General features: G+C 41.6%; 1 protein-coding gene across 1 annotated transcript; it reads right to left on the reverse strand.

The window, feature by feature from the left end:
* Positions 1 to 33980: 33980 nt before the first annotated feature.
* On the reverse strand, positions 33981 to 42500 carry LOC122029799 (probable protein phosphatase 2C 66). Its single transcript, XM_042588930.1, has 7 exons — positions 42113 to 42500; positions 40792 to 41131; positions 37175 to 37215; positions 36822 to 36939; positions 36278 to 36501; positions 34636 to 35372; positions 33981 to 34384 (listed from the first exon to the last, which is right to left on the reverse strand). Exons 1-6 carry the CDS (start codon positions 42419 to 42421, stop codon positions 34827 to 34829), a joined length of 1578 nt encoding a protein of 525 aa, XP_042444864.1. The 5' UTR covers positions 42422 to 42500; the 3' UTR covers positions 33981 to 34384; positions 34636 to 34826.
* Positions 42501 to 72089: the final 29589 nt, after the last annotated feature.

The raw sequence follows: 72089 nt of genomic DNA on the forward strand, positions 1-72089 counted from the left end.
GTAAAATAAAATTTTACTAAACTATTGTAGTTGCCTCTGTTAACTCTGTGAGAGTGAGATTTCATATCCAACTACCTTCTAGATATTCATAGCTATACTGGGGAGGTGGAACTGGAGCTTTGGATCGGTCCGTCGAACGATCCACTGGCGCCCACGTGAACACTGGCTGGATCGGTCTGTCGACCGATCCAGCTGCTCACTGATCGGTCGGTGAGACCGATCAGTGGCTCACTGATCGGTCGGCCGACCGATCCGATCGGCTGACCGATCCTGGGGGATACAGTAAGCTACTGTATCCATCTGGATCGGTCGGCTGACCGATCCAGGAGAAGGAATGGAACTGGATCGGTCTGCTGACCGATCCAGGTTCTGATAATCTAAAACGAAATCAGAATTCCTGATTTCCAGCACTGATTCATGCCAAAACCTCACACTACCACTATCTAATGCATAATAAACATTCTAGCAACATGTAGTAACAATTCTAAACTTAAGCTAAAGCAAGGTTTACTGGTTCACGGCATTTTAACAACTTAAAGTGCATGAAGGTATGAATTTCTAAAAGTTCTAATTGCTTAAAACATGGAACTAAACCAAATAACTGAAAAGTGCTAAGGTAAATGCTAAATCCCCAGAGGGTCTTTATTTCTAGTTCCTTCCACACACATCCTCATCTGCATTGACCTCCAGCCTCCACTGCTAATCCATTTTCCTTTTTCCTATATCTGCAGTATAAGGAAAATAGTATCTGTAAGCTTTAAGCTTAGTAAGAAACCATCTACCTCACAAAAACATGCAACGATGCATTTCATGACTTTTAAAACATGTTATTTGAAAACTGAACTGAGCATGGCAACATGGCATGGCATACAAAAGCATAAACTGGAACTGAAACATGGCATAGCATATAGATTGAACATGCTTTAAACTGAACATGGCATACTTATAAACTAAGCATGAAACTGAACTAGTCATGCATATATCTAAATTTGTACATAAACTCAAATCATATAAACGGAACCTGAACTAAACTGAAAGCTAAATTAGTGTTCTCATCACTGGTTTCAAATTTGAAAACTATACATATAATAGATGAAAATACTAAACATGCTGTTGGGGCCCTGGCAACTATACTTACTGTGCACGCATCCCTACGAGACCCGGGATTGCAAGTTCCGAATCTAGCAGGGTTACTAGGTTATCTGAACCTATGGATGACTGTGGGAGTCCAGCCCATGGATATCTGATCCAAATACAGTGCCAACTGAATAAAAGTAAAATACTGAATACTGTTTTATTTTACTTTGTTGTTCTAGGTTATCTGAACCTAGAGCTAGGTTATCTGAACCTAGAGGCTACTGTGGGAGCCCACCCAATGGATATCTGATCCATATAGCTGTAATGACTGATAATAAACTGAGAAGAATGTTTCTAGTACGTTTTACATGCTGTTAGGACGCCTACTGGTGCATCCTTCTTAACTAGGCATTCTACCGAATGCTTGGTATGCACTGAGAGCACACCCTATAACTGAAAACTGTAAAACTACTAAACTAACGCCAAAACTAACAAGCGAGAGCAATTATACTGCAGGTGAGGGGTTTCTTACCTCAATCGCAAGGTTTTCTTACGATTCTAACCGCTAGGTTTTCCGGAAAACTGCTCCGTTCGACGAACCGCTTATGTCCTCGCGTTCCTCTCGCGGAGAAGAACCTTTTTCGTGTTGGAGTCGTCGCCGGAAGATGTTCCCTTGACCCTTGGCTTGGTGTGCCGTGCGTGAGGAAGAGGGGAAGAAGCGGCGGTGAGGTTTCGGTGGTGAGGGTTGAGAGATTGCCGAACCCAAAATAAACCAAAACCCACTTAAGTTTATATTTATATTAAGTGGGTAACTAAGCCCAAAACAAATATAAATATAAATGTTTCCCTTCTCTTTCACCACGGCCCTGCTGGGTTCAACTGGTTACTAGCATTATCCCTTAACCCATAGGTCTCGGGTTCGATTCCCACCTAAGCTATTTTGCGACTTATTTGTTTTTCCTACTTCCGGTACTCCAAAAATTATGTAAAAATATCCTAAAAATCTAGAGAAATCGTAGGATAATTCTAAAATAAATTCGGGAATTTTTTTCGGGCTTTACAATCCCCCATACCTTATAAAAAGTTCATCCCCGAACTTAAAACAATTCTGGGTACTTCTGTCTCATGCTGGCCTCTGTCTCCCAAGTCGCCTCTGCTGCTGTGTGATTTTGCCAGCTGACTTTGACTAATGGTACTTCCTTGTTCCGTAATTTCTTTACTGCTCGGTCTATTATCTGAATAGGCCGACTGTCATAGCTGAGATCATCACGGACCTGTACCAACTGGGGCTCAATCACCTGGGTGGCGTCTGGAATATGCTTCTTCAGCATGGAGACATGAAATACGTTGTGGACAGCTGACATCTCCTGAGGTAGCTCTAACTCATATGCTACCTTGCCCACTCTCTTCGTGATAAGGTATGGTCCCACATATCTGGGAGCTAGCTTGCCCTTCTTCCCAAAACGCATGACTCCCTTCATGGGAGCTACTCTGAGGAAAACTGTATCCCCAACTGAAAACTCTAGGGGTCTGCGTCGTGTATCAGCATAGCTCTTCTGACGGCTCTGTGCTGTCTCTATCCTCTGGCGAATCTGCTGTATGGCTGCTATGGTATCTGCTACTAGATCTGTCTGAAGCTCTAGTTCCTTCTGTTCACCACTCTCATACCAGCAGATTAGTGATCTGCACCTCCGCCCATAGAGTGCCTCATAAGGTGCCATGCCGATAGTGGCCTGATAACTGTTGTTGTATGCAAATTCTGCTAAACTCAGATATTTGCACCAACTTCCCTTGAAATCTAGGGCACAAGCCCGGAGCATATCTTCGAGTACCTGATTTACTCGCTCCGTCTGACCATCTGTCTGAGGGTGGAAGGCTGTGCTGAATTTTAACTGGGTGTCCATAGCTGACTGTACACACTTCCAGAAGTGTGATGTAAATCTGCTGTCTCTGTCTGATATAATGGTTCGTGGGACTCCATGTAACCTGACAATCTCCTTGAGATACAACTGAGCTAGCTGCTCCATGGAATAGGATATTCTGATAGCTAAGAAGTGGGCTGATTTAGTCAACCTGTCGACTATTACCCAGATGGCATCAAAACCATTCGTGATTCGGAGTAATCCCACTATGAAGTCCATAGAGATATCCTCCCACTTTCATTCTGGAATCTGAATCGGCTGCAGAACTCCTCCTGGTCGCTGATGTTCTGCCTTAACCCTCTGACAGGTTAGGCAGATGCTGACGTATCTGGCGATATCTCGCTTCATCCCAGGCCACCAAAATCGTTTCTTTAGATCCTGATACATTTTGGTGGAACCAGGATGCATCGCATAGGGAGTCCTGTGAGCCTCGTCTAGAATCTGTTTTCGTAGTTCCTCCTGATCTGGAACACAAAGTCTGTCACCACAGTACACTACCCCACTGGCGGACACTCTGAACTCTCCACTTTCTGATTCTGCTAACCCTTGCTTGATTTTCTGGATTTCAGGATCCTGCTCCTGAGCTGTCTGGATATCATCAAGCAAGGTAGATGCTAAGGACATAGTGGAAAGCTGCCCAACTATAAGCTCGAGTCTAAAAGCTGTAATCTCCTTCCTTAGGGGTGGTGACATAGCTGCTAAAGATAATAAGGTAGCACTGGACTTCCTGCTGAGTGCGTCTGCTACCTTATTAGCTTTCCCTGGATGGTAGAGGATATCTATGTCATAATCTTTGACCAGCTCTAACCATCTGCGCTGTCGCATATTCAGATCCTTCTGAGTAAAGAAATATTTCAGACTTTGATGATCTGTATACACTCTGCACTGAGCTCCATACAAATAATGTCTCCAAATCTTGAGAGCGAACACCACTACTGCAAGCTCAAGGTCGTGAGTAGGATAATTCCTCTCATAATCCTTGAGTTGTCTGGAGGCATAGGCGATCACCTTGCCTTGCTGCATCAGTACTGCTCCTAATCCTAATGAGGCGTCACTGTAGATGTCGAAGCTGTCTGTGTTTTCTAGTATAGCTAAAATAGAGCACCGATCAATCTCCGTTTTAGTTATTTGAAGTCGCTCTCATGATCCTCCACCGAAATTTCTTGTTCTTCCCGGTGAGAGCGTCGGTGGGGAGGCTATCCTGGAGAAGTCCTCTACAATTTCCTATAGTAGCGCTAATCCCGTAAAGCTTCGATTTCACTAGCGTTCTGGGTCTCTTCGCTACTTACCGCTTCTATCTTGGGATCTACCATAACACCATCCTTGGAGATGATGTGACCTAGAAAGGCTACGATCTAGCCAAAATTCACATTTCGTGAATTTGGCGTACAGCTGGCTGAAGGATCTGCAAAACTGTCTTCGGATGCTCTGCATGGTCCTCCTGAGTGCTTGAATAGATAAGAATGTCATCGATGAACACGATGGCAAACTTGTCTAAGTATTCTCTGAATACTCTGCTCATGAGGTCCATGAAAGTAGTGGAGCATTTGTCACACCGAAAGGCATGACTACGAACTCATAATGTCTCATATCTGGTCAAGGTTGTTTTAGGTATATCACCTTTCTTGACTCTAACCTGGTGATATCCTGATCTGAGGTCAATTTTAGAGAACACTGTGGCTCCCTTTAGCTGGTCAAACAGGTCATCTATCCTGGGGAGAGGGTACCTGTTTTTAATTGTGACCTGGTTCAAGGCATGGTAGTCTATGCATAGGCGCATGCTTCCATCCTTCTTCTTCACGAACAACACAGGTGCTCCCCATGGTGAGTGACTAGGGCGTATGAAACCCTTGTCAAGAAGCTCCTGTAATTGTTCCTGAAGTTCCTTCAGTTCTGCTGGAGCCATGCGGTACGGTGCCTTGGAAATTGGATTTGTGCCGGGAATGAGCTCTATCTCAAATTCAATCTCCCTGTCTGGTGCTAAGCCTGGTAGCTCTTCCGGGAAGACTGCGGGGTAGTCACAAACGACTCGAACCTCTGATAGCTGTTGGTTCTTGTCCTGGCTGGTGTTGACTACATTTGCTAAAAATCTCATGCATCCTGAATCCATTAGCTGCTGTGCTTTCAGAGCTGAGAGAAACTTCCTGGCTTTTCTCTTTGGTTTTCCCATGTACTCAAACTGTACTCCTGCTTCAGGTTGGAATATGACCTTCTGTTTACGGCACTCTATAGAAGCGCCATATCTGATCAGAAAATCCATTCCAAAGATGACATCATAGTCAGTCATTTCTAGCACTATCAGATCACCAAAAAGTTCTCTGTCTGCTATAATGACTGGCACTGCTCTGAGCCAGTGCGTAGATGCCATAATGTCTCCTGAGGGTAGTGTTGTCAGAAACTGGCTATTGAGTACCTCTAGAGGTGTTGCTAATTTCTCGGCAAATGCCCTGGATACATAAGAGTGGGTTGCCCTAGTATCGAATAAGACAGTTGCATTATGCTGTAAAATACTGATCTGACCTGTGACAACTGTCGAGGCATTTGCTACGTCCTCTCTGGTCAGTGAGAAAATCATGGCATTTATGTTAGCTGTGGGGGCTTCTAATCTGCCCTGACTGATCTGTGGACCATCTAAGGCAACATACATCTGATGTAGCTGCGCTGGCTGAGCTCCATACTGTATCGGCTGAGGCTGAGGAAGGCTGTTCTTGTTCGGGCACTATTTAGCCATGTGCCCTTCCTGTCCACATTCAAAACAACCTCGCGTACCCTTGCGGCAAACTCCTGGATGATGTTTCCCACAAGTAGCACACTTGGGATGTCTGGAATGTTTTCCAGCTGGTCCTCCTTTTGGGTCACTGCTTGCCTTACGTTTCCCCTTCCAGTTGGAGCTATGTCCCTGTTGTTTCTGCTGAGTACCTGAGCCAGCTTGTCCCTTGGGCTCTGTGAAAACCTGCTTCTGCTGGGTGATGCTGTGCTAATAGTGCTCGGTAATCAGAGCACTACTCACTAGCTCCTCTGTGGTTTGTGGCCTATGAACGCCACCAGCCACATTCATTGCGATCTCTGATCTGAGCATCTTCAGCATCAACCGTACTCGCTCCTTCTCTGAGCTGACTAGTTCTGGACACAGATGGGCCAACCTGTTGAATTTCTTCACGGCCTCCTGAACTGATAGGTTGCCCTGACGAAACTCGTCATAGTGTCGGTTCGTGACTTGCATGTGAAAGAATTCCTCGAAGAATTCTTTCTCGAAGTTGGCCCATGTCATCTGATTTACTGGCCACTTCGATTTAATCCGCTCCCACCACATGCGTGCGTCTCCTGTTAAACAGAAGGAGGCACACTTCACCTTTTCGTGCTCTGGCCAGTCTAGAAGCTCCATCGTGCTTTCCAGTGTTTTAAACCATGCCTGAGCATTCCATGGTTCGCTGGTGCCTGAGAAGTTCTCGGGCTTAATTCTCTGCCACTGGATAAGGTAAGCTTCTCTCTTAGCCCCTGCTACTGGGGCTACTGGGACTGGTACTGCAGGCTGAGCTGGTACAACCTCTGTGATTACTGGAGTCGTGAGGTTCGGTACTGGAGTGACTGGGGGAGTAGTCTGCTGGTTAGCCTTTAAGGAGGCTATCTCCTGCTGCTGTAGCTGAGCCACTAGTGCTGTAAGGTCTGGGGAGGCACTGAACTGCCTGCCTCGGGGCTCACCACGATGCTTTCTTAGTGGACGTCCTCGTACCATTTTCTAAATAGCAGAGAACACATATATATAACTAGGCTATCATGTTATAGTTAGCTATGGTAACATGTTAAATGCTATTACTGTAAACATGAATTAATTAACTACCAACATGAGAGCAAACATGAAGCACATATAACTGATATGAAAGTGAAAACAAAACCGAGTGAGAGATGTTCTTACTTGGAAGCTGTAGGCACAATGCTGATGTGTGTGTATGCTCGATACCACTCTGTAACGACCCACCTCCTAGGTACTAAGCAGTGAGCCGGATCGCTACCTTAACTATGAAACTACTGTGCGTATGTGCGGAAGCTGGGTAAAATAAAATTTTACTAAACTATTGTAGTTGCCTCTGTTAACTCTGTGAGAGTGAGATTTCATATCCAACTACCTTCTAGATATTCATAGCTATCTTTGGGAGGTGGGCGGAGCTTTGGATCGGTCCGTCGAGGCGATCCCTTGGCGCGTGAACCTTTGGTGGATCGATCGGCCGATCCGGTTGCTCATCGATCGGTCGGTGAGACCGATCCAGGTCACCGATCGGTCGGCCGACCGATCGCTGATCGCTTCGTCCCGAACTCTACATTCGCGGAGGGATCGATCGGTGGCCGATCACGGGGATCTGATAGCTCTATCCATACGGATCGATCGGTGACCGATCGAGGAGAAGAATAACCGGATCGGTCTGGCCGACCGATCCAGTCTCTGCTGAATCGGTCCCAGCACTGATTCGTGCCAAAACCTCACACTACCACTATCTAATGCATAATAAACATTCTAGCAACATGTAGTAACAATTCTAAACTTAAGCTAAAGCAAGGTTTACTGGTTCACGGCATTTTAACAACTTAAAGTGCATGAAGGTATGAATTTCTAAAAGTTCTAATTGCTTAAAACATGGAACTAAACCAAATAACTGAAAAGTGCTAAGGTAAATGCTAAATCCCCAGAGGGTCTTTATTTCCAGTTCCTTCCACACACATCCTCATCTGCATTGACCTCCAGCCTCCACTGCTAATCCATTTTCCTTTTTCCTATATCTGCAGTATAAGGAAAATAGTATCTGTAAGCTTTAAGCTTAGTAAGAAACCATCTACCTCACAAAAACATGCAATGATGCATTTCATGACTTTTAAAACATGTTATTTGAAAACTGAACTGAGCATGGCAACATGGCATGGCATACAAAAGCATAAACTGGAACTGAAACATGGCATAGCATATAGATTGAACATGCTTTAAACTGAACATGGCATACTTATAAACTAAGCATGAAACTGAACTAGTCATGCATATATCTAAATTTGTACATAAACTCAAATCATATAAACTGAACCTGAACTGAACTGAAAGCTAAATTAGTGTTCTCATCACTGGTTTCAAATTTGAAAACTATACATATAATAGATGAAAATACTAAACATGCTGCTGGGGCCCTGGCAACTGTACTTACTGTGCGCGCATCCCTACGAGACCCGGGGTTGCAAGTTCCGAATCTAGCAGAGTTACTAGGTTATCTGAACCTAGGGACGACTGTGGGAGTCCAGCCCATGGATATCTGATCCAAATACAGTGCCAACTGAATAAAAGTAAAATACTGAATATTGTTTTATTTTACTTTGCTATTCTAGGTTATCTGAACCTAGAGCTAGGTTATCTGAACCTAGAGGCTACTGTGGGAGCCCACCCAATGGATATCTGATCCATATAGCTGTAATGACTGATAATAAACTGAGAAGAATGTTTCTAGTACGTTTTACATGCTGTTAGGACGCCTACTGGTGCATCCTTCTTAACTAGGCATTCTACCGAATGCTTGGTGTGCACTGAGAGCACACGCTATTACTGAAAACTGTAAAACTACTAAACTAACGCCAAAACTAACAAGCGAGCGCAATTATACTGCAGGTGAGGGGTTTCTTACCTCAATCGCAAGGTTTTCTTACGATTCTAACTGCTAGGTTTTCCGAAAAACTGCTCCGTTTGACGAACCGCTTATGTCCTCGCGTTCCTCTCGCGGAGAAGAACCTTTTTCGTGTTGGAGTCGTCGCCGGAAGATGTTCCCTTGACCCTTGGCTTGGTGTGCCGTGCGTGAGGAAGAGGGGAAGAAGCGGCGGTGAGGTTTCGGTAGTGAGGGTTGAGAGATTGCCGAACCCAAAATAAACCAAAACCCACTTAAGTTTATATTTATATTAAGTGGGTAACTAAGCCCAAAATAAATATAAATATAAATGTTTCCCTTCTCTTTCAGCACGGCCCTGCTGGGTTCAACTGGTTACTAGCATTATCCCTTAACCCATAGGTCTCGGGTTCGATTCCCACCTAAGCTATTTTGCGACTTATTTATTTTTCCTACTTCCGGTACTCCAAAAATTATGTAAAAATATCCTAAAAATCTAGAGAAATCGTAGGATATTTCTAAAATAAATTCGTGAATTTTTTTCGGGCTTTACACATTGTGTGTGTTGTTTCTTGTATATTTCCGCTGCACATCATTGAAGAAACAAGCAACACCGACCACGAGCACGCGATGAGCTATTCCCCTCCCCTCTAGTTACATTTCGGTCCCAACAAGTGGTATCAGAGCGAGGTCGCTCTTCACCGGAATCATCACCGGAAGGGGCAAACAAAACAAGCTAAGCTAGAGGGTGAAGAAGTTGGAGAAAATTCATCAAAGTCAAAGAATTCAAGAAGCTCAAGTTCAAGATGCAATTCCAAGATGGACTTGGATTTGACACAAGGATGGCTCCACCATACGCTTCAACAAGCTTCGATCTTTGGAAATCAAGGATCGAGAATTTCTTAATGGTGGAGATAGAGCAATGGTTTGCTCTCATGGAAGGTTTCGAAGCTCCAAAGAACTCCAAGGGAAAAGTCCTCAAGAAAAGCAAATGGAGCAAAGAGTAGATTCAAAGGAGTGAGGCAAATGATAAAGTAACCAAGCTTTTGGTCAACTTATTGCCTAGCCACATTTTGGCTCAAATTGGAGAATTCAAGGATGCCAAGGAGCTTTGGAGCAAGTTGGCAACTATTCATGAGATCCCCTCCACTGTACCAATCCAAGAAAAATCCAAAGAGGGTGACTCATTGGAGCAAGACTAAGAGGAGGAGAATTCCGAAGTTGAGAGATGCTCAACTTCCGTAGAAGAGGTCCAAGAATCCTCATCCTCAAAGGAGTGCAATCAAAAGAGCAAGGAAGGAGCATATTCCTTGTTTCATGCACAAGAGGATGAAGAAGAAGGTGAATCCTCCACTTCTAGGATTGAGGGGGAGCGACCTTCGGTGGCACCGGATCAAGAAGAAGGAGAAGCTTCTACATCCGGGTCAAATGGAGAAGAAGCTTCCACCTCCACAAGTCAAGCAAAATCAAATGGAGGAGTATCATCTTCGGATCAAGAGGAAGCCTCTACTCCCGAGTCAAATGGAGGAGCAAGTGTCACCCCTACACAAGAAGGTATAAGTAGTTCACTTAAAAATAAAAATCATATTATATGTTTTGAGTGTAGGGAGAATGGGCACTACAAGAGCAAGTGTCCCATATTGGCCAAGAAGAAGGGCCAAGTGGCATAAAAGGGCAAGGAGAAGCCCAAGGAGACCATTCCTAATACAAAGAAGAGCAAGGAGCACATTGTGTGCTTCTCTTGCAATCAAAAGGGGCATTACCAAAGTCAATGCCCTAAAGTGAAGAAGGTGGTCAAGGCTCAAGGAGGAAGCTCAATTCAAGGGGGAGCCTCCAAGATAAAAAGAAAGGTAACTTTTATTGAGCCTACCCCTTTAAATTATGGTAAAAAGCATGCTAGTTCTAACTTATATCATTTTAATGCTATTTACCATAAGAATAGGAAGCATGGAGACATTAATGAAAATCATATGGCTCTACATGCTAAAACCACTACACCTAGGGCTAGGAATGTAGATAAAAATCTAGGCAAGAACGCTAAGGTCAATAACTATAAGCCTAGAAATAAAAACGCTCAAGGATTAAATAGAAAACCTAAATCTAGGGATTTATGGGAAAAAAATCAAGTCTTGAGGTCAAGACTTGATAAAATGAAAAAGACCCTAAAAAGGATGAAAAATATCCTAATAGGGTAAAATGAGCAAAATCTAGGGTTAAGACAACAAAGGTCATCCAAGGGCCATAGAGATTTGGGATACAAACCTAAGGCTAAGAAAGATGAAATCTCTTACCATAGGGTTCCATATAGCTATGGAACCAACCCTAAGTCTAGAGGTCAAGTCAAGGATACAAGGGAAGTTATCCCTAGAAGTATCTTTGCAACAACAAATGTGACTAAGACTTTTAAGAAGTCTAACAAAGTCACTAGGAAGGTCACAAGGGAAGCAATCCCTAGAATTGACCTAGAAAATGTGACAAAGGCTTCTAAGAAGCCAAATAAAGTCACTAGGAAGGTATCAAGGGAAGTTATTGTTAGGACCTTCGGATGGCTAGAGAGGGGGGGTGTGAATAGCCTCCTTTAAAAATCCAATCAATTTCCTCACAAGAGTTTGTTAGCACAGCGGAAATAAGTAAAATGAAAACTGATGCAAGGAAAAGAACAAACCACCACTAACAAAACGATGTACGAGGTTCGGGGATAACTTGCCCCTACTCTTCGGCGTGTCCGTAAGGTGGACGATCCCTTGATCTTTCGATAGATCACACCCCGGACAAAATCCGGCTAAGTGTTTCTCCTTCTCGGTGGAGTAACCTCTCCACAAAAGTCACAGAATAGATTTGAAAACCAAGCACAATGACTTACAGAGTTTTGTGGCTAACGGAATAAACAAATGAAACTTACAGCCACGAAGCAAAACGCATGCAAAGACAGAAGGAAGTCTTCAGTCAAGAGCTCAACAACACAGCCTCTTGATCGACAGAGAGTTTTTCCAGAACCTTAGCAAACCTCTCTTCTTCCTTCTTCTTATTCTACTTTCTCACTGTCCCGAATCACTGTCACTTGTGTCGAATCGCTGCAACCAACTCAGGCATCGCCAATCACTCTTCCTTCTCATCTGGTTCTCTGAACTCACACCAATATCATCCATGGTCTTCACTGGTGTCTCTGAGCTCGAACCAATGAGCAAGAGTCCAACTGATCGCGGCCAGTGAACGTTGAAGCCCGAATTGCATCACTTGCAGTGAAATACAGCATAAAGGGCACTTGTTCTTATTCTTCTGATGGAGCTTCATTTGAAATTAACCAATGGCACGATACTTGCAACCTGTAACTTAAAAATCTCACAGCAGATGATTTGATCAGGTGAATCAAGTGAATCGAAATATCGAGAAGCGGCAGAAACAACGACAAGTTATGGATCGGTCAAGCATCGATCCATAGCTCTGGACCGATCGGACTCATCCTAATCGATGCGGGAAGAGTCGATCGATTGCGTGGATCGATCGCCTATGGGTGGATCGGTCCGCAGACCGATCCCCTATCGCTTTGAGTCTCGGCGTCTTTCCGATCGGCCCAGGACCGATCAGATAACCCATGTACGTAGTTCTTGTCGGTCCCCGATCGGATAACCGAGACTTTACGTGGGTCACTGATCGGTCACGAGACCGATCAGGTGACTAATGTATCACTGGATCGGTCTGCCGACCGATCCAGACAACCAGAGTATCACTGGATCGGTCAACAGACCGATCCAATGTCCTTGTGTTAGTTTTAGAGCCTCCCAGCCCTAAACCCTAACGTCTTCCTGGTCCAGAGAACGAGCTACCAAGCCCTCTCTGACCTAGTCCGGAGAACGAGCTGCCGAGCCCTCTCCGACTTTGTTCTACCGAGCCCTCTCTGACCTAGTCCGGAGAACGAGCCGCCGCGCCCCCTCCGACTTCGTCCGGTCCAGAGAACGAGCTACCGAGCCCTCTCTGACCTAGTCCGGAGAACGAGCTGCCGAGCCCTCTCCGACTTCGTCCGGTCCAGAGAACGAGCTACCGAGCCCTCTCTGACCTAGTCCGGAGAACGAGCTGCCGAGCCCTCTCCGACTTCGTCCGGTCCAGAGAACGAGCTACCGAGCCCTCTCTGACTTTGCGTGCCAAGTATCCGTACTTGAACTTTTCCTCTCCTCATGATCATCCTTGATCATCAATCAGTCTGAGTTTAATTAATATCTAATACAAACTTAAATCAGTGTCAACATCAAAACAACAGCCAGGTTAGACTGTATCAACAGTTATCCCTAGTGAATACCTAGAGCATCCAAGGAGCACCAATAGGTTTTGGGTTCCTAGGAGCATTTTCTCTACCCCATTGATGGGTTAGAGAGTGTCAACTCTAAGAAGAAGGGTAGTTAACCCAACTTTGAATAAATTGACACTCAAGGAGCATTTTCAAGGTTATTATTAACCTTTGAAAATGAAATAGATTTATGATTTACTCTTTGAAAGAGTAAAATGTGCCAAATTTGAGAAGTATTGATTTTATTTTAAAATGGCACATATTGGGAAAACATAAGGAAATACCAAGTTGGGATTTTGGTATTTTCTTAGTGTTACTCTTGTGAAATAATGAAATATGCCAACATTTGAGGAATAAGCTTAATTTAAATTGGCATAAGTTAATCAAGAGAACTAGAAATGCCAATTTAGGTTTTGGCATTTTCTTGGAGCATTTAGAGGGCAATGTAGGTTTAATTTTTAACTTAGCTAAGGGTTAAGGATACTTAGATAGGTAATCTAGGTATTTTATTCATGCTAATTTACCATGCTTTGTTTGGCCATTATATGTCATGGCATCATGATTATTTTTACATTCATACCTTATGATGAAAAACACAAAAATACCATGTTATGACATACATACATCATGTAGTTATAGGAAATTTTCTTTTGAAAATTATTTTTTTTTTATGTATGTCATAACATTATCATGCATTATGTTTATTTCCTTAAAATTAAAGATAAATGACATTTATCAACAAGAGACATCCTAGGTGGATGTTCAATATCCACAAGATGTTTAAATAGATATGCATGATCCCTAGACTAGGGAAAAACTAAATTTTACATCTTACAAAGACCTATAAGATGACTTGTATGTGTTTTGTGCACAGTAGATACAAGTGAGATGTTAGGATGATGAAAAAAACTCAACATGCTGATTTAGTGCATTTCCTTGAGTTTTAAGTTCATCAAAACACATAGTTATGTGTTTTCCAATCATTGGGAAAGCTAATGTACAAGTTATGTACATTGATCCCAAGGAATATGGTTGGATATTAGTTTTGAAAATGTTTTGAAAATGATTTTGGAAAACCTTGGTGAAGGCTATCTTTTGATAGTAATCATCATTGAATAGTTAGACACAAACTTGAAGAAAACACTAAAGCTTTTGCAAGTTTTCAAGTTTGTGTCAATCTTTGAAAATATGATGTATTTTCATAGAAAACTATTTTTCTATGATAAAGTATACCCTAAATAATGTCTACACAAATTTTCATGATTTTTAGAATTTTGTAGATTTTTCTAGGGGTTTCTGAAATTCACTAAAAGTGAATTTCAGAACTATCAGGCCTTCGATCGATCACCCGATCGATTGAAGGGTCTCAATCGATTGGGCGATCGATTGAGGGCAGGCTTCTCGCAAATAGAAGTCGTCTGGATCGATCCACCGATCGATCCAGCCCTTCTGAATCGATCAGTGGATTGATTCAAGCTGGTTCAATCGATTGGAACCCAACTCCAATCGATCGAAGATGCTGATTTTGGCTGGGAAAGCTTATTTTCAGTATTTTGAACCTATTTTAGTTTAGGTAACCACTCTAAACCCTTAAAAATACATTTGTATACATAAAAAGGGTGTTTTCATGTTGAAAACAAGGATGGATTGGTTAAAGGAGACTAAGTAGAAGTTTGCGTTGAGGTTGATTCAAATTTTGAACTTTTGAACCTCAAAACTTCTAAATTTAGGTTTCCTAAAGGTTTAGGAATTCCAAGTCATTGTTGGTGCAATGACAGAAGGTACGACCATGTCTTTAGGAGGAGATTCTCTTTAAAGACATGAAAACTTTTTTCATGAACCTTGGAAGGTGGTTAACCTTTCTTTTAAGAACATGCTCAAGGTTGAGCGTTTGAACTTTAATGGGGAGTGGATATCCTCATTGTTCAAGTGGTTCAAGTTGGTATATGCTCATGGATGAGCATTCGATACAAATGAAGGGTATGAGACCTTCATTTGGGTTAATTGGACCTTGTTAATGCTCAAGGGCGAGCATTGATGATAATGAAGGGTATGAGACCTTCATTATCGTGTTGATCACAACGAGTGAAGTTGTGAACAACGAAGAGCAACTCTTCAAGGGGAGAGTCTCAAAGGGGAGAGTTTTCAACAAGTGAATTTGTTGATGTGTGTCAATGGGGGGAGAATGTAGGGTTTAAGTTAGGCCTTCATTATCTAAGAGGGAGTTTGCCTTCTTAGTGGGAGAATGTAGGGTTTAACTTACGCCTTCATTACATAGTGGCATGAAGGAGGTTGAGGCTATGGGAATTAGCCTAACTTAAATGAGGTATTATCAAACATCAAAAAGGGAGAGATTGTTGGTGCAATATCCTTCAGGTTAAGGTTGACCTGGTTGACCAAGCTTGAGTCTTGGTTTGGGTTTCGATGTTTGAAAATACAAGACTTCGATGATATGGACAAGTGCAGGTGCAGTTGTTCATTTGGGGAGATTGTTTGGTGCAATTCCCCTCTGATCAAGGTCTGATCAGGTTAGTTGAAGAAAAGTTAAGTAGGTCAAAGTTGACCAGATACTTGACTGGGAAGTCCTATCTGGGATGTTAAGCAGAAGAAAAATCCTCGTGAGTGAAGTCAGGTGAAAGACCTATTGAGTAAAGCTAGGCAGATGGAAAGTCCTAGTGAGTGAAGCTAGGCAGTATGAAAGTCCTAGTGAGTGAAGTTAGGCAGTATGAAAATCTTGGTGAGCGAAGCCAAGTGAAAGTCCTGGTGAGTGAAGCCAGGCAGATGGAAAGTCCTAGTGAGTGAAGCTAAGCAGTGAGAAAATCCTGGTGAGTGAAGCCAGGTGAAAGTCCTAGTGAGTGAAGCTAGGAAGTTGGAAGTCCTGGTGAGTGAAGCCAGGCAGATGAGAAGTCCTGGTGAGTGAAGCCAGGCATAGGGGAAAATCTAGATGGGTAAAGGTTGACCAGACATCTGGTGAAAGTCCAAGTAGGTCAAGGGATTGACTGGATACTTGGCACGAGGAGAAAAGTCCAAGTGGGTCAAAGGGATTGGCCAGACACTTGGTGAGGGAGTCCTAGCAGGTCAAGGGTGACCAGATGCTAGGCATGATGTACCAACAGGTCAAGGTTGACCGAATGTTGGTTTGAGGGGCTTGAGACTTGGTTTTGGGCAAAAGCCAGCAGCTGGATCGATAAGCCGATCGATTGGCTGGAGCCAAATCGATCGGCTGATCAATTGGGGAGTCCCCGTGAGAAACCTTCGTCGATCCAAAGCCTCCTCGATCAATTGGGAGCAATCCAATCGATCGAGATCTGACCGTTGGCGTCGTATTTAGCTGCAGGTGTTGATTCCTTCAGTAGCGCTTCACCTATTCGTCTCAGATCCTCGACAGCAACTCCACAACTCTCTCTAAGCTCCAGATCGCCAGTTCTTGAAGGTTCTTGGAGGTTCTTCCAAGTCAAGAGGCGGATCAAAAGCAAGAAGAAGAAAGCTAGGGTTAGGGTTTCTTGTATTCATTGTAATCTTTGCTTATACTTTTGTTCCCTTTCCTTTCTTTCTGTATTGAGAGTCTTGTAGGGCTTCTCCTTCTTCGGTAGTGACCGAAAAGGAGTGTTTATTAGTGGAGGTGTGTGTGAGTGTGTGGATCCTTGGACTAGTCACCTCCTTTGGAGGTGGATACCAAGTAAATCTACTTGTTAGCGTTGTGTGTGTTGTTTCTTGTATATTTTCGCTGCACATCTTTGAAGAAACAAGCAACGCCGACCACGAGCACGCAACGAGCTATCCCCCCCCCCCCCCTATAGCTACATTTCGGTCCCAACAGGAAGGGTTTCTCAGCGACGACCCTCCGACGCTCAAGTCAGGCAGTGAAGAAGAAGAGGAGCAAAGTAACGCTACTGTGGCTACAGTGATCAGAATCGCATACCTCCGTCGAAGTCGTGGGGTCCTTATATAGGACCCCGGGGAGGCGCGGGCATGCTTCTCAATGCGTGCACGCTTCCCCAAACATACCTTAGTAGGGTTATGTCAGAAAAGCATGCCTGACGCCATTCCGTAATCGTCCGAGCATATCCCTGATGTGACAGTGGAAACTTCCACCGTACGATACTCTATCCGCTCTGGCCGCTGACCATGCTGTTTGTCGGCGGCAGGTGTCTCGAGGATGATGTTACCAGTTGTCTCTTTTGTCCCTTTGTGCTCTTGCCTGTTCCCAGGCCGAGCGGACCCATCGCTCGACGCTCATGGCCTCCGAGAATGTGCATACCTTGGCCCGGGCGAGGAAGCCCTGCTCATGTGCTCGGCTGGAATGGCGCCTTATTGTCCTGTGGCTATGCCGAGCGGCCTGTTCGCCTCCTGTCCGCTCAGCCCATAGACTCTTTTACCTTGAGCATCGGAAACCCGACCCCTGGTCAGGCTGTCTTTAGTCCGGCCTGGGAGACCCCTGGCCGGATGTTCGGTTGGCCGAATGCTTGGTCGGCCCGCCAGTCCGCTCGGCACGACCTCTATCCGCTCGGCACGACCCTGGGGTTGACCCTCTTAACCATTGACCTCCATGTGTCGTTGACCTCCCGCCACCGAGGGTCCCCCATCCTTACCACCGGATCACATGCCTGCCCCTCAAGTCTAGTCGAAGGAGGCGCTAAGTCTGATTGACTGGACTATCGGTCTGGCGACATGATGGTCGTTCTGTATCTGATGAGAATGCCGCTCGGCATAGAACCCACTGACACTTGAAGAGTTCGACATGCCGGTGGATGTCTTGCCGACCTAACGTCGGTCAACACCGATGTCCTCCGAATTTCCTTGGAACTCGTGCAAATCCCCGCCATTAAGGCCAAGCACACGCCCTCACCTGCGTAATGGCGGTCATTAAATGCACCCAATAGGGTGATGCCACGTGGCCAGGCGGCCGTCATCGCCTGCTCGAGCTGTCAGACTCGATGTGACCCCTGGCGCTTTAAATTCAACGGGCCGATGCGCTCCTCGGATCCCGTGCCCTGGATCGGGCGGTCCCTGCAGCTTGAGTCCAACCTTTATAAGGCTGCTTCCTCTTCTTCCGATGCTTCCGCTCTATCGCGCCCGTGCTTTTGAAGGTTCCCGCTTCGTTCTCTGGCAAACCCATCCTCGACATTCCGTCCATTCGCTCTCTTCTCCAGTCGTTCTCTTTTCTGTAAGAACTCTTTGCTCACTCCCTTTTTGTTTTCTTCGCGCTTTTTCTTTGCATTCCGGTGCTCCGTTGCCTTCTGTTTTCCCTTTGTCTTGCATCCCGATGGCAATGGTTAGTTCTTCTGCCCCTTCTCCCGGTCTTTGATATCAAACCATGGAGAGTAGGTTTGATTTGGGAGACGCCTTCAAATTACTTAATACCTATAAAATCCCTGATGACCATAAACTGATTTTGGCCGAGTCGTCCGACCGGCCCCATGACCCGCCGACCGGCACTGTTACCTTCTTCCGCGACCAATTCGTTGGCGGCCTTATGTTTCTGATCCACCCATTTATCTTAGAAGTTTGCAACTATTTTCGTATTCCGCTCGGCCAGCTGGTTCCAAATTCTTTTAGGCTGCTGTACGACGTAGTTGTGCTCTTCCGAGTACACAATATTCCCCTTAAGCCCCAAATCTTCCATTATTTTTACTACCCTAAGCAGTCCGAGCTGGGCACCTTCTTGTTTCAAGCTCGGATCGGTCTAGTTTTCTTTGATAAAATGCCCACCTCCAATAAGCATTGGAAAGAGCATTTTTCTTCCTGTGTTTTCCCGAGCCACCATCCTTCCGGACGAAATGGCAAACTTTGTTGTCGACTCCTCCCGAACTGAAAAGGTACCGGACTGAACCCGCTTTTCTGCATGCGGCGAACTTGCTGGTCGGGCTGAAGCTAGACATACACAAGCTACTGCCCGAAGGGATGATGTACATATTCGGATTAAGCCCGATCCGAACGCGACTTCCGAACGGCCCGGGTAAGGAATAACCTTCTCTCCTTTTCTTGGCGTCTAACTGATTTCTTTTCTTTTTCTTACAACCGAGACTATGATGAAATCAGTGGTGTTTGGCATGTTGAAGCGCAAGGCCGATGAAATAGAGGCGGCCGCCGTGCAAGAGGCGGAGAAGCTGGGTCTCACCCCGATCGGCTCTCACGAGGGTGAGAGTGAAGAGGTACGTACGGGGGGCGAGGCGTCGGCCGCGCGGACGGTTGCCACCGATGCGGCTGGGGAGAACGCTCCACTGGGTGCGCCACCGGCCACTCGTCCCGAGGAAGCCGGCTCTGATGATGATGAAGTTCCGTTGGTTGGGCGTAAACGCCGCCGAACGGGCACCCCCACCCGCTCAGCAACCTCTACCATCCATGTTTCCGAGCAGGCGGACGATCCCCCAGCTCCTGCATCTGTTGAAGCGCTATCGTTCGACCGGACTCAATCTCAAGGAGACTAGCCTGCCGACCCTGTCGCCGCTCAGCCTCTCACCTCGCTCCCTCCAGCTCGCCAGATAATCAAGCGCTCTCTCATACGCTCTGAGTCGGTCGGACAAACTTCTGCTCCTTCCGCGTCCGCCCAGTCCACTCTGGGTCGATAAGACTATCAAGGCTCTGCTCCACCTGCCGACAGAGAAATATTTGCTCAAGGTTGACCAGCCGTCGAGCCCCGAACACTTGATAACCATTCGGGGGCCCCTCGCCAAAGTCTGGGAGGACGCCCGAGCACGCGTGGGTGTGATGCCACCTGGGCTGCTCGGCAATAGCCATCTGCAACAAGCTACTGGGGTAACTTTTACAAGCTTTTTCTTCTTATCCTCCGTTCGGTATTTTACATTTTTAACTGAATCGCAGCACTGGGTCGAGAGTATAGCGGTGTGCCACCGCTTAGCTTTCCTCGAGGAGGAATTCAAAAAGCTCAAGGTCTCTGGGGGGACCCCTCTTCAAGGCCCTTCCTACGCCGAGTTGAAGGCCGATCTGGAGAAGGCCAACAAACTGTTAGAGGCCGAACGGCATAAATCTTCGGGCTTGCAAACCATTGTAGACCGGCTCGAGACCCAGGTCAAGACCTACGATAAGAAGATTACTCTGGCCACTAACAAGAAGAATCAGGCCGTCACTGACCTAGAGGCGAAGAATGTTGAAGCCCGGGCCATTGAGGTCAAAGTCAAAGAGCTGACCGACTTGCTGGCTGCCGGGACGAATGGTCGTTCAGCGGAGGTGACCGCCCTTCAGACTGACCTGAAGACACTCCAAGAAGTGCTGGATGCCTCTCGCGCTGCCTTCAAAGAATATCAAGAAGCCGAGCCGAGTCGAATCATTGTCATGCAACAAAATTACATCCGCTCGGAGAAGTTTGTAGAGAAGGCTTGCGCTCGGCTCGTCCATGCTTTCGAGCTAACTATCACCACCACGGCCGACTATCTGAAGAAAAAGGGCCAGTTGCCTGAAGACTTTACTGTCCCCGTTCACGATCATGCCGACCTCCTGACCACAATTCCAGACGAAATTTTTAACTATTTAGAGTGAAGTCCTAAATGTATGTTGGTCGTCTGGCCTATAACACCCTTTTGCAATCGCCGTTTGGTTAATTTTGTTGAATGAATCTATGCCCGTCTTTTTGTCTAATCATGCTCCTCTCGACTTTCACGTTACCGTTAAGCAGTCTAATGCCATATCACCTTTGTAAGTTTCATTGGACTTTTGCGATTCCCAGGCTGGACCCTCTAATCATCATTCGTCAATCTATAAGTTATGTTCTCAATCGCCGCTCTACGAATTCTAGACCGAGGGGCTTTATAGTCGCCGGTCCGACTCTAGGATTTAACGTTGCCGTTCGACGGTATTCCGAGCGGGATATTTACGGTCGCCGCTTCGACCCTAGAGTTTAACGTCACCGCTCGACGGTCTTCCGAGCGGGATGTTTATGGTCGCCGCTTCGACCCTAGAGTTTAACGTCGCAGCTCGACGGTCTTCAGGCCGTGGGGTTTATAGTCGCCGGTCCGACTCTAGAGTTTAATGTCGCCGCTCGACGGTCTTCAGGTCGGGGGGTTTATAGTCGCCGGTCCGACTCTAGAGTTTAACGTTGTCGCTCGACGGTCTTCCTAGCGGGATATTTATGGTCGCCGCTTCGACCCTAGAGTTTAACGTCGCCGCTCGACGTCAGGTCGGGGGTTTATAGTCCCCGGTCCGACTCTAGAGTTTAACGTCGCCGCTAGACGGTCTTCCTAGCGGGATATTTATAGTCGCCGCTTCGATCCTAGAGTTTAACGTCGCCGCTCAACGGTCTTCAGGCCGGGGGTTTGTAGTCACCGGTCCGACTCTAGAGTTTAACGTCGCCGCTCAACGGTCTTCAGGCCGGGGGGTTTATAGTCGTCGGTCCGACTCTAGAGTTTAACGTCATCGCTCGACGGTCTTCTGAGCGGGATATTTATGGTCGCCGCTTCAACCCTAGAGTTTAACGTCGCCGCTCGACGGTCTTCATGAAGTTTTGTCGTTCGGCAACAAATGCTCATATCCTTTGTCTTTTTCAATTTTTACTCCTGCAGCCAATGGATACAGACGAACAAGGCACACATGAGATAAATTACACGAGCGCACCTTTTACCCCGCTCGGTACGGCTAGAGATGGTTTGCGCTCCATGGTCGTTCTAGCCGCCATCCGTCCTCATCTTCCAGATAATATGCACCCGATCGGAGCTTCTCGACGACTTTGAAGGGCCCTGCCCAGGGAGCTGCCATCTTACTTACATCGCCGACCGGCTTCACCTTCTTCCATACTAGGTCGCCGACCTGGAATGCTCTGGGAATTACATGCCTATTGTAATTCTGCTTCATCCTTTGCCGGTATGCCATCAGCCAGACGACTGCTTTAGCTCGTGCTTCGTCAACTAGGTCCAACTCTAGCTGTCTCCGCTCGGCGTTGTCCCCATCGTAGTTCTGGATCTGATCGGACTCGACTCCGATCTCGACTGGGACGACCGCCTCGCCCCCATATACCAAGTGGAACGGTGTTACCCCCGTTCCCTCCTTTGGGGTTGTGCGAATGACCCATAGCACGTCGGGCAGCTCATCCACCCAGCTTCCTCCCATATGATCGAGCCGAACCCGAAGTATTCGTAGGATCTCCCGATTGGCTAATTCGGCTTGACCATTGCTTTGAGGATACGCCACGGAAGTGAAGTATTGTTCGATGTCGTATTCTTTGCACCATTGTCCGAGCTCCTGACCAACGAATTGCCGCCCGTTATCCGAAATGAGCCGACGAGGAATGCTGAACCGACAAATTATATGCTGCCAGATGAACTTTTTGACCATCTACTCGGTTATTTTGGCCAGTGGTTCGACCTCGACCCACTTGGAGAAATAGTCGACCGCCACTAGTAAAAACTTCCGTTGTCCGGTCGCCATAGGGAAAGGTCCCACTAAATCCATACTCCACTGGTCGAACGAGCAGGACATAGTAGACGCCTTCATCTTCTCCGTTAGCCTATGGGAGAAGCTGTGGAACTTCTGATAGGAAAGACAGGTAGCGACGGTCCGAGCGGCGTCTTCTTGTAGAGTTGGCCAGAAGTATCTGGCCAGCAGGATCTTCCTAGCCAACGATCGCCCACCCGGATGGCCTCCGCAGGATCCTTGATGTACTTCTTGGAGAATATATTCTGCGTCTTCCGAGCTGACACACTTCAGCAGCGGGCGGAAGAACGTCTTTTTGTAAAGTTGGTCCCCAATGAGTGTGAACCAGCCGACTCTCCTCCTCAGTAGCTGGGCTTCCTCCCGATCGGACGACGTGGCCTCCGAACGCAAAAATTCTATTATAGCTATTCTCCAATCGCTCGGAATGTGAGGCCTTCCATCCGGTCGATGTGCGCCACCAAGGACACCTGCTCAATTGGCTGTTGGATGACGATCGACGATTTTGAGCTAGCGAGTTTGGCTAATTCATCTGCTAACTGGTTCTCGGTTTGGGAGATCTTCTGTATGACAACCTCGGTGAAGTTAGTTCTGAGCTTTTCAAAGGCCTCTACGTAGAGCCAGAGCCTTGCGCTGTTTATCTCGAAGGACCCCGAGAGTTGTTGAGCGGCCAACTGGGAGTCAGAATACAGTATCACCCGGTGGGCTCCCACATGCCGCGCGTCCTGAAGGCCGGCTATGAGGGTCTCATATTCTGCCTCGTTATTTGTTGCCTGATAATCCAGACGGACGGATAGGTGCATCCGCTCTTCTTGAGGGGAAAGTAGTAAAATACCTATTCCGTTCCCAAGCCGAGTGGACGATCCATCCACAAATACTTTCCACAAAGCTTCGGGCTCAGGATTCTGTATCTCAGTTACAAAGTCTGCCAAGGACTGCGCCTTGATCGCCGAGCGGGGTTGATACTGGATGTCAAATTCGCTGAGCTCTGTCGTCCACCTAATGAGCCACCCGGACGCTTCCAGATTTAGGAGCACCCTCCCTAACGGGTTGTTCATCATAACGATGATTGTGTGAGCCAAGAAATAAGGGCGGAGCCTCCGTGCGGCCAGGACTAGCGCGAAAGCAAGCTTCTCGAGACCGGTATAGCGGGACTCAGCATCTTTTAAAATGTGGCTCAGGAAATACACTGGTTGCTCCTCTCTGCCTCCCTTTACCAGAGCCGAGCCGACAGCATGCTTGGTTGATGACAGGTATATACAAAGCGGCTCACCCACGTTTGGTTTAGCCAGCACAGGTAGTGAGTTGAGATAGGCTTTTAGTTCTTTGAACGCCCAGTCGCACTCCTGATCCCATTGGAACTTGGTTGCTCGGCGCAAGATCTTGAAAAATGGCAAGCTCCGGTCGGCTGTCTTAGAGATGAATCTCGACAATGCTGTTATCCTGCCGGTGAGGCGTTGCACTTCCCTCAGATTCCTGGGAGGAGGCATGTCTTGCAGTGCTTTCACCTTACTAGGGTTCGCCTCTATGCCCGCTCGGTCACGAAATATCCCAAGAAGCGCCCACCTTTTGCTCCGAACAGACATTTTTGGGGATTCAGCTTGACTCTATACTTCCTCAGTGTTCGGAAGGTTTCCTCTATGTCTGTGCAAAGATCGGCTGCTCGGAGTGACTTGATTAGTATATCATCCACGTAGACTTCTAGGTTGCGCCCGATCTGCTCCCGGAATACTTTGTTCATCAGTCGTTGGTAGGTAGCCCCAGCGTTCTTAAGTCCGAATGGCATCACGTTGTAGCAGTAGGTGCCGTCCGCAGTAACGAAGTTCACTTTGTCCTGATCCTCCCAAGTGAGCGGCACTTGGTGGTAGCCCTGGTATGCATCCAGCATGCATATCAGCTCGCACCCCGAGGTAGAGTCACCCAGCTGATCGATCCGAGGTAAAGGGTAAAAATCCTTTGGGCATGCCTTGTTTAGATCTCAGAAGTCGATGCAGACTCTCCATTTATTGCCTGGCTTGGAGACCAGCACCACATTGGCGAGTCAGCTCGGGAATTGCACCTCCCGTATGTGGCCGGCCTCCAGTAGTTTCTCAACTTCAGCTCGGATGATGACATTCTGCTCAGCGTTGAAGTCCCTCTTCCTCTGCTTCACCGGCCGAGCGTCCGGTCGGACGTGAAGTTCATGTTGTGCTATGCTCGGCGAGACCCCCGGCAGTTCATAAGTTGACCAAGCGAAGACGTCGCAGTTTCGCTGGAGACATCCGATCAGCTCCTCCTTCTGGCCTGCCTCTTGGTCGGATGCTATGAAAGTCGTGGCCTCCAGTTGGGTAGGGTGGATCTGTACCTCCTCCTTTTCTTCATAAACTAGAGAAGGTGGCTTTTCGGTTATAGCGTTTACCTCGACTCGTGGCAATTTTCGAGCGGATTTAGCCTCGGCTTGGACCATCTCTACGTAGCATCGCCGGGCTGCCGGTTGATCCCCTCGGACTTCTCCAACTTGGTCTTCTACTGGGAATTTGATTTTTTGGCAGAAGGTGGAGACGACCTCTCGGAACTCGTTGAGAGCCGGTCGCCCCAAGATCACATTGTACGCAGAGGGAGTGTTGACTACGATGAAGTTAGCAGTCCGCGTTCTTCTGAGCGGCTCGTCTCCCAGCGAAATAGCCAGCCAGACCTGTCCGACCGGCACAACTTCATTACCGGTGAACCTGTAGAGGGGGGTTGTCATCGGCAGCAACTCGGCTCTGTCGATTTGCAATTGGTCGAAGGCCTTCTGGAAAATTATGTTGACCGAGCTGCTTGTATCAATAAAGATGCGGTGAATAGTGTAGTTAGCTATTACCGCTCGGATGATAAGGGCATCATCATGCGGGACTTCGACTCCCTCGAGGTCCCTAGACCCAAAGCTGATTTCGGGCCCGTTCGCCCGCTCCTGACTGCATCCAACTGCATGGATCGTGAGTTGCCTTGCATGCGCCTTCCGTGCCCTATTAGAGTCGCCTCCGGTCGGCCCTCCGGCTATGATGTTGATTTCTCCTCGGGACACATTTCTTTTATTCTCTTCCTCCCGAGCGGATGGCCTGGGACGCTCGCGCGATGCCCGAGGTTGAGTCCTGGGCTGCTGCTGATGTTGCCGCTCGGGTGATTTTCTTTCTACACGCCGACCAGGGCTCTGGTGTTGATGTCGCCGGTCCGGCGAAGGCGATCGGCGACGATAGTTCCTTGGCGTAGGATGAACGATTGGGGGGAGGCTCCGACAATCGTGCGTGTTGTGGGTTGCTGACTGATGGAGTGAACAAAACATGAGAATCCATACCTTCCCCCTGGGCTTAGGCCGATCGGCCGCTACTTGTTGAACGGCATGCGACCTTGCTTGCTGATGAGGATGGGCTACCTCGGCGCAGGGTCCTCTTGGTGGTTGATAATTGGAAGGCAGCTTCCGCTCGGCATGAGCTGGTGGCTCGGATGGTGCTTCCTTTTTCCTCGCCATCTGAGCTTCCTCCACGTTGATGTACTCGTTGGCCTTGTTCAACATGTGGTTGTAGCTGCGAGACGGCTTTCTGATGAGTGAACGGAAGAAATCACCGTCCATGAGCCCCTGCGTGAATGCGTTCATCATAGTTTCTGAAGTGACCGTCGGGATATCCATGGCCACCTGGTTAAAACGCTGGATGTAGCTCGGAGTGACTCCTTCGAGCCTTGTTTGATGGCGAACAGACTGACGTTGGTCTTCTGGTAGCGTCTGCTGCTCGTGAAGTGATGGAGGAAGGTCATGCGAAATTGGGAGTCAGAGTACAGTATCACCATGAGAGTGTCACCTGAGTTAGCGTCCAGCTTCTTCCATCGTCTTTGCTCGGATTCAGGTGCGTTCCCACAGACGGCGCCATGAACCATTGATTGCATTGCAATATCATTAGTTGATGATTCCCCAACATCCTAAAAATTAGAGAATCTACTTCAATGCGAAGGGGGACACAACCAATACACAAAGATATAACATCCTACAACTCAATACGTGAAATAAAGAGAAGAGAAATACTTATCCATGAAGTTTGGCGTTGTTGGAGGTGCTCCCTTGCTCTGGGGAAGGACGGATGGTGCAGATCGGTGAGGATGGAGGCTTTAGGATTTCTCCTAGAAGGGAAAACCCTCCCAAAGGAAGGGGGCAGAACCCCCAAACTAAGGGTTTTCTTCTAAGGAGAGAAAACCCCCTTTATATAGGGGTGGGTCGTGTCATGGTCGTGCCGCCTTAGCTTGGCACACGGCTGCCTTTGTGGAGAGACATGGCTAGGTCAGGGGCACGACCCTGTCTTGCTTCTTCGATGCAAGGGAGGCACAACAGTGTGGATTCACACGGCCATCCCCTGTTGGCTTATCTTGGTCTCCAGTGAGAGGCATGGTCATACTTATGGGGCACGACTTGCCCTTGGGTTAGCACATGACCGTACCTCTGGGGCACAACCAAATTGCTGATTTTCTCTATGTTGACTCCAATGTGTGTTTTTGCTCCATTTTCACTCCAATTTGTGTCCTATCAATCAAAACAAGAAAAGAACATATTTCCGAACAAATAGAATGGAAGTATGATATAGTAATGAAATAGGGTGCAATAAATATAGATTATATGCATGAAATATAAATGTGAGCTTTGAGGCAACGGTAAAATTATTGCTTTGTGACTTAAAGATCACGAGCTCGAATTTGGAAACAGTCTCTTGTAAAAAGTAGAGTAAGGCTGACCTTTCCGACAAAATTGAGATTCCGTCGAAGGTTACTAATGGAATCTCAATTTTGTTGGTCATATGCCAACGGAATACCAATTCCATTGGAATAAAATTCCATTGATATTTTTGTCGGTATTCTCAGATATTCTTGTAGTGTATTTTTCTTTATATTCTCATCTCCTTTCTAAAAGAAAATTATTCCTCTTGGAAAGAGAACTTTTTACATATAGAGGTTTCGAGAAATAACTCGCCTTACAAGTCATAGGCCACGGAGGCCATAGAGTAGGTTTCGAACTATGTTAAATATTTTATTAGCAGTGCATTTTATTTTTCATTATTTCTGTTGCTTTATATCTTTGATCAAGTGATTAACCTTCCATTTGCAAGAGGAAAAAACAAGAAGTTAATTTTTAAGTTGCATTTATTCGCTTCTCTAGCACATAGGCCTAACAGATTGTTGTAAATTAATTTAGCAAATAAAATCTAAGTTGATATCTATTAAAAACTACTTGAGCAATGAAGAAAATCATGAGTAATCTCGTTTGGTATGAATCTATTTACAATTGGATGAGGATACTTGTCTGTAAACATTGACATAAATATGTGAATACTAACTCAAATAACATAAATAATAATTCATGTAGGTCTAACTGAAGGGAAGAATTATGCATTGTGCAAATGAAATTGGGTTGCAAGAACACCCAATTAGAGAGTGCCAATCTAATTTATTTGGGTAGTAGCACAATTCATCTAGCAACTCAACCTAATTACCATTTATTCTAGGCAATGACACATGAAATTAGAATTTCAATTTATGATTTAATGAAATATTCTCTTGGGCCACAGTTTTAATCCAACAAAACTTGTGGTGATTAAGTTTGATAATTGTGTATTGAAAACTAATATGAAAGGGTGACTTGATTATCTAAAGTGGTTTAGTAATTAGTGAGTCATCAACCACCTGAAGGGGTGCAGCTACTTGAAGGGGTGCCTTTACTCAAAGAGATGTTTAAGCTACTCAAAAGGATGGGTTTACCTAAAAGTGTGCATAGACTACCTTTCAAAGGAGTGCCAAGGCTACTCAAAGGATTATCCAAAGGCTTATGTTATTTGAAGAAGTGCTTAGACTACTCAAAGTAGTGCATCTACCCAAAGGGATGTCTAAACTACCTGAAGACAGTGACGGATCTAGGGGGGAGCGGGGGTGTGCTTGAGCACCCCTTGCTCTCGGAAAATTTCACCAGTATGCTACAGTCCGAGAGACAGCGAGAAAGAAGACAAGTTTCAGCTTCCTTCTTTGAGCACCCTCTTTCTTTTTTGTCTGGATCCATCATTGCCTGAAGAGGTGTCTCAACTACCTAAAGGGGTATATCAATTTGAAAGGGTGCCTTGACTACCTGAAAAGGTGCATCTACAAATTAAAGAAATGTCACCAACCTGCCAACTTATCAAACTATCAACCTATCATTTTGTACCGCCAATGAGATCAACGACTTCAACTTGAATGAGAAAAGTATACACAATGACAATATTTGTAAGACAATATCATGGTCATGGTGATCGTGGATCCCTCTCATGTTGGTTGGGGAGAAGATGAAGATTATCTTGGGGATGAATTTCAAGAAGTGTCAACAAAAATGTTGCATGACCTAATCACTTTAAACTTTATAGGGTTCTTCTTATAGGATGCACTTAACATACTCAAGATCAGTCAAAGGCGACATCAATGATGTGGAAGGAAAAGGACTTCTTATGTAAAAAGTGAATCCTCAATACACTAGACGACAAACTATATAATATGTATAGTTCAACGAAGCCAACCAAGGTTTGTTTTTAAATGATTTGTTAAAATTTTAATCTAATCTGTTTAAATTATTTGATAGAATAGATCAATTTGATAGATCAAACTTAAATTGGCGGCTTATGTCTAACCCTACCTTATGTTCTCCATGATGGTATTTGAAATTAAATTGGTGAATACTCCAGGAGAGTGATGGGTTGACGTGGGAGCCACTCGACCTCTAGACATGAACTCTTCATTGTTCGCTCATCAGTGTTTAAAGTCATAGGTCTAGATAGAGTTGTGTTAACGATAACCTTGGGAAAAGAGCTAATGCTCGTTGACTCTTCCACGTTCCTAATATTAGGAAGAACTTAATTATTGGGTTTCTACTAGTTAAGACTTGAGTTACATTGGTATTTGTGGTTGACAAGGTTGTACTCACAAAAAATTTAAATTTCATAAGTAAAGCGTACCTAGAGAGGATTATTCAAATTGAATGTAACCCTATTAAAGTGAAAACTACCTTGATCGATAAGGTTCCCACACTTACCTATTCTACTATCATTTAAATTTTGACATGACAAACTAGGACATGAACTTTAATACTCTGCAAATCAGTAAAATTGGGATTATTGCTTAGTTTTGAGGTTGGCTCAAAATATAAGTGTGAGACTTCTACCTCTGAAGAAGATGATGGATCGAAATGAAGTGATTGTGCTCGTTGAAAAATTTTTCTTTTCGTATTGATTCATAAAACAAATATCAAAGTAAGGCAGCAGAAAATAAGATAGCGAAAGAAAGACAGGTGATTCAGATGATTACTTAGTTCGGAGCCTATGTCGACTTCTACTCTAGGACCCACGATCCTTGATCGCATCATTGAACAATTCACTATAATTAATCTTTTGAAAATCTTCAGAAAGAAGCAATTCGTACAATGCAACTAGAAAATAGTGCAAGCTAATAAAATATTATACCGGCAAAGAGTAAGAAATGAAACTCATCGGCAATCCTCAATGTAGCAATTTGCTCGTGAAGATGATGCGTAGGATGTCAGGAGCACGAACAAAGAACTGATTCAGAACAGATTGAAAAGTTGCCTTGGCTTGGACATCGAGCACCCCTTATATAAAGTCTCGTTCAGTCGATCGAAAAGTCTTTCAGTCGACTGATCCTCCTATTAGTTGACTGAACCCTTGCTTTCCTTCTTTGTTGAGATTCGATCTTTGCATATTTATGAGCATTAATTGATTGGTTGGCTGATCACTTTATTTGAATGACCGAATAGTGCAGTTTTCCGATTCGCCGAGATTTGCAATTAATTCTTCATTAATGCATTAATTGTTTGGTCGATTGATCCCCGAGTTCAATCGACTGATCGGCCTGACTTCCATGTTTGCTTTGGCACAATCTGATCTCTATTCCGTATCAACCTGGTTCGGTCGACTGATTTATGGGGTCGGTCGATCGATCAAACCCGTTCTTGCAAAATAGAGTTAAACAAATATTCCTATAAAACAAAGTTAAGATAATAATATATGATGCAGACTAGTAATTGATAGTGAAATTGTCTTGATCTCAATTTGAAAACCTTCTCAGTTTCTTCGGTTGGACTAGTGACCTAAGGTTGCTTCTTTCCAGAACATGACATTACCATTCTTCTCTCAAGTTGTTTACCTCAACCTACCTGTCAAACATTGGTCCTCCAAATTTGTTTGAACTTTGCCTCTTAGCATCGGATCGGCTCACCAGGGCTTCCTCTCGATACGAGATTCTCCAAACCTATTGAACTTCCCTGCCAAATGTCAGGTCCTCTCGACCCACTTGGACTTGCTGCCTGACTTTCACGATCTGCTAAGACTTTTTCGGTTGAGTAAACATCTTGTATACTTAGTTAACTTGTTAGATCACAATAAAACTTAACTTGAACCTTTGACAATATCAAAATTCAAATTCGATTCTGGTGCTCCCTATACCAACAGAAGAAACATCCGATCTCCATTGCATTTATTCTGAATGTGTTGTAAATTTTTCAATTTATAGTACTGATTCTCTATTTTTTAGTTGATTAGTAGACATTAACTTGTACCTCAAGCAAACCCAATATTAAGAGGTGGGCTTTGAATGGACAAATATCTCTTTATGCCTCCTGAACACAGCCAAAATACCTGAAATGCCCAGCTTGGTGCTATTTGCTAATTGCTTTTGGAATTTTATAGCTAATAACATGGAAAGTTCACCATAAACCAGAGAAGACAGACTTGCATAGTTAAACAATCTGAAAGACCTTGGTTTATGATTTATGATAATAATGCTTCTATTTATTATATATATATATTTTTCCAATTTTTGCCTTTGCTATATTGATCAACTATGATTTTACATAAAATATAATCTACCCCTCCGAGAGATGCAATCTCCACATTTCCCTATGAGAGACTTTTGCACTTTGCCCACATGAGTTTGATTGCCCATGACAGTTTATCTCTTTGTTAGCCACCTAAGATAATTTGCATTGCATTTTTATTAAATTATCTAAATACCCTTAACCCTTGTCTAGTTAGCAGTACAAGGTTAGGAATACATTCTGTTGGATTTTGTTTCTTCATTAGGAAGGATTACATGCTAAGGTCGTAACACAGATGGATTTGCCATAAGAATTTAGCCCAATAAAGTAATCTAGTGAGTATGGGCTAATATTGGATGCGGATATTATATATGTAAAAACCGGTAAACTACTTTATTATTATTATTATTATTATCATCGATGAGTTGATAACATATTCAAGTTCTATAGTTACATAAATGATTATGGTCTGCGTAGAGTTATGATGATCTCAGCTCTCCTTTCCATTCCATCCTGAAAGGAGATACGAAAACCCTCGCTATGGAAGATCAAACCTGCATTTGTTTTGCTTCTTGATCATTAGGTTGATTCAGCAACTTCAATATCATGGTTTTGATCCTTGATTCAGGTTCAAATTTATAGTTTTATTTCGCTTCTGCAATTTATCTATTTTTGTAACTTATATATATATATATATATATATATATATATATAGTGATCGTGCACATGCATTGCGTGTAAACATCTCTAACGACTAAAAAAAAATAATCCAATGTTCATTCTATATCTAATGTACTAAAGGAAACCACATTGACCCTTTATAATGAAATTATATTAATTAAAGTATTTTAGCATTAAAATACTAAAGTAGAGGCATTAGGGTAAAGTACCTGCCTTTTTAAAATCTAAATTATTTGGGTCTTTGAAAATCCGAATTGTTTGTATTTTCGAGTATCACATCCTAGCAACAAACTACTATAACGGGCTTCCCTATGTAAAATATTGATTTAATTTAATAGTATACTTATCTTAATAAAAAAATTAAGAAAAGTATATTTTTTAATATCGTTGGCCTAAAATATTTATAGAAGCTTCTTTGATCATAGTGTTGTCAATTCTAAGATGTGGGACTAAAGATGACTATATTTTTTTATATAAAACAATCAGAGAAAATTAATGATAAGAAAAATTCATAATAATACGCCGCAGCTGAGTCTCAAACTCTAGATCACTGATTATTTCGCTTGTGGAATTACTAATAAACCTTAGTATGAATAGAAAAAAGGATAATAACGTAAATGCATTTTAGACTTCACAAAGTTAGTTAGTAAAGGGGGGGGGGGGGGGGGGGGGTTTTTAATAAAATAGTAAGATAGTAAGATATATATATATACTTGTGTTAGAACTGTTTGATTTTTTATGATGTTAGTTTTTGTAAAAATCTAAGCCGCATGAATTCTAAAATATAAATAATTCATATATAAGAAATATAAGAACAACGAGATTTAGTTTCATTAATCAAATATGACATAACATAGTAATACATAAACTAAAACATAAGGGAATTTGATTGAAGAGTCATTATCTTTGTCCTTTAGTATCATCTGGAAGATCTTAAGGAAGAAGAAGAAACGGAAGCAAACAGGGAATTTTTTTCTTGGGTGCTAAGGTTGACGGCGCCAAAATGTTTCTTGTCTATAGGGAACAAGAAACTAGGTCAAGATTACCCTAAACCCTTGGGGACCTCCCCTTTATAGAATCTAATCAGTTATCAACGCATAGATGATAATGGATTGGACTAAAAAGTTTTACACATTGAATCCGCATCTAATAATCTAAAACTCAATAAATATAAGTTAGATTACTTTAAAGGAGATATGACAACCCTCGCCTTAACCCCTACGGAAGATCAAGCCTGCATTTGTTTTGATTCTTGATCATTAGGTTGATTCAGCGAGTTTAAGATCATGCTTTCAATCCTTGATTCAGATTCAGATTTATAATTTTATTTTGCTTCCGCAATTTATCTATTTTCACCACTTTGCTATACATATATATCGATGATAAGATTTTATGTTAGAATTGTTTGATTCGTTATGATTCATACGAGTTAGTGCAATTCATGCTTTAGAAAATTTCTACACGGTATATATTAAGATGCGAAATTTTCGACAATTTCTGACAGATTGCATATGTTTCCCAATTTCATCATAAATGGCTTTTATTTATTTATTTATTTATTTTTATAACTTTTCCTTGTTTCTTGTTCGATTGCTCATTAGAAACATTGGGTTGGCATTATTTACAGTGAGTTCACTGAAGCTATTGCAGAGTTTTCCTAATTCCTAGCTTTTGATGGTCTCATGTTCTGCCTCTTCCACCTCCTTGTTATTGATTTTCTCCATCAACTCAGCCAAACTCATCCCACCGTTGACATCCTCCTCTCTGCTCCGTACAAAAGGTCATTATGTTGGACGAAACCATCTGATTTATCCCTCTTTCAGATTATATGGAAAAGTCCCAAAGAGACCCATCTTAATAAAACATTCTCGAGCAACAATGGCAGCGCGATCACGAGGGCCACAAACTAAGACCATAGATGCAGTTTAGGTTGCCTGCCACATGCTCAAGAAGCCCATTCACTTGCGGCAGGGGTTTCACTGCCATATCTTAGTATGAGACTCAAATTGGCACACCAAGATAGGTTCCCCTTGAGCTTCTTGTGACAATTGGATTTGTATTCTTATCTCTTATCATTGCTTGGCGGTTTCAATTTTCTCTTTCCAATTTAGCTGTGCAAATTTTCACAATTGATGCCAAACTTTTGTTTGCAAGAGTTGCATGGATTAAAAGCTTATGAAAGAGAAAGAGGTTGAGGAAATAGGAAATTGAGAAGTCTCATTTTGTCCTTGTGCCCTTCCCATTTGACCTGATCATGAACTTGTTTAACTCATCTATGGAACTCCGTAGGTTGCCCTGTGAACTTTGAGTTCATGAATACACAAGTATTACTAGCCGGTGCAAGGGCCCGAGGTACCCGGTTGACCAATGTTGTGGAGCTTTCAAGGACTTTGCTTGTACATACGCTACCGAGATAAACAACGCGACGAATGATTGTGCTTCAATCATGTTCAGTTACATCTATCTCCACAGTAAGTACCCACCGGGATTGTTTACCAATGAATGCCGAGATGGAAAGGAGGGGCTTTCATGCACTGCCAGTGCCCTGCAGTCGCAAAATGATTCAAGTTAATGTCTTGGCCAAATGATCCAGAGCCCTGTTTCTGTTGTCTTCATCACGTGTGCAAGTGTTCTAGGGTTCCTATTTTCTTAATCAAAGGGGCATCTGTAAACTTCTTTCCCTAATGAGTTCTGGATAGTTTGTTTGAAGCTCAGGATCAAACAATAAAGGGAAAAAATAGCAAATAATTCACAAGCTTATTTCTAAAAACAGAAAGAAAAACAAAAGAAACTTACATGAGAAAAGACATGGTGCTTCCACAAGCAATGCAGCCAATCGAAATTGAAAGACTACTTTTACTAGAACAAAATCTTCAAATCCATGCGATGAACTTGTTTTTGCTTCACCTTCATCCCCTTGTTGTGTCGCATTAGGTATTTAAGGAAACAGGGATTTCGACAACAAAGGTGCTTGTGTTTTTGGCTTCTTACAACCAATTTTTCCAACTCATGGAGCTCCTTTCACCAGCTGAAAATCTTGGGAGATTGACTAAGGAATTCACCCTGGAAACACCTTCCAGGGCAGACCACTCCTCCTCTCTTGTGGATATGCAATCGGCGAGGCTTCTGATAGATTGAGACCTTTCTGGCATACTCTCCACTTGTTCAGTAACTCGAACTGTCTCATCTACTTCAATAACATGATAAGATGGTCCCAACACAGTTGGAGCATCTGGGGAGGTGAAATCTTGCATTTCTTGCTTCCCCTCCATTTGCTTTTCGTTAATGCTCCCCATTGCTGTAGCTGGTGGCTCAGTGTACACCTTCTCAGGGTTAAGTATCTGGGCTGGATCAGATGACGATATGCTTTCCAGGAATAGACAAACCACTGCACAGTCATCAACCTTAGATGTTGGATACTTAAGTCGCCAGGCACGTACCGCGCAATCAACAATAGCCCTAGAAGCAGTGCTGTGAGAGGGTGCAGATGCAACAATGTCTACAACTTCCTTGTTCGAAAGAACATCCCATACCTGCACCACGTAGTCAATTCTTATATTAGAAAAACAAAAAAAAAAACGAAATGGAAATCTGTTACGGAAGCCATGCAGATAAATATCAGGTACCGAAATTACTCGATTGAAGTAAGCAAATGAGAAATGACTCAAAAAAATTTCCGCATCATAGTTGGGTATGTGAAAACGTCATCAATGAAAAAGGGATTGCCATATAAGCAAATCAGTTACTGGGGATAAGTTTTTTACCGAATATGATAAGACAATTGCAAACATTTCAAATATACATCTAAAGAACAAATGATAGGAAAGAAACTCAATTTGCCCACATGCACACAAACCCCGAAACCAATCTACTAGAATACATTGAATCATGCTTCGGTGAAGATCTACTCTCTAGCAGGTGTACCTAACTAAAGTTGAACCTAATAGCAACTGATCAATGCAATAGCAACTGAAGAAGCGTAACCTTCATTCATTCCTAATAAGGTGCTGTCATCTCACATGAAAGGAATTGGTTTCAGGACAGATGAATAAAAAGGATTTCTCAGAAGAATCTATCTAAGAATTTGAAGCAATATATGGAGCCACTTTTTCGTACTGATTCAAAAAGATAGATTTCACAGAAATGATGATGTCAATAAACACAGTTTTACTCAAAATGATAATAACTAAAAAGATTGTTTAAAACAGGTTAAACAGGCACAATAAGAGCACAAATAGATTAACGCTTTCATGATCTAAATGACTAATAAATTGAGCATATTTGATAGTTTGAATCTTAAAAAGAACCAAGCAATAATGGACCCATGGGAAACAACGCAATTTGGCCAAATCTCATTTTTCATGATTTATATATCGAAGGTTCACCACTAGAGACAAATCAAATTCTTGTCACACCAATGTAGGCAATGGAAAAATACCCCATCAGTGGCAAGAACAATAAACTCATCTTTCTCGGTCAGACGGTGATATGAAATTTCTGGAACTGATATTAGACCATAATCTTTGAGACAAAAATCTCCAAAGGCCCTGGCCATAGCCAAACCAGGAGAATCATTGTTTGGCAGCCATACTCGTGCAACTTCTGGTTCATCCTGCAGTGCGAAAACTCTCCCTTTACATTGCTGGATTCTAGCAGCTTCCCCTGGTGACACCATATCTGAGTTTAGTACTACAGGAAAACCTAATATGCAAGGAAGAGTAACAGAATCCAGCTTGAGAAGTGAGATTATTTATCAATGTAGAGAAGTAGATATGAAACGGTATCATACTGGGCATCAAATAAGGTACAACTAATTTCACTTCTTAAAATGGATTACTAAAAATAAAGAAAAGGTTGATGATAAGTACCCTACTTAATTCCAAAGGCACCTAGCAGAAACTAAAGGATATTTCATTAATAATTTTCTATGACAAAATTGATTTAGATGTTAATGCGTAAAAGATATTATAAAAAAACAGTACTTGGAAGATTGGGCTTCAGATCAACAGTCAACTGCATGGCTACCAAGTTATTGTCCTTATCTCGTGTTCCCATTATTGCTCTTGAATCACCAATGTTTCCAATAACAAGATCCTGCCCCTGGTGTGTGGAACAGAGTGTTATAAATTTAGCAGCCAACAATCTCTAAAGGCAAAACAAAACCTCAAATCTTTTAGCATTATCTTAATACAACTACATCAACTTGAAATGAAGTAGATGAATCTTGCATGTTGAAGCTAGATGAAGCAATAATATTTTCTAAATTATGAGAAACATCTAAGAGACTGTAGGACAATAACTTTGAACATAGAGAAATTTAATTTTGATTTATTACCTGCTTTACTATAGTGACAGCTGTAGTTCCACTGCAGAAGCTGTTAGAAACCACGTGTCCCAGAAACCCAACTGAGGATAGCCAGAATGCACACTTGCTGAACTTCGCGTACAGCTGATGTCGTCGAAGAATCTCCAAGACTGTGCGAAGATGCTGTGCATGCTCCTCCTCGGAACGAGAGTAGACCAATATGTCATCAATGAAAACGATAACAAACTGATCCAGATACTCCAGAAAGATGCGGTTCATCAAATCCATAAACACCGCTGAAGCATTTGTAAGCCCAAATGGCATTACCAAAAACTCATAATGACCGTATCTGGTACGGAAAGCTGTCTTCTGAATATCTGAGTCTCTGACTCTCAGCTGATGATATCCGGATCGCAGATCAATCTTAGAATACACTGATGTACCTCTGAGCTGATCAAACAAATCCTCGATCCGTGGTAATGGATATTTATTTCTGATGGTAACTGCATTCAGCTGCCTGTAGTCAATACACAACCTCATAGTACCATCCTTTTTCTTGACAAACAGAACTGGAGAACCCCATGGTGAAACACTAGGGCGAATAAATCCCCTGTCTAAAAGCTCCTGGAGTTGAACCTTCAGCTCGTTCAACTCTTTTGGTGCCATACGATACGGAGCTTTCGATGTCAGCTCAATAGCGAACTCCACGGCCTTCGGGAGGCAAACCAGTAGCTCCTCCGGAAATACATCCGGGTACTCCGGACTACGAGGAGCGTCGGAGGCTGCGAACTACTCATCCTCGATCTTGATCAACGATAACGAAAACCATGACGGTAGTGTGGCCTGCGAATCAAATAATCGAGATACTGTCGTCTCGATGCCGGTGAAACTCCACGAGGGTTGGTTCGGAGGTGGAAGGTGACCACCCTCGTCTGGCAATCAACGGTAGCATGATAAACTGACAGCCAATCCATGCCAAGTATGACATCAAACTCGATCATCTCCAATACTAGAAGATCTACCGTAAGTATCATGTTGCCAAAGTCTAACGGGCAACCTCCGATCTCCTGGGTGACGCTCAAAGTATCACCGGACGGTAGAGAGACGATCAATCGCCGCAACCTAAAAGTGGGTAATCTACCAATCTCCCGCATAAAGGTACGGGATATAAAAGAATGCGAACTACCAGTATCAATCAAAATATCGCAGTAAATGCATAAATGAAAATCGTCGCGGAAAAGCGGATCCGTCGGCGAGCATCCTCTCGGTAATAGCATGAACTCGTCCGGTCTACGGCGGAGGAGGAGGAAATATTGCCGGTAATTCTTTGCGTAAGCGCCACCGAGGTGTCTTTGGATAAGGTGCCGATGAGGCGAGGATGGTGATCTTGCGGTGGTGGGGAATCAATGCGCCGAGTCGGATAATAAGATCACGGAACAAAACTGGGTGCTTCTGGAAGCCCGAGTACTCTGTCGGCATGCCAAATCTTTGCAGAGGGCTGCTCCCTGCAGACTGTGAGGGTGTGAATCTCCGCCCTCCTCGTCGAGACCACGGTGACTAGATTGGCCCCTCTGCTCGACCCTCCGGGCCGTGTCGAGCCTTGGTGACAATCTCGGCTCGGTGCCTTGCAATAAAAGCAAGCCGATCTTGGTGAAGTGATGTGGTCTGGAACCACATCGGAAACTCGAGCATCACGGAAGGTGGTTGCGGTTACGCTAAGAATCTGGAAGCGTCAAGAAGACCGCCACGATTTACGAGGCTACGAGGCGCCCGAAAAACTCGACCTAATCGTGCGACTACTACGATCTTGTCACATGCTTGAGTCTGCTGGACTGCCTACGATGTCGAACCGTATGCTTTCTTTTCTGTCCGGATATCTCTGCCGAGCTAACTCTATCATCAAAGCTCGATTGATGCATCGAGTAAGATGTAACCCTAATGTCCGTGGTATGCGAGATAACCATCGATCCTGTATAAAAAGCTGCGCATGCGATTACATCCTCATGACTAACTCTGGACAAAAGCGAGCCAACCGGAGGAATTCAGATATATACTCGGTCATCGGCGATTATTACGCCTCGACTCATAAAATCTGTGAGCCATCCGATAGGACGATGGAAAAGCGGCTCTCAAAAGTCTCTCACCTGGTCCACGTGACATTGCGCTCACCAATAATAGAACGCTGAGTAACCCACCGGGCATTAGCTTCATAAATGATAGCCAGCTTTGCTTTCTCCCACTCGAAGCAAGCCATAGAAAGTTCGCTCCATAGTCTCTATCCATGACAGAGCCGTACTCGGATCGAGATCTCCGCGGAAAAGAGTGAAACGAGTCTTCATCGACTCAGCCAATGCTGGAAATCAGTGAGGTGTGTCGAAACGGCTGTCGGGACTGGCGGAAACACTGGAGCCGATACTACTGGTGGTACCGCGGAATAAACGGAGGAGGAACTCCGTCTTGTATATCTGGGAGCATAAGCGTCGGTGGTGGGGGAACAAAAGTGGTGGCGGTGGAGTCGGTGAGGTAATGGTACGGATATGGTGCGGCTGCCTTTGAGGGGCACAGGTGCCTGGTATAGGATACACCGTAGATCCAAGTGGTGGTGGCACTGAATACGTCGTAGGCTGCGCGGGAGCAAATGTCGGGTACACCAATGGTACCCCTGATGGTACTGTAAATAAGGTAGGAGTGGATACCGTCGGTGTGTCCAAAGTAGGTATCTCTACAGGAGCTATCGGGATTTGAGAGCCCGATGCTCCCGCTGCATCCTGAGTCTGTCCCTGACTGACAGGCTCACTAACAGTGGGCATCTCTGGCATATCCAGAGATCCCGTGGTCCTCGCACGTGGTCGACCAGCACCACGTCTCGCAGCAATACGAGTAGATCGTCTCATATCTGTTAAATTAAATTACAGATATCAATACCAATATAACCAACATAAAATAACAACATACCTATTTCTTTATGCGGAGATGTTCCGTTGTCCGGTCCCGATTTGACCTCAAAATTCCGAGCGTACGATATCGTGAAATCAAATAAATCGAAGCAATCCGAAACATAACCATATCGAAAATCCGATAATGCCGGTTTGACTCATGAACACAGCTAACCCAAATATCCGAATACCAACAATCGGTGTCAAATCGTCTCGAACACAGCGGTGTCATAACCGCTCGATACCAAATAAGTTGGTATCGGATAAATTCAAAATCCAAAATACGAAACAAAAGATCGTAAAACTGGCTCCGATACCACTAAATTGTCACGCCGGAGGAGTCCTGTCGAAGAAATTTGTGAGATCTCCCTGTAGACAATCAAAATTTTCTACAACACTAAATACTCGACCCGGGTGGAATAATAACAGTAATAAAAATCAATCACCACGCAGTTTATATATATATATTCAGCCTCTGGCTGACACAACCACGCAGTAATAATACTCTGACTCGAAATCAACCCTACTCAACTACACTCGTAAAGCCCAAATCCGATTTTTCTTACCTCTTCTGCCGTTCAGGCAGGCATGTAGTAGAGTAAATCCAAATCATACGAAAAGTTCATCCAACGGAAAGATTCCATACAATATCCAAAAATTCCGGAAAATTTCCTTATTAATATTTCCTATTTTCCGGTATTTTACAGAAGCAATCAATTGTCGGATGAAACTTCAACTCTTTGTCCATCAACTTGAAAGATTTGAGAAAAGACTGTTTCAATGGAAGATATATCTCTGGTAATTTTTCATTTTCATCATCTACAGCATCACGCCCGTCATCATCAATAATTGATACTGTTTCCTCAGAGTTCATACTGCCAGAAATGCTACCATTTAGATCAGGGCTGTCATGATTGGTGAGACTAGCTCTCCAACTGGTGCAGAACTTAAGAGGAAGAGAATCTCTGACTTTCTTTGAAACCATATGACCATAAGGACCATGGCCATCAAACACCCCACAGAAGACAGTGTCTTTCAATAAAGCAAAATTCTACAGTTGCACATTTATAGCACAAAAATTAGCTGAAGGCTCAATATATCTGCTCAACATTGCATTTCCAGTTGTTTTTCCAATAATATGTGAACATAATAAAAGCAAGATTTGGATAATATAAGCTTGCTTCAATCTCAGCCTCTCTCCAGGTTCATATCGAGAAGAATAATATTATACACAGTGCCTCAAACATTCTGGTATTCTAGGCATTGGCAAAGCAGAACATCAGAACAAAAATGACTACAAGTGCCAATTCAAATAGCAAACAGAAATTTGGCGGTTTTGGAAGCCATTACTCGTCAAAACTTAGCATAAGCAGTGCTGATGGCGGTTAAAGATGATGAATAAGTGTACACTCTTTGAGTGCTCCCAGCTACTTTTTCATGCAGAAATCAAGTTGTTGCGTTGTCTTTTCTTTCTTTTGCATAGCAATAACTCATTAGAAAGAAAGGAAGAGACTCAACTTTCACTTAGAAAGGCAAAAAGGACTAGGGTTTCTACTTTCATAGGTAAAATGGGAAAACTGCAATAAATTACTAACAGAAACAAGGTACAAAGAAGAAACATGAAGAGGAATCACAGAAAAGTAAAGGAAAACCATGCTCCAAATACATCACCATGAAAGATTTTTATCGGCCAATTGAATAAGCATCAGCTAAGGAATATCAACCCAACGTAATTAAAGAATGCTCAGTAGAATGAAAGGTCAAAAGAGCATCAGAGGAATCAGCCACAAAGGGACTGAATCCGGCAAGTTAAAGGAAAAGGACACAAACGCATACAGCTAAAGTTTAATTCACAATGAAAACAAAAAATTCATAATTAGGTGGAAAGGTCGGGATTCATCGGGGTAGTAACTAGAACAAACTCATCAAAAAGTTAGTTTTGTTTAAAGAAAACAAGAAGAAGAAAACTCAGAAGGAAATGTCTTCCAAATCGAACAAAAGAAGAATCTCGAGAGCTCCAGAACAGGTATACCTCCCACACGATCATAGCATCCTGATTGGTGCCCTTCCTTCCCTGCTGCGTGTAAAGGCAAGCCGCCTCGCTGGCGCCATTCGAGGACATCCGACCGGGCGCGCCTTGGAGCTCGTCTTCGTCAGTGCGGCCGGCACCATCGGCTACCCCGCCGCGGCGGGCGCCACCAGCCCACTTATGCTTCTCTCTCCCCGCCATCCTCCTCCCTCCCCAGCTCCTTGAGCCGAAGCGGTCTTTCCCATCGTAGCTACCTGTTAGGGTTCCGTCAGACACCGGCGACGGCCGGGTCGACGAGAGACAGGAGCCCATCGAGCAGCCGAGAGAGAGAGAGAGGGAGAGAGAGACTGAGGTTGGAAAATGTTGAGGAAGGTGTGTGTGTAGACGTGGGGCTGCCGCCGTGGTTGGACATTAATTACATTCAAACGGCAGTCCTTTTTCTTGCATTATTCTCTCCATTTAATTATTATTCAACTTTCAATATATTTTTTTAATAGAAAATATCTAATTAATCGATTAATCTAAAAATAATAAAAATTGTCCGACCGACCCGAAATCTGAAAAAACACACACACATGAATTACGATGGACTGCTCGTTATCACGAATAATTTAAATATCACAGATATATGAGATATCCGACGTAAATTTCAAATTTTCATTGCAGGAATGAATAAGAGAAATACAATTTGAATAAATGAATGTTTTAAAAGTCCATTTTAAATGTGTATAAATTATATTTTAAATTTATTTTATAATTTCAGAATTAATGGATACATCTGAATTATTAAAAAAATAAAATTGTCTTACTTCTCTACATAATATTAAATAGTAATTAAATCATAAATCCAAAATAATAATATATATCCAATAATAAAAATAATAAATTGTTTATACACTTATAGAACTCAACTAACAATATTATTATCCTTATAAATTAAATTATATTTAATTAAATCATAAAATTATATTCTTTTTGTTATAAGAATTTATACGGTATGCATTTGAATAAAAATTAATAAATAATTTATTATATGCGAATAGTGGAATTTTATAAGTTTAAACGAGTTAGTTATTATTAACTTACACTTAAACTTAGCGGTTGAGCTTGTTAAATAGAAGTGATTTTACTTTCTAAATTTTACTTAAACATGTAAAGCCATTTTGCTTTTGAAATTGAAGTGATTGAATTAGGGTAATTAATTATGAAGATTATAATGTTAAGAATTTGCATGAGATTAGCTCTAGTGTCATGCTTGAAGTCATATATATCTTGTGCTATTTTTTTTAGTTTCTATTAGTTTGGTAATTTTGCAATAAAGTCGCCAACAATTATTTGTTAAAACGTATAAAAACATAGGTTTAGCTCATTACTCATTTGCTTGGGTTCACAAAATGAGTGCCCTATGTAGTCAAAACAAGAAGAAAAAGACGCCGATCGTCTATGTCATGGGGATTAATTGAGCTTCATTTTTCTGAATTAATCAGGTGAAATCTGAACATCTGAATTATTGAAAAAAAACATCATTAAATGTGAACACTATGAATCCACTAAATATTTAATGCAAAGGGAATTTAAGGGTTCTTGCAAGAGCTGGAGGCGCATTAAGGGCTTGTTTGCCAGAGGAAAAGAAAATTTGTGAAAACAAACGGTAAGAAAATAAAGTTTTGGAAGTTGTGGAAAGTGGGTAAAATTTATTTCGGATATATATATATATATATATATATATATATATATATATATATATATATATATATATATAGAGAGAGAGAGAGAGAGAGGGGGGGGAGGGGGGATTTCATGGTTAAACCCTCTTATAATAAATCAGGGTTATAAAGTTTAAGATTTAGATAGGACATATTATTAAGGATTTTTTCCTTAATAGATAGTAGATTTGAGAATACTAGCTGTCAGAATGGTTCTTCATATATATTTCTCTAATTTATTTAGGTGGTCGATGAAAATTTTCATTGAGATCAAATCGAAGCACTCATGATGAGTATCCTAGAAATTAAGCATCCCGCGATTGGAAAAAATCTTTATAAATTTATGATAACTAAGAATCAAATTATAATATTTAGATGACAACTTAAGGTCCTTTCATTGCATTATAACCAAGCAAGTCAACTCCAAACTTAAATGTTATAGCTAGATGAGGTTTTCTTTAATAATTAAGTATATTATAAGAATTCTTATTTGAAGATGCAACACTAGTATTCTTTTATTTTTAGCTTTATATGCTCTTTAACACATTGCAAAATATGATTCATTCGCCCCTAGCATCCTCATCAATCTATCCTTAATCAACACAGAAAAAATAAATCATAGATGGCTACTAATTATTAATATAGTGGTCAAGAAATAGAGAAAAGTACGATGATACACTAAATTTCGAATACAAAATGTTATATGATAATACTCTGTATCCTAATCACAGCACCGTCCAACAGACTTCGCTCTTTAACATGTCTCTTAAGGAAGTAAAAGGTAATTTCAATCATCGTTCGTCCTACAATAATATAGAAGCAGGTAAATTAAATAAACAGCTAGCAAACTCTCGGGAGGAAGGTTAATTTTGTCCAAAAAAATAAATAACTAACTATTGAAATCAAGTGCGCTGCAGCCTTGGGTAACAACTTGTTTTCTTCGACATGATGGTAAAAAGATGAATACGTTCGCCCTCAGTATCCGTACTAATCCATCCCAGGGCTAACACGGAGGAGGTAAATCATGGACGGCTACTAGCCTTTGGAATAATGACTAGCATATAAGGAAGACATTTACTCAACTTTGTCGAGATTCGAATCTCAGACCTCATGGTGATAATACTCATGCCGCTCGTCAGGGAGGTCTAATGACTAATATACAAGATACTATCAATTTAAGGTTTGAGGTTTAAATTTTAATATAATTAAGATAAATATTTTTTTTCATATGTTAGTCAATATTCTAAAAGATAATAGTCATTCATTCGTGTTGATCCTGAAATAAATTGATAGAGATCCTTGGGACGAATATAATCATTTTTTTCTCAGCTTATTTTCTTTAACATGCCGCTTAAGATAGGATAAACCCAGCTAGATTTGGAGATGACCGGTTTGGTCTCACAGAATTTTTCCACCAAACACTAAGATAAATTGAGAAGTTCTCACGGCGGACGGTCAAGAAGTCCAATATCCTTTAATTATATATCCTATTTAAATAAAAAATTTCTATAAAATTATCATAGTTAAAAATCAAATTATAAATATTTAAATATTAATCTAAATTTTCTTCCCTGCACCACAGTAGAGATAATTTAACATGCCCCTTAAAGCTTGAAAGTGATGGTGATCAAATAAGTAGAATCCAATTTGTTTCTTTAATTATTTTACAAATTCAACCAAGTTAACTAATTTAATTACAAAAGTCAAAGAATAGGAAAAAACTGATGGCACTTTAGTCAACATCAATCGATGTTCAAACCATGCACGCCACTTGGTATGGCGAGCGTAACACCTCGAAAATGAGATTCGAGAGTGATGGTGGCCAAATAGTTTGCATGAATGTAGAAATATATAGATGAAACGTCACTTTCATTTATCAATTTGTTTCTATCCAAATTGAATGGAATTAAATGTTTTATTTGTGACTATTTATTGTAGCAAAAAACAGGAAATCATATCAGAGATTTAGTGGTTAACGGGATAAATATCTTCTTTATATGTTAATTATTATTTTAAAAATTAATAGTTATCATAATTTATTTTTTCCGTATTGATCTTAGGATAAATTAACGGGAACATTGAAGATGAACATATTTATTTTTTACTATCAAAAAATAAAAAATCATCACTTTAATATCTTGCAAAAAATATAACTCATTTATCTAGAATTCTAACCAATCCATCTGAACAAGTAAGATAGGTGGTGGTGCGATAGATAGGTATAAGCAACTTATATCAGAGTAGTAAATATGTCCAAATACGATGAAGTGTTAGATGACAATAGATCGGATTTGAATAAGATTTTTTATTCTCATTCTTTATTTTTATTTATTATATTTATCTTTATTTCCATTAGGGAATTCAACTTTTATCTTCATTAATATTCATATCCACCTAAATATCCTATTATCACATACAATTGTATTTATTTTTTTTTCAAATTTGAATTATTTCCATGAAGCTATAAATATTTACCAAATTCTTAAGAAAATAATAAGAAAAAAAATATAAAAATTAACAAATTAAACATCATAGAAGAAAAGAATAAAGAGGTAGATCATCCGTGAAATAAAAGAAGAACAATTATAAAATTCAAAAGATGTTAGTGGATTTTAAATTTTGTTTGGGATTTAGAAAAAGAAAATTTTCTTTTATATATACATAGACGCACACACAAAGCTGTTATGCTTCTCGACTTTTGTTGCGCGTCTATGTGTCACTGTAACTGTAATAGTGCTTCACCAGTTTTTTTTTAATTTTTTTTTATTGTAACAGTATCCATTAGAATTTTTTAAAAAATTATATATCTTCTTTCCCCTTTCCCTCTCGTAATTTTTTGAAATTCCCTTTCCCCTCTCAACAAAGCTCCGAAGTTAGGTTTTGTCCACACAGTGACGTTCTCTTCATGACGCCCAACTTACCGCAACACCATCCCTCTCCGAGTTCCTATTCCCCTCTTGACAAAGCTTCAAAGTTAGGTTTTCTCCTCGCTGCGACGTCGTCCCTCTTCGCGAGACCCCCCCCCCCCTCCCTCGCGGCCGCATGTGCGTACCACCATTGAATGTCGTCCCTCACCATAACGCCATCCTTTGTCAGGGTGTAACAACCCACCTCCTACTAACTAGGCTGTGCGGCCAATCGTTACATTATGCTGTGCTAAACTATTTCCTGACCATCACTAAAACTAGATGCGGAAGCTGTGCTAATTAAAATTTTACTCAACTACTAACATTTCTTGGTTCTATACATACCAAGGTAGGTAAACTAACTATTCATGACATGTTTACCTTCCCCATGGTCAAGGAACTGAACTTAGACATTTTCCCGCTGATATCAGACCTCCCAATCGATCCATGGATCGATTGGAACGTTGGATCGATCCAGTGATCGATCCAGCACGCTACTGTGCTCGGGCCAATATTCTGGATCGATCGGCTGATCGATCCAGACTGACCAATCGATCCAGTGATCGATCCCAGAGCCTACTGTTCGCGACAGAATTTGCTGGATCGATCGGCTGATCGATCCAGAAGCCTACTGTTCGCGGTACGAACTCCCCAATCGATCGGCTGATCGATTGAGAAGCCTCCAATCGATCGACCGATCGATTGGGGTTTCTGATTTCATACTAGAACTCTGATTTCAGCACTGTTTCGTGCCAAATTCATACATGTGAGTTCTAACATGGCTATAAACATACTAGCAACATTTAACTGACATTCTATGCATGATTACTAACAATCTAAACAGGTCTTTCATGATTCATGCATCAAAATAACTAAAAATACGGAAATAACGTTATATAAAACTAAAGTTTTAGTTTGCTAATTTCTCCAAGATCTCTACTCCAGGTTCCTTCCACACACATCTTCATCATTGCATTGACCTCCAGCCTCCGCTAGTCCATCTTTCATTTACCTTTATCTGCAGTATAAGGAAAAGAAAGTATATATAAGCTTTCGCTTAGTAAGAAACCATCTACCTCACTAAAACATGCATTCGATGCAATATGCTTTTAAAACATGCTGTTTGAAAGTGCACTGATTAGATTGGAATATGTCATGTTATCATACATAGAAATCAAAGCTAGTCATGGCATACTATCATCTAAACATGTGTAACAAAAGCTGAACATGAACACCAAAGCATGGCATACAAAACTAACCATAACTATCATGTGTAACAACAAGGAAAACTGAGCTGAACATGAATTAAACTAGTCTGGAACTGAATTCAAACTCAACTAACATAACTGATCTTTGTGAGTTTTGAAAAACTATAATATAATAGATTAAAATACATAATCATACTGCTAATGGGCCCGACAACTGTACATGCTACGCACGCATCCTCAACTAAACCTGGGATTGCAAATCCCGAATTTAGCAAGGTTTACTAGGTTATCTAAACCTAGGGACCGACTATGGGAGCCCAGCCCAATGGATATCTAATCCTGTACAGTGCCACTACTGAAAATAAAATACTGAATCATAGCTAATTAATTTACCTTGCTTCTACTAGGTTATCTGAACCTAGAGGCGACTGTGGGTGCCCACCCATTGGACCGTAGTCCCATATATGCTGTGGCAAGGCTAACTAAACTATTTAAATGCTTCTATTGCATTTACTGAGCTATTAAAATGCCTAAGTTGCATTTTTTTTCTGTGCTAAATAATTTAATCGAACACTTAGTATGCACTAATTCGCATCTTTGTGCCGAAAGTCTACATATTACCAAAATAAAACATGAAATTCACACGGAAGCTACTTATACTGCAGGTGAGGGGTTTCTTACCTCCTGTTCGTAATTTCTTACGATTCTAATCGCTAGGTTTCACGGAGGAGAGACCTCTTCGACGATCTTCTCGCGTCTATGCGTTCCTCTCGCGGAGGGGAGCGTCCTCGTGCCCTTGGTGTTGCCGGGAGGTGCTCCTAGGGCCCTAGGCTTGGTGCGCCGAGAGAGAAAGAGGAGGGAGAAGGGGAGTCGGCTGTGAGGGTTGGAGTGGAGGAGAAGTTGCCGAACCAAACAAAATAAGTCAAACCCCACTTAAATTTTCTATTTATATTAAGTGGGTAATTTCACCCAACTCTAATATAAATTTCATTGCCTCCCTTTTCTTTCAGCACGGCCCTGCTGGGTTCACTTGGTTTACTAAAGCTATCTATAAGTCATAGGGTTCGCTAGGTCTCGGGTTCAATTCCCGCGTAGGCTATTTTCGTTTTCTATTTATTTTTGCTACTTCCGCTATCCTAAAAAATTCCGGAAAAATATCTAAAAATTCCAGAATAATTTTAGAATATTTCTAATATAGTTTTGAGAATTTTCGGGCATTACAATCCCCCATACCTTATAAAAAGTTCGTCCTCGAACTTAGAATAACTCTGGGTACTTCTGTCTCATGCTGGCCTCTGTCTCCCAAGTTGCCTCTTCTGCTGTGTGACTGTGTCAAATAACTTTGACTAATGGTACTTGTTCTGCAATTTCTTAACTGCTCGGTCTATTATCTGAATAGGCCGACTGTCATAGCTGAGGTCTTCGCGGATCTGTACCGACTGGGGCTCAATCACCTGGGTGGCATCTGGGGTATGCTTCTTCAGCATAGAGACATGAAATACATTGTGGACAGCTGACATTTCCTGGGGTAGCTCTAACTCATATGCTACCTTGCCCACTCTTCTGCTGATGAGGTATGGTCCCACATATCTAGGACTTAGCTTGCCCTTCTTCCCAAAATGCATTACTCCCTTCATGGGGGCTACTCTGAGGAATACTGAATTCCCAACTGAAAACTCTAAAGGTCTGCGCCGTGTATCAGCATAGCTTTTCTGGCGGGTCTGAGCTGTCTCTATCCTCTGGCGGATCTGCTGTATAGCTGCTGTGGTATCTGCCACTAGATATGTCTGAAGTTCTAGTTCTTTCTGTTCACCACTCTCATACCAACAGATTGGAGATCTACACCTCCGCCCATAGAGAGCCTCATAAGGTGTCATACCGATAGTGGCCTGATAGCTGTTGTTGTATGCAAATTCTGCTAAACTCAGATATTTGCACCAACTTCCCTTGAAATCTAGGGCACATGCTCGGAGCATATCTTCGAGTACCTGATTTACTCGCTCCGTCTGTCCATCTGTCTGAGGATGGAAAGCTGTGCTGAACTTTAACTTCGTGCCCAAAGCTGTCTGTACACACTCCCAGAAGTGTGACGTGAACCTACTGTCTCTGTCTGAAATAATGGTTCGTGGGACTCCATGTAATCTAATGATCTCCTTGAGATACAACTGTGCTAGCTGTTCCATAAAGTAGGATATTCTGATAGCTAAGAAGTGGGCTGATTTGGTCAATCTGTCGACTATTACCCAGATGGTATCAAAACCATTCGTGGTTCTGGGTAATCCCACTATGAAATCCATGGAAATATCCTCCCACTTCCATTTTGGTATCTGTATGGGCTGCAAAACTCCCCCTGGTCTATGATGTTCTGCCTTAACCCTCTGACAGGTTAGGCAGGTGCTGACGTATCGAGCGATGTCTCTCTTCATCCCAGGCCACCAAAAACATTTCTTCAAGTCCTGATACATTTTGGTGGAGCCAGGATGCATCGCATAGGGAGTCTTGTGAGCCTCATCTAAAATCTATCTTCATAGTTCCTCCTGATCTGGAACGCATAATCTGTCACCAAAATATAATACCCCACTATCTGATATTCTGAACTCTCCACCTTCTGATTCTGCTAAACCTTGCTTGATTCTCTGAATTTCAGGATCCTGCTCCTGAGCTGTCTGGATGTCACCGAGCAAGGTAGACTCTAATGTCATAGTAGAGAGTTGTCCGACTATGAGCTCGAGACCGAAATCTGAGATCTCCTTCTGTAGGGGCGGTGACATGGCTGCTAGAGATAATAGGGTAGCGCTGGACTTTCTGCTGAGGGCGTCTGCTACCCTATTCGCTTTTCCTGGGTGGTAGAGGATATATATGTCATAGTCTTTGACCAGTTCTAGCCATCTACGCTGTCGCATATTCAGATCATTCTGAGTGAAGAAGTACTTCAGACTCTGATGATCTGTATACACTCTGCACTGAGCTCCATACAAGTAATGTCTCCAAATCTTGAGAGCGAACACCACTGCTGCAAGCTCAAGGTCATGAATAGGATAGTTCTTCTCATAATCCTTAAGTTGTCTGGAGGCATAAGCGATCACCTTGCCATCTTGCATCAGCACTGCTCCTAGTCCCAACTTCGAGGCATCACTATATATGTCAAAGCTATCTGCGTTCTCTGGTAGAGTCAGAATAGGTGCACTGGTCAATCTCCTTTTCAGCTCGCTGAAACTGTTCCCACTGAAATTTTCTGTTCTTTCTGGTAAGAGCTGTCAGTGGGGAGGCTATCCTGGAGAAGTCCTCTACGAATTTCCTGTAGTAACCTGCTAATCCCAGAAAGCTTCTGATCTCACTGGCGTTCTTGGGTCTTTTCCAGTTGCTCACAGCTTCTATCTTACTGGGGTCTACCATGATACCATCCTTTGAGATGATGTGACCCAGGAAGGACACCTGATCTAGCCAAAATTCACATTTGATGAACTTGGCGTACAACTGATTCTGCTGAAGGGTCTGCAATACTGTTTTCAGGTGCTCTGCGTGTTCTTCCTGAGTTCTGGAATAGATAAGGATGTCATCGATGAACACGATAACAAACCTATCTAAATATTCTCTGAATACCTTGTTCATAAGGTCCCTGAAAGTAGCTGGAGCATTTGTCACGCCAAAGGGCATAACTACGAACTCGTAATGTCCGTATCTAGTCCTGAATGTTGTCTTGGGTATGTCCCCTTCTTTAACCTTCACCTGATGATAACCTGATCTGAGGTCTATTTTAGAGAACACTGCTGCTCCCTTTAGCTGATCAAACAGGTCCTCTATTCTGGGAAGAGGATACCTGTTCTTGATTGTGACTTGGTTCAGTGCCCGGTAGTCTATACACAGGCGCATGCTCCCGTCTTTCTTCTTCACGAACAATACAGGTGCTCCCCATGGTGAGTGACTAGGACGGATGAAGCCCTTGTCAAGCAGCTCCTGTAATTGCTCATGAAGTTCTTTTAGTTCTGCTGGGGCCATGCGATAAGGCGCTTTGGAAATAGGATTTGTACCGGGAATGAGCTCTATCTCAAATTCTATCTCCCTGTCTGGTGCTAAGTCTGGTAACTCTTCAGGGAAGACTACTGGGTAGTCACATACGACTCGGACCTCTGCTAGCTGTCGGTCTTTGTCCTGACTGGTACTGACTACGTGTGCTAAAAATCCCGTACATCATGAATCCATTAACTTCTGTACCTTCATAGCTGAGAGAAATTTCTTGGATTTTCTCTTGGGTTCTCCGATAAACTCAAACTGTGTTTCTGCTTCAGGTTGGAATACGACTTTCTGCTTACGGCACTCGATAGAGGCACCGTATTTGATCAAGAAGTCCATCCCGAAGATGACGTCGTAGTCGGTCATATTAATCACTATCAGATCGCAAAAGAGCTCTCTGTCTGCTATAGTGACCGGCACTGCTCTGAGCCAGTGCGTAGATGTCATAACTTCTCCTGAAGGTAAGGTCGTCAGAAATTGACTACTGAGTACCTCTGGGGGTATTGCTAATTTCTTTGCAAATGCCCTGGATATATATGAATGGGTTGCCCTAGTATCGAATAAGACAGTTGTACTTTGCTGTAAAATACTAATCTGACCTGTAACAACTGTCGAGACATTTGCTGCGTCCTCTCTGGTGAGTGAGTAGATCCTCGCATTGGTCGTAGCTGGAGGGGCTTCTAATCTACCCTGGCTGATATGTGGACCTTCTAAAGCGGCCTGCATCTGATGTAACTGAGCTGGCTGGCCTCCATACTGAATTGGCTGTGGCTGAGGAAGACTGGTCTTGTTTGGACACTGCTTGGCCATATGCCCTTCCTGTCCGCATTCAAAGCATCCTCGTGTGCCCTTACGACAAACTCCAGGATGGAATTTCCCACAAGTAGCACACTTTGGATAACTGGGCTGCTTGCTGGCTGGCCCTCCTTTTGGGTAACTCCCTGGCTTGCGCTTGTTGCTGGAGTTCCCTTTCCAGTTAGAGCCATGGGAGCTGTGGCCCTGCTGTTTCTGAGTGCCTGAGCCTCCTTGACCTTTAGCTTCTGAGAGGACTTGCTTTTGCTGCTTGATGCTATTCTGATAATGCTCAGTGATTAGAGCACTGCTCACTAATTCTTCTGTGGTTTATGGCCTATGAACGCCACCAGCCACATTCATTGCTATTTCCGGCATCAGCATCTTGAGCATCAACCGGATTCGTTCCCTTTCTGTGCTGACTAGTTCAGGGCATAGATGAGCCAACCTGTTGAATTTCTTCACGGCTTCCTCAACTGATAGGTTGCCCTGACGAAACTCAGTGAACTCATCGTAGTGGCGGTTGGTGACCCGCATGTGAAAGAACTCCTCAAAGAATTCCTTCTCGAAGTCAGCCCATGTCATCTGGTTCACTAGGCGCTTCGCTCTGATTCTCTCCCACCACATGCGTGCATCTCCTGTCAGACAGAAGAAGGCGCACTTCACCTTCTCATGTTCTGGCCAGTCCAGAAGCTCCATCGTACTTTCCAGTGTTTTGAACCATGCCTGAGCATCCCATGGTTCACTGCTGCCTGAGAAATTCTCTGGCTTGACTCTCTGCCACTGGATCAGATAGGCTTGTCTCTGCGCTCCTGCTGCTGGGGCTACTGGTGCCGTAGGCTGGACTGGTGGAACCTCTAATACTATTGGTGTCGCTAAGTTAGGCTCCGCGGTGATAGTGGGAGTGTTCTGCTGACTAGCTTTTAAGGTGACTATTTCATGTTGTTGTTCAGCTAGCTGCTGCTGTAACTGAGCCACTAGTGCTGTAAGATCTGGGGGAGGCACTGAACTGCCTGCCTCATGCTGGGGCTCCGTGGCTGCTGCCCTTCTAACTGGGCGTCCTCGTGCCATTTCTAAAGACATGAAGGACATACATGACTAACACAAGCATAATAGAGTAACTATTGTTATCATGTTAACTACTATCATAAACAAGCATGCTTCAGTTATATCTAAACATGAAAACAAGAAACATAAAGAAAGTGAGAGATGTTCTTACTTGGAAGCTGTAGGTACAATGCTGATGTGTGTGTAGGAAGTATGGAAACTGCTCTGATACCACTCTGTAACGACCCACCTCCTACTAACTAGGCTGTGCGGCCAATCGTTACATTATGCTGTGCTAAACTATTCCCTGACCATCACTAAAACTAGATGCGGAAGCTGTGCTAATTAAAATTTTACTCAACTACTAACATTTCTTGGTTCTATACATACCAAGGTAGGTAAACTAACTATTCATGACATGTTTACCTTCCCCATGGTCAAGGAACTGAACTTAGACATTTTCCCGCTGATATCAGACCTCCCAATCGATCCATGGATCGATTGGAACGTCGGATCGATCCAGTGATCGATCCAGCACGCTACTGTGCTCGGGCCAATATTCTGGATCGATCGGCTGATCGATCCAGACTGACCAATCGATCCAGTGATCGATCCCAGAGCCTACTGTTCGCGACAGAATTTGCTGGATCTATCGGCTGATCGATCCAGAAGCCTACTGTTCGCGGTACGAACTCCCCAATCGATCGGCTGATCGATTGAGAAGCCTCTAATCGATCGACCGATCGATTGGGGTTTCTGATTTCATACTAGAACTCTGATTTCAGCACTGTTTCGTGCCAAATTCATACATGTGAGTTCTAACATGGCTATAAACATACTAGCAACATTTAACTGACATTCTATGCATGATTACTAACAATCTAAACAGGTCTTTCATGATTCATGCATCAAAATAACTAAAAATGCGGAAATAACGTTATATAAAACTAAAGTTTTAGTTTGCTAATTTCTCCAAGATCTCTACTCCAGGTTCCTTCCACACACATCTTCATCATTGCATTGACCTCCAGCCTCCGCTAGTCCATCTTTCCTTTACCTTTATCTGCAGTATAAGGAAAAGAAAGTATATATAAGCTTTCGCTTAGTAAGAAACCATCTACCTCACTAAAACATGCATTCGATGCAATATGCTTTTAAAACATACTGTTTGAAAGTGCACTGATTAGACTGGAATATGGCATGTTATCATACATAGAAATCAAAGCTAGTCATGGCATACTATCATCTAAACATGTGTAACAAAAGCTGAACATGAACACCAAAGCATGGCATACAAAACTAACCATAACTATCATGTGTAACAACAAGGAAAACTGAGCTGAACATGAATTAAACTAGTCTGGAACTGAATTCAAACTCAACTAACATAACTGATCTTTGTGAGTTTTGAAAAACTATAATATAATAGATTAAAATACATAATCATACTGCTAATGGGCCCGGCAACTGTACATGCTACGCGCGCATCCTCAACTAAACCCGGAGTTGCAAATCCCGAATTTAGCAAGGTTTACTAGGTTATCTAAACCTAGGGACCGACTATGGGAGCCCAACCCAATGGATATCTAATCATGTACAGTGCCACTACTGAAAAATAAAATACTGAATCATAGCTAATTAATTTACCTTGCTTCTACTAGGTTATCTGAACCTAGAGGCGACTGTGGGTGCCCACCCATTGGACCGTAGTCCTATATATGCTGTGGCAAGGCTAACTAAACTATTTAAATGCTTCTATTGCATTTACTGAGCTATTAAAATGCCTAAGTTGCATTTTTTTCTGTGCTAAATAATTTAATCGAACACTTAGTATGCACTAATTCGCATCTTTGTGCCGAAAGTCTACATATTACCAAACTAAAACATGAAATTCACACGGAAGCTACTTATACTGCAGGTGAGGGGTTTCTTACCTCCTGTTCGTAATTTCTTACGATTCTAATCGCTAGGTTTCACGGAGGAGAGACCTCTTCGACGATCTTCTCGCGTCTATGCGTTCCTCTCGCGGAGGGGAGCGTCCTCGTGCCCTTGGTGTTGCCGGGAGGTGCTCCTAGGGCCCTAGGCTTGGTGCGCCGAGAGAGAAAGAGGAGGGAGAAGGGGCGTCGGCGGTGAGGGTTGGAGTGGAGGAGAAGTTGCCGAACCAAACAAAATAAACCAAACCCCACTTAAATTTTCTATTTATATTAAGTGGATAATTTCACCCAACTCTAATATAAATTTAATTGCCTCCCTTTTCTTTCAGCACGGCCCTGCTGGGTTCACTTGGTTTACTAAAGCTATCTATAAGTCATAGGGTTCACTAGGTCTCGGGTTCAATTCCCGCGTAGGCTATTTTCGTTTTCTATTTATTTTTGCTACTTCCGCTATCCTAAAAAATTCCGGAAAAATATCTAAAAATTCCAGAATAATTATAGAATATTTCTAATATAGTTTTGTGAATTTTCGGGTGTTACACAGGGGCAGCCATCCCTCTCTATGAGACACTTGCAACCACCTGTGTGTGTCTTCTTCTTTATATTTTCTTAATCTTTTCTTATAATTCCAAGAACTAAATGATTAGGGATTTGCCCGGTTGTTAACAATAGTATGTGATTAGGTTTTAGATGCTATTTGTGATGGCCTTAGGAATTTACAACCAGTTTTATCCTTAAGTCATAGGAGTATAAATGATTAGGACAGTCAAGATACAAACAATCCAATACTACATTTTAAAAATTTGTTTAGTTGTCCATTTGTAATGCTGCCAGAAAGAATTAGTTTGGGAAGAATTATTGGATTAGATTTAAAATTCTTTAAATTTCAATACTTAAGCAATATATCTAATTTCTAACAACTTGCACATTTCCATGATTATTGTGACTTTAGTTATACAATATATAAGATATGTTATTGTTTGAGTTACTTATTGTCATGTAATGCTTAAAGCATATTAGTAATCTAGAACAAAACCTCTACTCTTCTTAACAAGCTTGAATCTCTATGCTATAACAATACCTAATGAGAACTTCAAATATATAATTGAAGAATTTGACATTCCCTAACAATGGAAGAAAATGACAGTAAGGGGCAGATATATATTTTCCAAGTTGCAGATGATCGAAACCCAAAAATTGTGATGAAATTCTCATCACTAGAGGATACATTTTCATTGTATAACCAATAGGAATGAGAAGCTGGATTTAGTGCAAGGATAAACAATAGCAAGAAAAATAAGATGATAAATGTGTTGGTGTAATCAACCTCTAGGATTTTGATATTTGTTTGATAATATGTTTAATGGAGCTTGGTCAAGGTCAAATGATTACAAGGATGAGTAGTTTACTGAGTGACTAGCAAAACCAAGAAGGTCAAGGTGACCTGATGTTTGGCAAGAGAAAAACCTTAGGGCTAGGTAACCCTAGGTAATGAGAAGTCTTAGAGGAGTGACCTCTAAACAAAGTGAAAATCCTAGTGAGTGAAGCTAGACCCTAGTTAGTGAAGCTAGGTGGTAAAAGTTCTGGTGAGTGAAACTAGGTAGTGAAAAATCCTAGTTATAGGATCGGTGTAGTCGAGAGAGGGAGGTGAGTTACGATTCATTGCATTCTTTTCGTTTTGTCATGTGTTTGTTTTATCAAACACTACAAGAAAATTGAGATTTTACCACACTTAAAAGACAACGCTTTTTTTAAAAAGCGTTGTCTTTATTTTTTTAACAACGCTTTTAGTGAAAAGCGTTGTCTATCTCTTTATTTTCTAACTAATAGACAACATTTTTTTAAAAATCATTGTCTATTAGTGATTTTTGTGGGTCAAAGACAACACTTTTTGAAAAGCGTTGTTTATTATCAATTTTTTAGTGTCTACAATAATGATTTTTAAAAAGCGTTGTCCATTGTCAAGTTATCATCGCAATCTGGGATGTTATGAACCGTTGGATCAAGTAAAGAGTAACAAAACCCTTGGTTTCACTCGGCACCTACCTATCTCTCAAACCCCTTGGTTTCACTTGATTTAATCTCAGCCGCTCCATCATATTTGGATTGATCACGGTCGTCGGATCAGATTTGGGGAAATAAACTCTTCTCTTCCTCTCTCGTTCGTTCTTCTCCCTTCACTCGGAGAGAAGCCACACGCCGTCTTTGTTGGTTGGTCCTAGGAGGATCGTACCGGTTCTACTGTACAAAAATTTTGTACAAGTGTCGAACCTTTTCCTAAACAACCTATTGTGTTCTTTAGAAGTTAAATTAGGAATCGCAAATGGAACTTAACATTATTGATTCCAAATTTAACTTATCTATTCTTAATGGTTTAGACTTGGATCGCAAGCGGAACTTAACACTATTGATCCAAATCAACCTATGTTATAAATTCAATTAAATATTAATTTCCAAAATTGGCTTCCAGGACTGCATGGTGAGACACATGACCTTCTTGGGTATGGAAGCATCCACCACCGCCTAGACAAAGCCTTTTAAGGAAAGCTAATATTTAATTTCCTTATATAACTCTAGGTTTAACCAAAAAGAACAATCAAATCACAAATTCGAAAAATAAAAGAAAAGAAACACAACTTCAAATATCTAATATGAAAATCTAGAATCTAATGGCTCTTGTGTTTGGTATTTCCAAAAATAACTATACAAAGAAAACTAGTATGATGTGGAAAATAATTACTAGTTATACCTTTCTTTGTAAGCAAATAACCTCTTGATCTTCTACTGTATTCCTCTTCTAATCTCAGACATTGTGTGGGCAACGATCTTCCGAGACGAGAACCACCAAGCTCCTTCTTCTCTAAGCTAGATTCGACCACCATCAATTCTCCAAGAGAAGTAGAGGTTCGGCCACCACCACTAAGCTCCAAGGGATGCTAGAAACAAAGCCTCCTTTCTCTCCTTCTTCTCCTAGCTAGAACCGGCCACCATCACCAACTCCAAAAGAAGGTGAAACCGACCACTAAAGAAGAAGAGAAGAGGAGAGGGAGAACCTCTAGGACCGGCCACACCAAGGAGGAAAAGAGAGGAAGAAAAAGAATAGAGTTGTTCTCATGAAGGCACCTCTACCCCCCTTTTATAATCCTTGGTCTTGGAAAATAAGAGAATTTAAATAAAAACTTCCTTAATTCTTTTGCCATAAAAAGGAAAATTTTAATTAATTAAAATTAAAATCATTTTCTTAATTATAATGGCCGGCCACCTTCTAATCCCAATTAAGGAGAGTTTTAATCAACACAAGAATTAAAACTTCCTAATTTGTTTCCAGAAATTTATAAAAAATTTCTCCAATAATTTTTCCCTTCATGGTGGTTTGTAAAAAGGAAATTTTATAAATTAAAATCTTTCTTTTAAACATGTGGATAATTTCCAAAAAGGAAAGTTATCTCTAAAAATTAAAATCTCCTTTCAATCTACAAATAAGGAAAGATATTAAATCTTTTATTAATCTTTTGTAGAAACTTATAAAAGAAATATTTAATTTTTAAACTCTCTTTTAAATCATGAACATGGTTAAAAAAGAAAAGTTTTTTCAAAATTAAAATCTACCTTTCAATCTATAAATAAGGAAAGATTTCAATCTTTTTTTAATCTTTTGTAGAAAGCTATAAAAAGAAATATTTAAATTTTAAATTCTCTTTTTAAAACCATGGAATCCACATAAGAAAAATTTATAAATAAAATCCCTTTTAATGTGATGTGGCCGGCCACATCATGCTTGGATTCCAAGCATTGGCCGGCCACCAACTTGGCTCAACCACTTGGTCTTGGCCGACCCTAGCTTGGGTTCCAAGCTAGCTTGGTCGACCCCCTTGGGTTGGGTAAGAAGTGGATATGTGATAGGTATAAATCTCTATATACAAGAGGCTATGATAGGGACCGAGAGGAGGAATTGGTTTTGGTCTCCCAATGAAATTAAGCTTCTCGTGTTCGCCCCGAACACACAACTTAACTTCATCAATAATAATTCATACCACTAAAGAATTATTATTGAACTACCGTACCAATCTCAAATTATATTTTGGGCTCCTTCTTATTATGAGTGTGTTAGTCTCCCTATGTTTAAGATGTCAGGTGTCCACTAATTAATTGAGTTACTGACAACTCATTTTAATTAATATCTCAGTCCAAGAGTAGTACCACTCAACCTTATCGTCATGTCAGACTAAGTCCACCTGCAGGGTTTAACATGACAATTCTTATGAGCTCCTCTTGGGGACATTATCAACCTAGATTACTAGGACACAGTTTCCTTCTATAATCAACAACACATACTATAAGTAATATCATTTCCCAACTTATCGAGCTTATTGATTTATCAAGCTAAATCTCACCCTTTGATAAGTTAAAGAAATAAATATTAAATATATGTGCTTGTTATTATATTAGGATTAAGAGCACACACTTCCATAATAACTAAGGACTTGTTCTTTTATTAAGTCAGTATAAAAAGAACTTTCCTTAAATGGTCCTTCTCAATACACTTAGAGTGTACTAGTGTAATTTATTAGTCAAGATAAACTAATACCTAATTACACTATGACTATTCCAATTATTTGTTTCTTTCCATCTTAGTCGTGATCTACTGTTTATAATTTATAAAGAACCGATAACACGATCTCCTGTGTGCGACACCACACACCGTGTTATCTACAATATAAATTAATTGAACGACTACATTCAGTATATATAAATGTAGATACTTGACCAATGTGATTCTTACTTCTAAATAAATATTTATTCAAAAGCTAGCCTTTTAGTATATACTCTAACAACCTTCTCCTCTACTTCCTCTCCTTCACCAACGGCTGTCGGCCACCTCTACTCATCAATCGCCGCCGGCTAAAACTCCCCCTCACATCCTCATCCTCTCCATCTCACTATATTCTTCATCCACTCTGCCCTTCAAGATTTTCTGTCCCAACGCCACCACAAGTATCGTTGCCCACTTCATCGCAATCTGACAGCCCCTTCCTCTTTGGGTTAGAGGAGGAAGCTAGGGCACACAACTTCAATTCCAACGCACTTCAACCCCGATGCCATCCTGCTCGCCACGACCGAAGCTGCTGCCACTTCCTTCATCCTGATCAGATCTGAGCAGAACAAGTTCCGATTTCACTTCAGATCTGGCCACCATCTACCATCTTCGAGCATCCTTCATCCAGATTAGATCTGGATAGAACAAGCTCCAACTTCTGATCAGATCCGATCTTCTTCAAGCATCCAATAGCAACTTCTTTGTCACCAAGATTGATCTATTTCTTTGATTGTTGATTGCTTCTTTGGTTATTATGTCTTGAATGATTGTTGATTGTAATTGAATTCAAGTTCCCATGTTCTAGATTCTCTAGATTAGGCTTAAGTTGAATGTTGCTCACAAGTTGTTCGATGTAATGCCCCAAACACCTTTTATAGCTTTATTAATGCATTTTAGTTTCTTAATTTCTTTCAATGCTTTGTTTGGTTAAATGTTAGTGATAGTTGTCCTTAGATTGAATGCAATTAGGATAAATTAAATTTCTTTAATGCTCTAGATTTCATTCAATGCTTACTTGATGTTACTTTAATTTCCTTGCAATCATAGTTTAAGTTAGACTAGATTTTTTTACTTGCATTGTCTTTCATTTACTAGATTAGGTTTCATTTAATGTTTTGCTATTTCATTCCTTAGTTTAATTCCATCTATAACAACTATCATCTACAAGATCCGTCCAAAGCTTGGGTTCATCCATAAACACTTGTGGTTTCTTATGTGTTTGATTTCTTTCATGTTGAGTCATGTTTTATATGAATGTTAAGTGCTTGTATTAATTTGACCTCCTATATTTCATTTGCACACATTATGCTTTCATTGACTCATGTCCATCAAGTGTTTGATTAAATATCTCTTCCATTATATAAGTTTTAGTTGATACAATTTCTTTAGTTTAATTTCATGTAATGCTTGTTAATTTAGTGATTTATGTTCCCATGATGTTTGTTCTTTATTTGAATGCAATTAGTTTAGGTTTTGTTACATGCTCTAATTTTTGTTTCACTAGATGTTTACTTGATGTGTTTCTACTTTCCATGCTCTAGCTTAGATTGGATCAAAAATCCAGACTACGAACAAGTGAGTTTCCTACTTTCCTTTGCAAATTGTTGACATGCATTTATAGTTTGTCATTGAATGATTACCTCATCTGTAATAATTCTTTTAAGAATTCAGTCTGTTTAAATTCTTATTATCTTGAATCTATTAGTTCTTTTATTTTTATAGAAGTTGTGTAAGCATACTGAATTGGTTTATATTTTGAATCTTGTTTTTTTCCTATTTCATATTTCATGTCTATTATCTAATACTTGAATTTTCTTTGTTCATATATTCTTTTCTTTTCCCACAGAATGGATTTGCATCATTGCTGGAGTTAATTAGTTTTGGGTGACAAAACTTTAACTGAGTCTGTATCTCAACATTATGAATCTATAAACAACTACATAGAACAGATACTAGTTATCCCAGTCAGACCTTGCCATGTGAACTACAGAAACAATCTTACATGTCATCTGCAAGGTATTTACTTTCCCTATGTTTGCCTTTATGTTTAGTTGATAGTTTTATTCCAGTTGACTCTGTTATGATGCATTAATTTCTTAACTTTTTTGAAATAAGGTTTTGACTTATTGGATGATAGAAGTTGAGATTGTGAAAATTTCACATGTCGTTTACTTATTCCTGTTGACTTTCATTAAATATTGAGATTTTGGAAATTTTACATGCAGTGTCTTTTCAGATATTTTGAATGGTGAATGGAGGTATTCAGAAACTCCGGCTAAACAACTCGGATATGGATGATTATAGGAGCATCAACTACATGCTATGTGGCACTGCATCCAAACCTCAAGGGTGTGACTAGAAAGTACTTTGACGAAGAACTATTAAGAAGACTTTGGGATTTAAACGAGAAGATGGTTAAAGTCAATGAGTAAAGAGCATTCAAGTCAAGAGGATAAGTAGCATCTATTAAGATTCTTTAAGTTCATGCAATAAGATGTAGTCGATAAGAGTAGTTTTGAGTGTCTCCTAATTAAAATTTATTTATATGCAAGTAATTATGTTTGTTATGAAAGTGTAATGATGATAATTTCTATATTGATCTTAGTTGTTTGTTTAATAATATGTTGTTGATTGAAATAGATTTATTTTCATTTATCTTTTATTTGTCTTTGGTATTAAAAGACAATACTTTAAAACTTCTTATCTTTTACTAAAAAAACAACGCTTTTTTATGCATTGTGAAATTGTTGTCTTTGCTAAAAAAGACAACGCTTTTTATGCATTGTCTTTAACAAAGACAACACTTTTTATGTATTGTCTTTAATAAAGACAACGTTTTTTATGCGTTGTCTTTGTAAGAAATGACAACGCTTTTAAAGCATTACAAAAGTGTTGTCTTTGCTACAAATGACAACGCTTTTAAAGCGTTGTCTTTGAGCAGACTTTTAACAACAGTGCTTTTAACAACGCTTTTTCAGCCATATAGGCAACGCTTTTAAAGCGTTGTCTATTAGATTTTTTCTTGTAGTGAAAGTTAGTATGAAGAGGAATATATAAATAAAATAATAAGATAGAACACGTGGGATTCACTTGGCTCCCAACCCCCTAGGGTCAGTACATCCAATGTCTAATCACGGGAGGCACCTCTCCACTAGTGGTCTCCTTTTTGAAACTTTTCGAAGGCGGAGAAACATGTCTTATAGTTTAGATCGAGCACAAGTACAAATAAGATATAAAAAATAAGTGCAACTTATAAACAGAAAATACAAACAAATTATTACGACCGATCTAGAAGTCCTGAGCGCATCACACCCTTCTTGAAGCTTGCCCGGTCGCAGAGCTTGGTAGCATATTCGTCTGAGCATAGAGATGAAAAGTAGGATGAAGAATGAATTTTTTAAACATAGAGCCTTTGTCTCCTTTTATAGAATTGGATCAGATCTTTATCTGAATAAAGACATATCTAGATGAAGTCAAATCTAGATCAAGCATTATCTAGATCAAACTTTATCTAGATGATGCCTTATCTCTATCCACATCATCTGACATATTCTTATCCTTATCTAAATCATAAAGATGAACCAGATCTTTTGCCACATCATCTTCCATATCAACATTTTATAACTCAATAATTTGGACTAAACCTAGTCGGTCTACCAAACCGCTGGTTCGGTCTACTGAATTGATTTGTATCAGGTTTGACCTAAGTCAAATTTGGTTCACCCATTTACGTTTATCTCCTCTCTATTTTGCTTCCAGTTCTAGATTCCTATAAAACAACCATACAAAATACAAATAAGCAAACTAGTCTATATTTGTAAGTTTACCTGACCTACTAATCTTACCTTTTGCTTAGAGGTCCCTCCTCCAAGTCTACCACCTAAGGGTCAATCCCTTAGAATCAAGTCGCACGTATGTAAGTCTACCTGACCTACTAGACTTACCTTTTACTTGGAGGTCCCTCCTCCAAGTCTACCACCTATGGATCAATCCCTTAGGATCAAGTCGTACTCCTGTAAGTCTACCCAACCTACTATGTTTCATACTTGGAGTTCACTCCTCCAAGACTTCTCATTATCTAGGGTTATTTTTCCCTAAGATTTTTCACTATCTAGCTTCACTCACTAATGTTGGTGCAATTGACCTCTAGAGTTTCGATATTTGACAATATACTAATATATGGTCAGATTGACTAAGGGTTAATCCAAACAAGATTTAATGTTTGGAAAAAAGAAGTCTAGTTAGGACTAGATGACTAGTAGGGGTAAGCCCTAACCGAAAGATAGGCAAGTGAGAAGTCTACTAAGTAACTAGTCCTAATTGGAGGTTAGACAAGGAGAATTCCTAGTGAATAAATCTTGTTGGTGCAATATCCCCTAGGTTAGGTTGACCATGTAGACTAAGCTTGAGTTGTCTTAAGCTTGAGTCTTGATGTTTGGGTTTGAGTTTCAATGTTTGACAATATATGGAGATTGTAGGTGCAATCACCCATTTGGGGAGATTGTTGGTGCAATTCCCCTCTAGTCAAGGTTTAACCAGTTCGATGTGAAGAAGAGTCAAGTAGGTCAAGGTTGACCGAATACTTGATTGGGAAAGTCTTAATTGGGGGTTAGGCAAAGGCAAGTCCTGGTGAGTGAAGCTAGGCAATTGGAAAGTTCCGGTGAGTGAAGCCGGGTAGTGGAAAAATCCTAGTGAGTAAAGCCAGGTAAAAATCCTAGTGAGTGAAGTTAGGTGAAAGTCCTGGTGAGTGAAGTTAGTGTTGGTGCAGGGGGCAACAGACGATCAAACCTGTGTTTTGATTATGTCAAAGAGTCCAAAGATAAGTTGTCTTGTTATATAACAAGGTTGATTGAGCTTGTAGGAAAAGTCCTAAGTGTTCTTAGGAAAAAGTTCTAGTGGATTCTAGGCAAGTGGAAAATCCTAGGGGGTGGTAACCCTAGGTCCTAGGGCATGGTAACTCTAGGTTAGGAAAAGTCCTAGTTATGGTTAGGCAAATGGAAAACCCAAGGAGGTGGTAACCCTAGGTCCTGGGGGTGGTAACCCTAGGTAGAAAGTCTTGGCGGGTTGAGTGCTTCGGGCAAAATCCTAGAGTCGGGGACTCTAGGTTGAAATCCTAGTGTCACGAACGAGGTGAAAGTCTAGACGGGTCATGAATCGAACGTCCAACATGAAGATCGGAAGTGTCGGGCACTCAGAAAAAGTCCAGTAGATCTGGAGGACGGGTCTAGCAGCAGGTAAACTCTCCTGAGAGGAGTAGGTGAGGATGTGTTCCCCAATGAGGGAACGTATGTTGGTTGGTCCTAGGAAGATCGTACCGGTTCCACTGTACAAAAATTTTGTACAAGTGTCGAACCTTTCCTAAACAACTTATTGTGTTCTTTAGAAATTAAATTAGGAATCACAAATGGAACTTAACATTATTGATTCCAAATTTAACTTATCTGTTCTTAATTGTTTAGACTTGAATTGCAAGCGGAACTTAACACTATTGATCCAAGTCCGACCCATGTTACAAAGTTGACTAAATATTTATTTCTAAAATCGGCTCCCAGGTCAAACATGGCGAGGTACTTGGCCTTCTTGGGTATGAGATCATCCACTACTGTCTTGACAAAGCCTTTAATAGAAATTCAATATTTAATTTCCTAAAATAACATTAGGTTTAACCAAAAAGAACAATCGAATCACAAATTCGAAAAACAAACAAAAGAAAACACAAATTCAAAACAAATCCGAAACTCTAGAATCATATGCCTCTTGTGTTTGAAATTCATACAAAGAAAAAACTAGCATGATGTGGGAAATAATTACTAGTTATATCTTTTCTTTGTATGCTAATAACCTCGAGATCTTCTGCCGTATTCCTCGACTCCTCTTGGACGTTGTGCGGGTGACGATCCTCCAAGATAAACACCACCCAAAAGCTCCTCTTCCTTCTCTAATATTCGACCACCACCACCACCAAGGAACAAAGAGAGCAAAGGGAAAGGGAAGGGGAGAGATCTGGCTACAAGAGAGAGAGCACAAGCAAGCACCCTACTTCTCCTCTTCTTCTCCTTCTCTTTGTATCCGACCACACCAAGCAACCATAAGAGGTGGTCGGCCCTAGCATGAAGAGAAGCAAGGGACGACCCTTAGGAGAAGAGTAGAGAGAAAAAGAATAGCATCCCATGAGGCCTCTCCTCCCCTTCTTTTATAATATTTGCCCAAGGCAAATAAGGAAAGATTTTTACAAAAAAAAAATTAAAATCTTCCTCTTGTTTTTCCTTTTCCCCTTTTATTTTCCTTTTCCTCCTCTTTAATTGATTGGCTGGCCTCTTGCTTGGGCACCAAGCAAGGGTGGCCGACCCTTAAAAGAAGAAAAATAATCTTGTAAAAATTTTATAAGCAAAGACGGAAAGCTCTTATAAAATTTTACAAGCTCTCTTTTAATTTCCTAATGTGGATGTTAAAAAAAGGAAAGTTTTAAAAATTAAAACCAAATTTTAAATTTTAAAACTTCTCTTCTAAAATTTCCTTTTTTAACATGGTTACAAAAATAGAAAGTTTCAAATTTAAAACTTTTCTTCCTTTTTTCTAAAAACCATGAGAATGGTTAAAAAAGGAAAGTTTTTAAAACTTTTAAACTTTCTTTTAAATCATGTGGCCTAATTCAAATAAGGAAAGTTTTATATTTTAAAATCTCTCTTTTAAAACTTGTAGATATCTACAAAGAGAAGATTTTAAAAATTCAAAACACCCTCCTAGTTTGAATTATATTGGTTGGCCCCCCTTCTTGCTTGGGCACCAAGCAAAGGGCCGACCCCTTTGAGAAGTAAGTGGCCGACCCCTATGTTAGTTAGAGCCCTAGAGCCAATCATTTGATGATTGTATGGACTCATGTATATCATATTCTTATATTAATAAAGGCAATAGTTTGGTTATTATGCTTATTTGTATTAGTGCCAGATAAAATAAGTATAGTAACGTCCTTGAGTAGAAGGTTCTTACCTATATCAATCGATTGGTTGAATCGATAGTGAGATGATATAGGGAACACTACTCTAAATAATTCCTAGTCGAGTATTAACATTCAGGGACAATGTTAATACAATAAGACTAGCATGTAGGTCAGCTCGATGACTTGATCTCACAAGTCATGGATATAGAGATATCAAGCTGACACATGGGTATGCATTAGAGAATGTATACTGAATGACCCGCCATGAGAAAGTATCATGGATCGTTATATGAGTGTCATATACTTTCTCATGTGGCTATTAGTATGACTATTAGTCCTTAGACCTGAAGTCACCATGGATCCCTACATAAGGAGTTATGTACTTTAGTTTCGTCAAACGTCACCCGTAACTGGGTGGACTATAAAGGCGATTACTGGGTATATAACGAATTATGTAGAGGGATGTGAGTGATGTAGATGGGATCTATCCCTCCCATATGACGGGAGCGACATCGGTATTCTTGATAGAGTGAGACCACTAAGTGCATGGCCATGCCCAAATGAGTCAACATTAGATGTTGAGCTCATTTGATCGAGTGAGTCTACTTGGCATCATTTGGAAAAGCGGTTTTCGCGGCTCGAAGAACCCAACAGTGGTATCAGAGCCACGTGCAAAGACTTGTACGAGTTAGTTTTTGGTTTTTGGAAAACAAAAAGCTTCTGTGATTTTCTGTAAAAATTCAATTTTTATGTTTTTATGGATAATTTTTCCTTATAGGCGAAGCACAAGTGTCTCGGCACTTGTAGGCTTCGGCTATCGGGAAGAATTTTCCCAAACGGCTTTGTTTCGACCCAAAATCTTTTGGGACAGCGGACTCGGGTGCCTTTAGATCGCAACGGAGCAACTCACGATGGTTAGATCGTGGGTAGGGGCGCTGCCCCTAACCCTGCAAGGAGATTTGCTCCGCGATCGCACCCGAAATCGCTAAAAACGAACCCGTCGGGAAGATTTTTCCGAAACGGTAATGTCTCGGCCCAAATCGTTTTGGGATAGCGGGTTTAGGCACTGTTGGATCGCAATGGGACCCTCGCGATGGTTAGATCGCGGGTAGGGGCGCTGCCCCTGGGCCCCGCAAGGGGATCCGTTCCGCGATTGCGCCCGAAACCGCTAAACGGGACCGCCGGGAAATTTTACTTGTAAAAATTGTAAAAATTAATTTTAAAATTATAGAAAATTATGAAAATATATAATTTTGAATTATATATATTAATTTGTGATAGTCATGGCCCAAAGCCCAATATGATTGGTTGTGTTGTAATTCATAATACGGCCTGCGTGCCGTGATATGTTTTCGCGTGTTGTATTTATTTTATTATTCGCGACCTGCGCGTCGTGCCTCGTCTTTTATTCTTGTTGTAAATTAGATTTAAACTCGAATGTAACTCGAGTTTCAAATTGTAATGTACAAATTGGAGCGGTGGAGGGTCCACACGAGACGGAGTTCCGAGACGGGCACGAGCAACACAAGGTGGTCAAAGGGAGGCGCTTGGAGAAGCTGTTGACCCTAGGTTGACCAATCGATCTTCTCATTGGCTTGAGAAGATCGTAGTAGGGCCATGACTAAATCACAAATAGATTAATTAATTAATTATTATGTATCTGATGCATGTTTAATAGTTAATTAATTAATTAGTGCCTTAACGATTAGATTAGATCTAAGTCGTGCACATGATGCACCCTTGCGATTAGATTAGATCTAAGTCGTGCACAAGATGCATCCTTCTCGATTAGATTAGATCTAGATCGAACCAACTCTAAATGCCTAACCGTGTCGTGATACCTATCACTACCTCGATCACATGTATTGTTGAATCTGCCAAAGCAGAGCAATACATATTATCTTGGTAGGGTACGGAGGGACAATTTTGGTCCCGCCTATCAACGCATGGGTGAATACGAACTCAATTAGATTGAGTCTTCATAGTTACTCGGTTGGATCGAGTCAACTATAGGCATTATTCCAACGGTTGGAAAAGATAGGTCAAAATCACATCTATATTAACTCTCGGGCGTATTAGCCAAAGCTAACTCGAGTTTTAATATAAATACAGATATTGATTCTATAAACAAGAGTTGCATAGAGATGTAATTGGTAATCGTTACCTACCGATCATACTAAGCCTTGGGCGTATTAGCCAAAGCTAACTCAAGGGTTAGTATAATGTGGATCTTGTCCCACAAGAATTATAGAATTCAGTGGGAGCATCATTTAATTAAAGGCCTAATTAAATGATTTTAAAGAATATGATACTTATTTCTGCATTTATTTCTGTTGTAGAATTGCCATGACGTCGAATACGAACATTTTCTCCCTGCGATCTGTCCTTAAGAAGGACAAGCTCAATGGAGCAAATTTCCTGGACTGGTACAGAAACCTGAGAATAGTTCTCACTCAGGAACGTAAACTGTACGTCATTCCAAGGCTCCTCCTGCCAATGCCCCGCGAGCTGACAAAGATGCTTACAAGAAGCATCAAGATGACGCATTAGATGTGTCATGTCTAATGCTCGCGACCATGGACTCTGAGCTTCAGAAGCAACATAAGTTAATGGGTGCTTATGATATGGTTGCACATCTTTGTCAACTATATCAAGGACAAGCAGGGCACTGGAAGAGGAACTTCACAGGATACCTGGAAGATCTTAACAAGAAGAGAAATAAGATTTCTACTTCAGGTATAAATGTTATAGAAGTCAACCTCTCTATTTCTTCGTCGTGGGTATTAGATACCGGATGTGCTTCGCACATTTGTACTAGTGTACAAGCACTGAGAAATAGCAGAGCATTGACAAAGGGCGAGATAGACCTACGAGTAGGCAATGGAGCACGGGTTGCTGCAGGGACTTATTTTCTATCTCTGCCCTCTGGGCTTATACTAGAGTTAGACGATTGTTGTTATGTGCCTGCATTGACAAAGAACATAATATCAGTTTCTTGTTTGGACAAGAGAGGATACTGTTTATAATAAAGAACAAATGTTGTTCCGTCTTTTTAAACGATATGTTCTATTGTAGTGCACCGATAAACGAACTCTACATTCTAGACCTAGAGAGCCCTGTCTATAACATAAATACTAAGAGGATCAAGTCGAATGACTTGAACCAAACATACCTCTGGTCGCTAGGTCATATAAATGACAAGCGCTATCCCACTCCATAAGGATTTTGGACTCATTTGATTTTGAATCATATGAGATATGCGAGTCATGCCTACGAGGCAAGATGACCAAGACGTCCTTTAGTGGGCATAGCGAGAGAGCAACTGATATGGTAGGACTCATACATAGTGATGTATGTGGCCCTTTCAATGTTGCTGCTAGAGGCGGTTATAGGTACTTCATCACATTTACTGATGATTTCAGTAGATACGGTTATGTGTACTTGATGACACATAAGTATGAATCCTTTGAAAAGTTCAAAGAATTCAAGAATGAAGTACAGAACCAGCTTGGCAAAAGTATTAAGGTACTTCGATCAGATCGAGGTGGTGAATACTTAAGCCATGAGTTTCGTGACTACTTAGCTGAGTGTGGGATTTTATCTCAACTCACTCCTCCTGGAACACCACAGTGGAATGGTGTATCCGAAAGGAGGAATCGTACCTTATTAGATATGGTGCGGTCTATGATGAGTCACACAGATCTTCTGACATACCTCTGGGCTTATGCTCTAGATACGGCAGCTTTCATTCTCAACCGAGTTCCATCCAAGGCTGTGATAAAGACACCATATAGGATATGGACTGGGAGAGATGCCCAGGTGTCTTTCATGAGGATTTGGGGTTGTGAGGCTTACGTACGACGTCAAGTCTCAGACAAATTAGGACCCAAATTCGACAAGTGCTATTTCATCGGATATCCCAAGGAAACTAAGGGATATTACTTCTACATTCCCAGTCAGCACAAGGTAGTTATGGCAAAGACTGGGGTCTTTCTAGAAAGGGACTTTGTTTCTAGAAAGACTAGTGGGAGCGCGTTCGATCTTGAAGAAGTTCAAGATGCGAACAATAGCATTGATGCCTCGATGGAAATTGAACTGGAACCACAAAGTGTTGTGGATGATGTTGTTCCACAAGGAGTTGAGGAACAACAACCAGTTCAAGTAGACATACCTCTTCGCAGGTCTGATAGGGTACGTCGTCAGCCTGAGAGATACTCATTTCTCTTGTCTGACCATGATGACATTGTGCTCATAGAGGATGAGCCTACCACCTATCAAGAAGCTGTGATGAGACCAGATTCTGAGAAATGGCTAGAAGCCATGAGATCCGAGATAGAATCCATGTACACCAACCAAGTATGGACTTTGGTTGATCCACATGGAGGGGTAAAACCCATTGGGTGCAAGTGGGTCTTTAAGAGAAAGAATGACATGGATGGACTTATCTATAAGGGTCGCTTGGTAGCTAAAGGTTTCAAGCAGATTCATGGTATTGACTATGATGAAACCTTTTCTCCAGTAGCGATGTTTAAGTCTATTCGGATCATGCTTGCTATTGCAGCCTACCATGACTATGAGATATGGCAGATGGATGTCAAAACCGCGTTTCTGAATGGAAACCTACTCGAGGATGTGTACATGACACAACCTGAGGGTTTTGTAGATCCACAGCATACTAGCAGAGTATGCAAGCTGCATAGGTCCATTTATGGACTAAAGCAAGATTCTCGGAGCTGGAATCTTCGATTCGATGATGCAATCAAACAGTTTGGTTTCATCAAGAACGAAGATGAGCCTTGTGTCTACAAGAAGGTTGTAGGGGATATAGTTGTCTTC

Source organism: Zingiber officinale, chromosome 10B, assembly GCF_018446385.1.
Source record: "Zingiber officinale cultivar Zhangliang chromosome 10B, Zo_v1.1, whole genome shotgun sequence".
NCBI lineage: Eukaryota > Viridiplantae > Streptophyta > Magnoliopsida > Zingiberales > Zingiberaceae > Zingiber > Zingiber officinale.

Excerpts from the sequence above, each read along its gene's own strand:
- LOC122029799 (XM_042588930.1), bottom strand. The coding sequence starts at position 42,421 with ATGGGCTCCTGTCTCTCGTCGACCCGGCCGTCGCCGGTGTCTGACGGA. Across the intron at positions 36,940-37,174 it reads CTGTCACTATAGTAAAGCAG|GGGCAGGATCTTGTTATTGG; the intron begins GTAATAAATCAA and ends TCCACACACCAG. Across the intron at positions 36,502-36,821 it reads TCTGAAGCCCAATCTTCCAA|GGGAAGCTGCTAGAATCCAG; the intron begins GTACTGTTTTTT and ends TGGTGTCACCAG.